This window comes from Gossypium arboreum, chromosome 8, assembly GCF_025698485.1.
Source record: "Gossypium arboreum isolate Shixiya-1 chromosome 8, ASM2569848v2, whole genome shotgun sequence".
Lineage (NCBI taxonomy): Eukaryota > Viridiplantae > Streptophyta > Magnoliopsida > Malvales > Malvaceae > Gossypium > Gossypium arboreum.
In genome coordinates this window covers 20,536,644-20,608,732 of record NC_069077.1, presented here as the reverse complement: position 1 = coordinate 20,608,732, position 72,089 = coordinate 20,536,644, and the positions used below count along the sequence as shown (strand labels likewise).

Here is a 72,089-nt window from a genome sequence, read left to right as displayed (position 1 = left end):
AATTTGAGAATGACCACAACCAAACATAATTTCTAATTGCCCTATTGAGTCTTTCAAAAAGACCACCTCGCTGCTAAGTAAAAAGGGCCCTAAACCCCAAATCTTGCAAATTAGACATATCAAGAAAATCATTAAAAAGAGGACAACCTTTCTCAAATGTACGTCCTCCTTTCTTATCATAAGAGGAAAACAAAGTATTAAAATCACTAATAGTCATCCAAGGGGTGTTACCTGTCGGGATAACAGATAACGGGTTTTCCTAAAGCTTCATCCTCTTTTTTCTATCTAGGCTTCCATATACAAAAGCAATATGAATAGGCAAAACAAAATTAGTCTTAAGAACATGAATACAAATGACTTGGGGATTACTACAAAGAATTTCAACAGAACTTGAGTCCTTTCAAACAATGCAAATGCCTCTAGAGAATCCAATAGCCTCCACCATTTGAGAAAACTAAAAACCCAAACTAGATATAATTTTATCGGCTTTGAAATCGCTTAGCCTCGTTTCTAGAAACCTTACAATATCGGGATTATGCTCTCTATTGTATTCATGAAACATTCTAGGAAATTTCGGACTAATGCAACCCTAGTCATTCCAAGAAAAAACTGTCAAATTCATAAGAAATATAAATAAGAAACCAGCTTACATCTTAGGGCCACCAAGCTCTATTTTCTGCATTTCTTTCGACTAGTCTGATCCTTTGCTATTTTTCGTGTCAAGGTGGGTGTTATTAACTCAACTAATGAACTCATAGAGTCAGACAATGGAACACGAGTAGTACCAGCAATTGAAAACTACCACTATGGTTTCGAATGATCCGATTAAGGTTTATATCGCTTCAACTTGTTCCACATTTTTCGCTTGAACCCCGCACTTTGGGAATAAGCATTTCCTTTCCAACCCCATAATTTCCTCCATCCCCTAGTACTTAAACTTTCTCAGAACTACGAACTTCCTTAAAAACTACAGTTGAGTACTTCCCAAGATTTAAAAGATTTTCATCTAAAACCACCAAGGCTCCTTCTGATTCTTCAAAGGTGGGATTGAAGTGCGCAATCATCATATTGGAATTAATTGAAGAATTGGAAAACTTTGAAGAGTCACTAAATGATTCCAATTGTTTATTAACACCCAAATCTACCACTGCCAATTTCCTTTCATTATGCTACAATTTTGGCCCCAAAATATTTCCAACAAACTTTTCAAGTGGGTTCTTGGCCAAAGGTAACCCATTAGAAGAAGGCTTAGTCGTAATTTTATTTGGCCCACCACCTTTGGTCTACTATTTGGCTAAAGCTTTGGTCACCTACCCAACAGACCTCAAGCTCATGTCTGTTTCTTCTTATGTTTTTAGCCTAAATTTGTTATCCCTTTTAAACCGAAACTCCCCCAATTTGGACTTACGACCTGCACTATTTGTGAAAGAATTAGAGCCTCCACTAACCTTGTTTTGGTTGATAATTTCCTTTATTTTTCCAAATGCCACTTCAGGCCTGGAGCCTACTTCTAGAATTCCACTACCTACATCAATATTTGAGTCCTCCCAATTACTAGCTATACCACTCTTAAAACCTTTCTTACTTTCCCTTGAAATTTGTGTAGCCATTTTTCCATTATCTTTTAATTTTTCACCTTCACCCACCAAAATCATATCATCCCTCTCATTTTTCCTTATTTCAAGATTCTCCAATCCTTTTAATGCCAAAAATTTTGACTTCAAAATTTTCCTTTTCTGTATCTCTTTCCCTCCGATTTCATAGATCCCTTAATAACCGTTGAGATTTCTGCTCCACCACCATCCAATTTTTGAACCTTGGTCCCTCACCACCAGTCATCAATTCCATTAAATCTGAATTGCCACTTATTTTCCCTGTATCATTTCCTTTATCAGTGCTTAACGAATGACACATCTCCTTCAGATGGCCATATTTTCCATACAAAAAGCAAATGGTTGGTAGAGCCTTGTATTCAACCCATTGTATTTCTCCATTAACAAGCACTTGAGAAGCCAAGGGTTTGTGAAGATCAACGAAGACGGTCTGTAATACCCCAAAAATTTCTACAGTAAAAAAGTAAGATATTATCCTTGATATGGTAAAATAAGGAAATAAAGTGACAAAAAGGGAAATTTTGAGTTATGTCAACATTGAGAAGTATATTATGATATATTTATTCAAGAAAGGACTAAATCATAAAAGTGAGAAAAATTTTGTTGTCGAAAAGTAAATACTCAAAATTTAAGGGGTTAAAGTGTAAATATGAAAATTTTGAAGGACCGATAGTGAAAATATTTTAAGGGTGGAATGATATAGAAACTAAGGAAAATGGATGAATTAGGACCAAATTGAATAGGTGAAGAATCATAAAGGACTAAATCGTAATTTTACCAAATTAACTGATGACTCAAGGATGAAATTTTAAAAGATAATGAAAGGCAAAATGGTCAATTAGTAAGAGAGAGAATTCTATAATGTAATGATTATGTTGATGATATTTTAAATTAATTAATTAGATAAATATTATTTTATTAATATTTTAATAAGATATTTTTTTAATATTTTATTTAATTAAGGCTAAAATAAAAAGAAAGGAAGATGAAAAAATTCTTCATCTTCATTCAAGGCTTCCAACGGCTATGAAGAGAGAAAGAAATAAAGTTTTGTTTTTTTTACAATTTGGTCCTTCCACCAAAAATTCACCATTTTCACCTAGAAATTAAAAGAATTTTCATGGTTACCAAGAGAGAAAAATAATAAGGAGACCATGGGGAGCTAGAATATCAATTTAGATTCAAGAAATAGAAGTTGGAGGAGAGAGAAAATCAAGTTAAAGATTGAAATCAATATGACAAGGTAAGAACATCAAGATTTCAATATATTTTTAAGTTTGATATTATTGAAAAAACATGGAAATGATGTTAAAGTAGAGTTTTCTTATGTAAGGTTCTATGTTCTTGATATGTTAGTGAAGAGAAATAAGAGAAAGTGATGGGAAATATTGTAGAGAAAGGAAATAAGGGTGTTATAAACTTGGAAATCAACATTTTGCACTAAAACAGTTCTGGACAGCAACAATAGTCTAAATTTAAAAAATCACCAAAAATTGTAGAAATCAAATTAGAGGTTGAATAAAATATGAAATTAAATTTATTTAAAAATACTGCATTTCTATGCATACCATTTTTATCCCTGGAATTGAAAGAAATTCGAATTTGCAATTCTCGCCGGTGGTTAGGGGATAAAATATTTTCAGGAACAAACAAATCATAATGATTTTTGTCTTTATTTTCAGTCATCTTTTGATGTCTTGTAATAAATTCATAAAAATGATTTTTATCAATATAGTTTTTTCTTGGTATCTTTGATTAATTTGGTGTTTATTTTTATGAACCAACAAAATACTTATAGTTAGAAGAAATAGTGTAAGCAATGGAATTGTAAATTATGAGTTATAATAAATTTTATGAGACAAGGTTAGAATGATTTCGGATTCCTCTGTTCTGACTTTGAAAAATCATCAAAAATTGTGAAACAATAATTAGGTGTTTAAATTTATATGTTTAGATTCTTAATGAGTCTATTTTCAAGATAAATAAATGGAAACATAATCTAAACCCTGTATTAAGAGATAATTAATTTTTATTGAAGAAAGGTCGAAGTTATCAAACAGCAGAATAGGGATAAATTTGAAGATTTTACTATACTTATTGGCTAAAATAAAAATTCTGAAATTTTTATGTAGAAATATATTTGAGTCTAGTTTCTAAAACATCAAGCAGATCTTAATTTAGAATTCTGTAGCTCAAAATATAAATAATTAAGTGACTATGACTCAAGTGGACAGCTTGATATGAACATATAAGTAAATAGTGGAATTATATATATACATTAAGGATGTGGGATGGAGAGATGGAGGAGGAAAATATATGAATAATAAGCTAGTTTGGTTTACATTAAAAATGGCTAATTTGCATGTTTTAAACTCAGGGGATAAATTGAATAAAAGTAAAACTTTAGGGGCAATTTTGTAAAAATGTAAAAAATGACCAAATTAAAGGAAATGAATTGTTTTATTGTCTAAATTAAAATTAATAAATTGAATGAAATTATTAATTTAGATTAAGATTGGGTGAAAATCGAGGAAAATAGAAATTTCCAAAATGCCCTTGAATCGTGGTATTTTTGCAATTTAGCCAGGTAATTCATATGATTGAACTTTTATGATTATTTGTTAACTTAGAAATGATATAATATATATTTCATGTGTTTTTCATTGAATTGTGACTATTGAAAGTATATGAAAAATGATTTGAATGTTCAAATTGAGTAGAACGCTGGATTGAGTACGATTGTTCAGTGACAAGTGAAATGATAAGTGATGAATTGACGGATAAGACCATGGTTGGACCATGGAAAGTGTGTAAATGTAAGACCATAGCTGGGCTATGGCATTTCAGTAAAAAGACCATAACTGGGTTATGGCATTGTGGACGTAAGACCATGGTTGGACCATGGCGGTATATGTGCATGTGTAAGACCATAGCTGGGCTATGGCATCATGAAGATGATAAGACCATATCTGGGATATGGTACTACGTGAGTAAGACCATGGCTGGGCTATGGAAATACAAGTGTAAGACCATAGTTGGATTATGGCATAAGGAAAATGATGTACTTAAATCCATAAGACGTTATCTAATTTGACAAAAATTGGTAAGTGACATATGAAATTAATATTGAAAGACTTATGTTTATTATTGATATTGATCCGAAATCAGTGTACCCATTGATATTTAAATGATCTAATATGCAAAGTTCTGATATGAGATAACATGAGTTTGAAATGAATTATTACCGGTATATACCTGAAATACATGGAAATGATGGTACATGAAATAGTGATATAATGAAATGAATGATATATGTTTATGAAGAAACGACAAAAGAATGATATGTATTATGACATGTAAATATGTGATTATCTTTATTATGTTGATACGAGGAAATTATGTATATTGTGATAAGTTACGAACTCAAGTGTAACCTGTCGGGAAAATAAGCTTATCAATGTTGAAATTATATGTAATGTGTACAATTATGCTAACTAGTGTTTTTTGCTTGATACTTAGACAAATGCCAAGCTATTGGTCAAATGGTGATATGTTTATTTATATGATGCATTGGAATGATAAGTATTTAAGTGAAAATACGTTAGTGCTCATGAAAGAGTGGTAAGGTTTAAATTATTTAATTCCTTATAAAATGACTTATCATGTGATCAATTCGAAAAAGACTTTGGCTAAATGCAGTAGCTTGTTACCATGGTTGAATGATATGTTTATGACTTGTGTGTTATGCATTGGAATAAGTGTGGAAAGTAAAGAAATACAAATGAAAATAAAGAAACTTGGAAGAATTAAAGATATATAAAATTTTACTAAGCTTGGGATAATATGTATAAGTAATGTTATAGATTTATTCACCTTGTTAATTGATGAATATAGCTTCATGAGTATTAGGATTATCAGAAGCTTGAATAGATTGGAAGCTTGTCAGAGATATATCATACTATCCATTGGTTCTATCGGTAATTTTGGATTATTTGATTCTGATTATAATGGCATGTATAGGTTAATTTGGCCAATGATAACATGTAAATGATTGGTTATGACTAGTCATTAGAACGACTGGTGATGAATATGTTTTGGTGTTTATGTATAAAGTCCATATCATGGTATGTGTTTGAAATGGTTGATTGATAAAAATTGTATTGGCATATTGATGATTGAAGTTAGTGAGCATATTTGATATAATATGCATAAATGTGAAATTGGTATCTAGGCAAATATGAGTTTAAAACTGATTGTCATTTGAGGTATCTATGGGTACATTGGTTGTATGTGCTTAATTTTCATGTGTAAGGCTTGATTTTGGTATGAATTAATTGTCATGGAATAATCTATTTTCGTCCACACGGGCAGAGACATAGGCGTGTGCCTCAGCCATGTGTGACACACGACCTAGCACATAGGCGTGTGGCTTGGCTGTGTGTTCCCTGCACCTTTAAAATTTTAAAACAAAAAGTTACACGGCCTACCCACACGGGCGTGTGACCCATGTACATGAGTAAAATTTTTAAATTTCACGAAAATTTTTCTATGTTCTCGATTTAGTCCCGACTCGATTCTAATGTATATTTTAGGCCTCGAGGGTCCATCTTAGGGACATTATGGTTAATATCAGAAAATGAACAGTAATGATACGAATTATCTGTAAATGTTTTGAAAACTCCGGTAATGCTCCGTAACTCTATCCTTGTAACATCCTGAAATAGGGCCTAGTCAGAATAGTGGTTTCGGGACCACAAATCTGATGTTAAAATAATTATTTCATGGTCATTATGAAGTCTAGGATATGAAAATAGGCATGTGTTAAAGTTTCATGAAGAAATTCTATGTGTAAGGTGTCCAATTGGAAATTAGGGACCAAATTGAATAAATTGCAAAACTTAGATTCTAGAAGAAATTTGCATGAAATTGCTTTGAAATATTAATTAGAGGTCCTTAAAGAGTAATTTTCCCAATTTCTAAGTTTTTGGACAAATATGGGCATGCATGGAAAATTTTAAAAGTTTAGTAAGGAAGGGCATTTTGGTCATTTGGTAATAAACTAAATAAAAAGGGAAAAATCAAGCTAAAATCAGCTCATTTTCTTCTCCATGCTACCAAAATTCTAAAGGTATCCATAGCTAGGGTTTTCCAACATTTCAAGCTTGATACTAAGTCAATCTTAGCCCCATTTTTAATGTTCTTCGTATTTTTGAGATCCTCGTAACATGTTCTCTCTATTTCTAACCATATTTCAAGCTAGGGTTCACGTTCAAAAATTTACCCATGCATGATATGTTTGTTTTTTGATGATTTATGGAGGAATATGAGAGTCTAAAGGATAGTAAGCAACTTTTACTAAGTAGTTTTTCATGGAAATGGCTTAAGGGACCATTTTGTAAAAGTTCTAAAAATGGGTAGAAAAATGTGAAATGAATGAAAATGTGGATTGCTATAGGAAAGAAAAATGTTCGGCTAGGCTTGGGTAACTTAAAAATTTAATGCATTTCATTATACGAGCCTTAGGACTAAATTGTAAAAGTGTGAAAGGTTAGGGGCAAAATGGTCATTTTACCCAGGGGTGAGTTTTAAATCCTAAAGTGAAAAATGTGATGTATTAATAGTAAAATTTTATTGATATATACCCCGAGGAATCAATTCTGGAGGTCGACCATGGAAAACGAAAGGTTTCGGAATAACCAAAATACGAAACCAAAGTAATTACCAGGTAAGTTCGTATAACCCGAAGTAAACTCTTAATATACTTAAATGTGTATGTTCTTGAATGTATGAAAATTTAGATAGTCATTGCATAATAATTCATGAAATGTGCTTGTGCAAAAGAAAGATGATAAATGTCCTGGTTGAAAATAGAAAAGGAAAATCCGATGGATAAATTATGGCTTACATGACATGAGATCCTGCATGTGTTGCAAAAAAGGATTTAGTCCGGATGGGTAATCCGATGATATCAAAATAGAAAGGATCTAGCCTGAACGGGTGTTCTTTGAGTGATCGAGCCTCCTGAAGAATATGGGTGCAATAAGGATTTAGCCCGGACGGGTAATCTGATTTAGGACTGAATTTAGCCTAGACTGGTAATTAAGATCCAAGCTTATGAGAGCAATTGTAGTTAAAAAGGGATTTAGCCTGGACTGGTAATCCCTACATTGCTCTATGGGTTACTACTATGGGGAGTTAGCCTAGACTGGTAATCCCGCCATAAAATAAAAGGTTCACGAGAGTGCATACTTGGAATGATCACTTGTACGACTTGACGGATATTGGGCTATCCATCGAGATTTTTGAGAAAGTTCAACGGGATTAACATAAGAAATAAAGAATGGAAATATTGAATTGATGAGCTCATCTAAGACTGATGACATGATGTATTGTTATGAGACTAACTTGATGATTGAGTGCATGTGATAGGGAAACTATTTCATGCTTGTTGGGATTATTGCCTAAATATGGTTGTATGCTAATTAACCGGTAAGTTTACTTTTCATGTTATCCGGACTTACTAAGCATATAAATGCTTACCCCCTTCTCTTTTCTCTGTCTTACAGAGCTTATGGACTCGTGAAGATTGGAAGACGGTTGGAGAATCAACAGACTATCGACTTGTCCCGCTTTGGTATATAGATACTTTTATTTTGTTTAATGGCATGTATAGGGTTTTTGGTCATTTTGTTATATGTGTCATTGACTAGCCAATGTAAAGGCTTAAATGGTATACTTATTCTTTTGTATATGGCCATGATATATGGCTCATATTGATGTAGGTTGTATACCTACTAATGATGCATGTTTATGTTTAAATGTTTCATAAGATATGATGATGAGGTTTATTATGGATGGATGATTGAAATGGGACCTAATAATTTGAGAGGGTGGACATAGAATATAATGGTATATGGTTATAATATGGCCTAAACATAAAATGTGCTATGTTAATCTGTAACACCCCAAACCCGTGACCGTCACCAGATTTGAAACACGTGGCGTTACCGGGCTTACTTCCCTTTTTTTTTCTCTCTTGACAATAATTGATTTCAGTTCCGGGCAGGCTAGCTAACTGCGTCACTGTCACCTTAAAAATCATATCTCGAGTTCTAGAACTCGAAAATCAGTTCTGTAAATTTTCCCTGAAACTAGACTCATATATCCATCCCTGGATTTATTTCTAGAATTTTTGGTCAGGCCAATTGGTACAGTTTATTAGTTAAAGTCACCCATGCTACAGGGGTCGACTACACTGACCTTCGCGCGTTACAACTTGAATATCTCTCTGTACAGGGCTTTAATACTGGTGATGTTTGTTTCTAAAGAAAAGAGACTCAAAATGGAATCTGCACATATAAGGCATGACTTCTAATTATTTCTGGATAATTTATAGTAAATTTTCAAAGTCGCTACAGGGGACCCAGAAACCGTTCTGGCCCTGTCTCACAAGAACTCTAATATCTCTCAGTATACTGCTCATATGGTCGTTTCGTTTCGTCCATATAAAAATAGATTCATCAAGGTTCAATTTCATAATTTATTCACTATTTAATTATACTTCTACTATTTTTAGTGATTTTTCAATCTCATCTCACTGCTGCTGTCAGCAACAGTTACTGCGATGAACTATGCCAATTTCGTGAATCTTTCCTTGGCCTTACTAATCATCCATCATACATGACACAATTTATGGCCACCTTATCAAAATTAAAGTTTCTAAGACTCGTGGCTATAGGTTCTAGCATCCCACTCGGCGACCACATAGGCCATTTTCACATGGCTTAAAGTTTACAACCCACAATTCAACAAAATATAATAGCCTATACATGCCAATTGTTCTCCTAGTTCAACTACGAAGACAATACCAAAAGGTTTCCAGCCGGTGTGATGACTTCAACAACGGTTCCGAGCACGCGACAATACGAGTCCAAGAGACCTAAAATGGGTGACAAGAAAACACCGAGTGAGTTTATAACTCAGTAAGTCATAAGCATTCATCAACCAACCATTAATAAAATTATCACAACATGAAACGGTAAACGAGGCTAGGTACTCCATCCATATCGAAACTATGCCATAATTCCTCGGACCTTTCGGTTCAATCTCATACCAAGCCATACATCCACATTTCATATTCTATACAATAAGATATTTGAGGCATTTTCACACACCAACTCATTTTCACCACAATCATACAAATGCAATCATCACATAGATTTAAAGCTTACCAAGCTCAACCCCGAGCATGAACATATTGCCTATTCGTCATGAGCTCAAGGTACTTACCTGATCCGCTGTCCGGGATTAACTCGATAATGTCGCACACTCAGTGCCAATTGTAATGCAAGAGCATATAGTGAATCTGCACACTTAGTGCTATATATTTTCAGCTCGCACACTTAGTGCTATATAATTTTCAGCTCGCACACTTAGTGCTATATATTTTCAGCTCGCACACTTAGTGCTGTATAATCAAACTCGCACACTTAGTGCTGTACAATTTTAAACCCGCACACTTAGTGCCAATCTTGTCACCGTGTCCATTTATACCCGCACACTTAGTGCCGAGACCAATACTTTATGCAATTTACCACCTTTATACATTCAACGATGGCATCATTCCATACACATACATTTCCATTTACACATCAATTCATTAAACACAATTGCATATATATTATGATCATTTAAATCAATACCAAATATATGCTTAATGACTTACCTCGGGCGTTGTCGCACGTCTTCAACGGCTATTCAATTACTTTTTCTTTTCCCTTGTCCAACTTCGATCCTTTGAGCTCTTGAGCTAAATCAAACAAATTTACTTCCCAATCAAACACACACATACGGCAACCATATATTGTTTTTAACACATTCGGTCACTTGGGCGACCCATTTAACTTTTAAGCATTCATTTCAAATTTTAGTTAAACAATGCGAATGCTATTAGCTATTAATGCCACACACACATATGCATAAAATTTAATCATACATGACCCATAGCTCATTTGGTCATTCATCTCTCAAACTTACCAAGCTTCATACCACACTTCCTTGGCGAATACATATATAAGCACAATTTAGCATTTTCATTTACTTAATATTTCATACCTATCATGCTAGCGAATATTGTTTAATCAAGTTCAACATCCTCATATACGGCATTAGCATCCAAACAACCTATATGAACATTTAACTAATTCAAGCTTCACCCATCCACACTCATTCATTTAACATAAAGAAAATATATCAACCTCTTCACTATCAACCATGGCCGAATGCTTCATGGATTTAAGGTAGATTCAAGAAAGAACCTCATAATTATTAAGACGTAAGCAACTACCCTTGTTCATCTAGATTTAGTATGAACAACAACTATCACCATTATTAATCACCATAGCCGAAAACCTCACCCTCATGGCCGAATGTACCAAACATTTCCTAACTAAACTTTCACAAATTTTAACCTCATATCGATCTCAACTTGTTCAATACAACATGAAACAATCCCTTCTCCTAACCTCTTGATACACGGCTTGATGTTCAAACCCCCAAGAAAGTTTGATTTTCATGACATTACCAAAATGCATTATGACAATTAGCTCAACAAACTCAAGAAGTTAAAACCAACATCTCAAAGCTTACCTCCAACTAGAAGAAGGGTTGCCGAATTTGCTTAATGAAAAGCTCTCCAATTCTTTCCTTTGGTTCACGGCAAGAAGAACAAAGCATAACCAAATTCCCCTTTTTTTTTCTTTCTTTGGTTAGTCATGGCAATGGGGCATCCACACACTTTTTTTTTTTTTGTCAACATTTTCTTTAATGCTAGCACATTATTTTCTTGCTTCATACATCACTCACTAACCAAACATGTTGGGAGCATGTTTCCTTTGCCCATCAACACCCACCTTGGCCGGCCACTATAGTCAAATTTGGGAAATTTGGCATGCAAGGACAACATTTCCTAGTATGCATCAATAGGCCACTTCAACATTTGCCTATCTCATTTCTAAGTTTTCTCACACAAGTCCTTTCTAGTGAAATTCACCTTTATAACACTAAATCAAATCATCAAAATGTCACACACAATTTAACACATATCATAGGCATCACAATAAATTTTAAATTATTTTTATGCCTCGGTTTTGTGGTCCCGAAACCACATCCGTCTAGGGTCAATTTTGGAAATGTCACAACTCTCCCTACTTAAGAAATTTTCGTTCGAAAATCTTACCGTAAATAGGCTCGGGTATCGCTCTTTCATAGAGTCCTCAGGTTCCCAAGTGGCTTCTTCAATTTCGTGTTTATGCCACAACACCTTCACTAACGGGATTTTCTTATTGCGCAACTCTTTTACTTCACTCATCATAATGCGAACCGGTTCCTCTTCATAGCTCAAATTAGGCCGAATCTCAATCTCGGGCAGGCGATTACGTGCGATGGATCGGACCTATATCGTCAAGCATCGAAACATGGAAAACGTTGTGAATCTTTTCGAGCTCGGGGTAAAATTAATCGACGCCATGGCCCAACTCGTTCAGATACTTCATACGGACCGATGAACCTCGGACTCAATTTGCCCTTACGGCCAAATCTAAGCACTTTCTTCCGGTGAGACTTTGAGAAATACCTTGTCTCCAACCCGATATTCAATATCTTTTCTTTTCAAATTCGCATCGACTTTTGGCGATCCGGCGACTTTCAAACTTTCACGAATTACTCGAACTTTTGCTCGGCATCCTTAACCAAATCAACCCAAGATTTTTCCTTCACTAAGTTCACCAGAATAATGGGTACGGCATTTACGACCGTATAAAGCCTCGTAAGGCGCCATCTTGATACTTGATTGAAAGCTATTGTTGTGGCGAATTCAACCAAAGGTAAATACCGTTCCCATGCACCACTAAACTCAAGGATGCAACATCTCAACATATCCTCGAGTATTTGAATTATCCGTTCAGATTGACCATCGGTTTGGGGGTGAAAAGTGCTAAAATGCACTTGGTACCCAAAGCCTCTTGCAATTTCTTCCAAAATCGCGATGTAAATCTTGGGTCTCTATCCGACACGATAGAAATAGGCACCCCATGCAATCGAATAATTTGGGAGACGATAATTCGCCAATTTATCAGCGAAAAATCCGTGCGAACAGAATAAAATGAGCAGACTTGGTCATCTATCAACAATGACCCAGATCGCATCCTTCTTACTTGTCGACAAAGGCGGTCCGGATACAAAGTCCATGGTGACTCGATCCCATTTCCACTCGGGTATCGTGATCGGTGAAGTAATCCGATGGCACTTGATGTTCCGCTTTCAATTGTTGACATATTAAACATCTCAAACAAAGTCGAGATGTCTCGTTTCATACCATGCCACCAAAACCGACGTTTGGTCATTGTACATTTTAGTACTACCGGGTGGATTGACATTCGACTCATCGTGAGCCTCGTTCAAAATCATCAAACAAGTTCAATTCCTTGGAATACATAATCGACCCTTGAACGTCAAGCAATCATGGTCGTCAATCTGAAATTCGATTCCTCCTTGAAATACATTCGCTCGCTTAGCGACCAATTCAAGCGTCGACCTTCCGAGATTCAAGTACTTGATGAATCAATAACGGTTTGGTCTCTAATTCGACTACTAGCACCTCATCGGGTGAAACGGATAGATGAGCATCCATCGCTCTCAAAGCAAACAGTGCCTTGCGACTTAAGGCATCGGCCACCATGTTGGCCTTTCCCGGGTGATAATCAATGATGAGTTCATAGTCTTTCAACAACTCAAGCCAACGTCTTTGTCGCAGGTTTAAATCTCTCTGAGTCATCAAATATTTTAGACTCTTGTAGTCCGAATAAATGTGACACCTTTCTCTAAACAAGTAATGCCGCCATATCTTCAAGGCGAACACTATGGCTGCTAGTTTAAGGTCATGGGTCGGATAGTTTCTCTCATGCGGCTTTAGTTGTCTCGACGCGTAAGCCACAACTCGACCTTCTTGCATCAACACACAACCTAACCCAAGCAAGGATGCGTCATCAGTATATGACAAACTCTTTCTGGGACTCCTACTGTACTAGTCTGGGGCCTCGGTTAAACAGGTTTTAGTCGATCGAAACTTTCTTGACAGCGTTCGACCACTCGAACTTAACATCTTTTGAAGTAGTTTTGTCATCGTGCAGCTATCATCGAAAAACCTTTCACAAATAGTCGATAGTATCGGCAAGCCCCAAAAGCTTCTAACCTCGGTAACATTCCTTGAGGTTTCCAATCGACTATGGTCGAAATTTTGTTCGGGTCCACCCGACACCGATGCGGACACTACGTGCCCCAAAAGCTAACCTTTTTCAACCAAAATTCACATTCTTGAACTTTGCGTATAATCGCTTATCTCGTAAGATTTGCAACACTAGCCTCGGTGTTCAAGATGTTCGGTTTCATCTCGAATAGACCAAAATGTCATCGATAAATACAACTACGAACCGATCCAAGTATGGCACGAAAATTTTATTCATTAAATCCATAAACACCGAGGGCATTAGTGAGCCCAAACGGCATCACCAAGAATTCAGTAGTGACCGTACCTCGTCCTAAAAGCGGTCTTGGGTATGTCCGATTCTCGGACCTCAACCGATAATACCCGACCTCAAATCTATCTTTGAAAACACTGAGGCTCCCTTTAATTGATCAAACAATTCGTCAATTCGTGGCAACGGATATTTGTTCTTTATCGTCACTTTATTCAACCGACGATAGTCAATGCACAATCTCATAGTTCCATCCTTCTTCTTCACAAACAATCTTGGTGCGCCCCATGGAGAAAAACTCGGTCGAGCGAAACCTCTATCCGTCAATTCTTGCAATTGAACCTTCAATTCCTTTAATTCCATTAATGCCATACGATACGGGGCTATTGAGATCGGTGTAGTACCCGGTACAACTTCGATGCCGAATTCCACTTCTCGAACCGGTGGCAATCCCGGTAACTCCTCAGAAAAAATATCTGAATACTCACAAACCACTGGTACCGATTCGAGTTTCCTTTCCGTCTCTTTACTTTCAAAGACATACGCAAGGTATGTTTCACACCCCTTTTTCACATACCTCTGAGCGGTCATAGAAGATATTATCGCTAGCACTCCTTTTAAATCAGTAGACTCGACTCGGACTACCTCATTATTTGCACTCCTCAAATCAATGGTTTTCCTTTTGCAGTCCACCACTGCATCATGTACGGTCAGCCAATCCATACCAAGGATAACATCGAATTCATCAAATGGTAGAAGCATCAGATCGGCCGAAAAATAAGATTCTCGAATTATTAAGGGGCATCTCTTGCACACTTTATCAAAGAGTACGTATTGACCCAAAGGGTTTGACACTCGAATTACGAACTCGATGAGACTCAACAGTAGAGTCTTCTTTGGATGCTAAGGTTTCACATACATATGAATGAGTAGAGGGTCAATCAATGCAATCACACTAGTATCAAAGAGAGTAAAAGTACCGATGATAACGTCGGGGAGGATGCCTCTTCTCGCGCGCGGATGGCATATTCTCTAGCGAGAGCACGGGTCTCGGATCGGACAGTAGTATTAGAGGCTTCTCTCGATTACCACCCCTACCTCCAGAGATTCTCGGGGCCTACCTCCACCGTCGTTCCACTAGGTCTTGCACCTTGCGTCTTATTCCTCTCATCTAGCTCGTGCAATCTCTAATGAAGTGGTCCTTGAACCGCATCCATAACGAGCCCTATTAACAGACTTACCCCAACATTCACCTAGGTGTCGTCTTCCACATTGGGGGCATTCAGGTCTCTCTTGACGATTATTGCCCACACTAGCTACCAAGTAGCTCTGGAGTCCGTCAATGGTCGGGCTCTAATGGAAATTCCATGATCGTCCTCGACTTCTCGATGTCCTCCACGAACCTCTTTACGTACCGAGAACGGAGCTTTACTCGTCGATCTTTTACGGTAATCTTTTGCTTCAATTCAGCCTTCTTCTTCTCCTTCCCAAGTTCTTCCGCCTTGCAGGCTCGTTCGACTAGTGTCACGAACTCCTTTATCTCCAAAATTCCCACTAGTAACTTTAACTCTTCATTCAATCCTTCTTCAAATCTTTTGCACATCGCAACCTCATCAGCCACACACTCCCGAGCATACCGACTAAGTCTTACAAACTCATGCTCGTATTCAGATACGGTCATACGGCCTTGCTTGAGTTCCAAGAATTCCTTACGCTTCTGATCTATGAACCGTTGACTAATGTATTTCTTTCAAAATTCGGATTGAAAGAAATCCCAAGTAACTCGTTCATTTGGGACTATGGAAATTAAAGTCCTCCACCAATAGTAAGCTGAGTCTCTCAACAAGGATATAGCACACTTAAGACATTCATCGGGTGTGCATGACAGTTCATCTAACACTCGAATGGTGTTATCGAGCCAGAATTCGGCTCTTTCAGCATCATCAGTGACTATGGCCTTGAACTCCTCGGCCCCGCGCTTCCTAATCAAGTCTACAGGTGGTTTGCTTAGCCTCACGGGATCGAGAATGGAGGCATTGCGGACTCTTGGGGCGGAGTATTTAAATTCGGGAATGGTTGGACAGCCGGGTTGGTTCGGGCATATTGTGCGACCCACTCATTCATCATGGTGAAGAAGGCTTGTTTCGCCCCTTCATTTTGATTATTCGCGGATGACTGAGGCTCAACAGGCGGTGTCCCTTGCGCGGGAGCAGCCGCTACACTTTCAACGTCATCCGCCAAGGGTCTCTATTCCGGCTCCATTGCTAATCAAAACAAAAATTTCAACCGTCGAAGTCATCACATTATTAAGCACTAACAAATTGGCATGTATAGCTAGACTCACACGCCTATGGTAGTCCTAGAACCGACTAAGCCATAGCTCGATACCAATAAAATGTAACACCCCAAACCCGTGACCGTCACCGGATTTGAAACACGTATGGCGTTCTTGGGCTTACTTCCTTTTTTTTTCTCTTGACAATAATTGATTTCGATTCGGGCAGGCTAGCTAACTGCGTCACTGTCACCTTAAAATCATATCTCGAGTTCCAGAACTCGAAAATCAGTTCCGTAAATTTTCCCTGAAACTAAACTCATATATCCATCCCTGGATTTATTTCTAGAATTTTTGGTCAGGCCAATTGGTACAGTTTATTAGTTAAAGTCACCCATGCTACAGGGGTCGACTACACTGACCTTCGCGCGTTACAACTTGAATATCTCTCTGTACAGGGCTTTAATACTAGTGCCGTTTGTTTCTAAAGAAAATAGACTCAAAATGGAATCTGCACATATAAGGCATGACTTCTAATTCTTTCTGGATAATTTATAGTAAATTTTCAAAGTCGCAACAGGGGACCCAGAAACTGTTCTGGCCCTGTCTCACAAGAACTCTAATATCTCTCAGTATACTGCTCATATGGTCGTTTCATTTTGTCCATATAAAAATAGATTCATCAAGGTTCAATTTCATAATTTATTCACTATTTAATTCTACTTCTACTATTTTTAGTGATTTTTCAATCTCATCTCACTGCTGCTGTCAGCAACAGTTACTGCGATGAGACTATGCCAATTTCGTGAATCTTTCCTTGGCCTTACTAATCATCCATCATACATGACACAATTTATGGCCACCTTATCAAAATTAAAGTTTCTAAGACTCGTGGCTATAGGTTCTAGCATCCCACTCGACGACCACATAGGCCATTTTCACATGGCTTAAAGTTTACAACCCACAATTCAACAAAATATAATAGCCTATACATGCCAATTGTTCTCCTAGTTCAACTATGAAGACAATACCAAAAGGTTTCCAGCCGGTGTGATGACTTCAACAACGGTTCTGAGCACGCGACAATACGAGTCCAAGAGACCTAAAATGGGTGACAAGAAAACACCGAGTGAGTTTATAACTCAGTAAGTCATAAGCATTCATCAACCAACCATTAATAAAATTATCACAACATGAAATGGTAAACGAGGCTAGGTACTCCATCCATATCGAAACTATGCCATAATTCCTCGGACCTTTCAGTTCAATCTCATACCAAGCCATACATCCACATTTCATATTCTATACAATAAGATATTTGAGGCATTTTCACACACCAACTCATTTTCACCACAATCATACAAATGCAATCATCACATAGATTTAAAGCTTACCAAGCTCAACCCCGAGCATGAACATATTGCCTATTCGTCATGAGCTCAAGGTACTTACCTGATCCGCTGTCCGGGATTAACTCGATAATGTCGCACACTCAGTGCCAATTGTAATGCAAGAGCATATAGTGAATCCGCACACTTAGTGCTATATATTTTCAGCTCGCACACTTAGTGCTATATAATTTTCAGCTCGCACACTTAGTGCTATATATTTTCAGCTCGCACACTTAGTGCTGTATAATCAAACTCGCACACTTAGTGCTGTACAATTTAAACCCGACACTTAGTGCCAATCTTGTCACCGTGTCCATTTATACCCGCACACTTAGTGCCAAGACCAATACTTTATGCAATTTACCACCTTTATACATTCAACGATGGCATCATTCCATACACATACATTTCCATTTACACATCAATTCATTAAACACAATTGCATATATATTATGATCATTTAAATCAATACCAAATATATGCTTAATGACTTACCTCGGGCGTTGTCGCACGTCTTCAACGACTATTCAATTACTTTTTCTTTCCCTTGTCCAACTTCGATCCTTTGAGCTCTTGAGCTAAATCAAACAAATTTACTTCCCAATCAAACACACACATACGGCAACCATATATTGTTTTTAACACATTCGGTCACTTAGGCGACCTATTTAACTTTTAAGCATTCATTTCAAATTTTAGTTAAACAATGCCGAATGCTATTAGCTACTAATGCCACACACACATATGCATAAAATTTAATCATACATGACCCATAGCTCATTTGGTCATTCATCTCTCAAACTTACCAAGCTTCATACCACACTTCCTTGGCGAATACATATATAAGCACAATTTAGCATTTTCATTTACTTAATATTTCATACCTATCATGCTAGCGAATATTGTTTAATCAAGTTCAACATCCTCATATACGGCATTAGCATCCAAACAACCTATATGAACATTTAACTAATTCAAGCTTCACCCATCCACACTCATTCATTTAACATAAAGAAAATATATCAACCTCTTCACTATCAACCATGGCCGAATGCTTCATGGGTTTAAGGTAGATTCAAGAAAGAACCTCATAATTATTAAGACGTAAGCAACTACCCTTGTTCATCTAGATTTAGTATGAACAACAACTATCACCATTATTAATCACCATAGCCGAAAACCTCACCCTCATGGCCGAATGTACCAAACATTTCCTAACTAAACTTTCACAAATTTTAACCTCATATCGATCTCAACTTGTTCAATACAACATGAAACAATCCCTTCTCCTAACCTCTTGATACACGGCTTGATGTTCAAACCCCATGAAAGTTTGATTTTCATGACATTACCAAAATGCATTATGACAATTAGCTCAACAAACTCAAGAAGTTAAAGCCAACATCTCAAAGCTTACCTCCAACTAGAAGAAGGGTTGCCGAATTTGCTTAATGAAAAGCTCTCAAATTCTTTCCTTTGGTTCACGGCAAGAAGAATAAAGCATAACCAAATTCCCCTTTTTTTTCTTTCTTTGGTTAGTCACGGAAATGGGGCATCCACACACTTTTTTTTTTTGTCAACATTTTCTTTAATGCTAGCACATTATTTTATTGCTTCATACATCACTCACTAACCAAACATGTTGGGAGCATGTTTCCTTTGCCCATCAACACCCACCTTGGCCGGCCACTATAGTCAAATTTGGGAAATTTGACATGCAAGGACAACATTTCCTAGTATGCATCAATAGGCCACTTCAACATTTTCCTATCTCATTTCTAAGTTTTCTCACACAAGTCCTTTCTAGTGAAATTCACCTTTATAACACTAAATCAAATCATCACAAATGTCACACACAATTTAACACATATCATAGGCATCACAATAAATTTTAAATTATTTTTATGCCTCGATTTTGTGGTCCCGAAACCACATCCCGTCTAGGGTTAATTTTGGGCTGTCACATAATCCCTAATACGAAAAGGATAATTTAGCATGTACGAAACCGATGAGATGAGGTTAACATGCAATTGGGTTATGCCAAGGTTGTTTAAGAGTATGATTAGGCCATATTAAATACCATTGAAGTCTTTAAGTGTGTATAGATGGTAGAGGGTGACCAAAGCCTAGCCCTAAAAAGGTCCACACGGGTAGACACATGGGCATGTGTCTGGGCTGTGTGTGACACACAGATAGCCCCATGGGCTTGTTGCCTGGCCGTGTGTCCCCTGCACCTAAAATTTTGGGTCAGTTTGCATGGTAGTAAACACACGGGCAGAGATACGACCGTGTGTCTCAACCATGTGGAGGACACGGCCTAGTACATGGGCGTGTGCCTTGGCCGTGTGCCTCAAAATGAATGATGAAGTCATAAAAAGAATGCCCAAGTTTTTGGACAAGGGCAATGACACGGGCGTGTCTAGGGCGTATGAGGGACACGGGCATGTGTTTGGCCGTATGAAAATCCCTGTAGGTTCAAAATGAAAAATAAATCCAAGTAATTCAAAACGGGTGGGGTACATGGGCGTGTTCCCAAGCACACGGGCGTGTGCTTTGCCTCTACACTGGCGTGTGAGGCATAACCCTAGTAATCTTAATAAAATTTTCTATAGTTCTCGGTTTAGTCCCGGATCGCTTTTAATGTATGTTTTGGGCGTCGTATGCCCATAATAGGGACACTGTGATGTTGCTTGATTGGTTTTAAATTAGAATGAAATTTATTAACCCGTATTTTCTGAAAGTGTCCGAGTATACGGTTGGTAACGCCTCGTACCTTATCCTTGTCTAGGGTACGGGTAAGAGGTGTTACAGTCCCGGTAACAAATACGAGTTAGGGGTGTTACACGGTCATTCTCGCAAACTGACATCTGGTTTTGCTATCTATATTGAAGTCAAGTTTGACCACTTTGCCCACCAACCCTCTCACTTCTTTTAAAATTCTTCTTTTATACATAAATCCCGGGAGGCCTGGCAGCCTGATCCATGCCAACACCATACTTGGGTAAGGTTTCTTGGGATTAAAAGATTTTGTCCATGGATGAACAGTGAGGTATTGATCATTTAGGATCAATGGTCCTTGCAAAAGGGCTGTGTTGTAATCCTCGACACACTAAAGTTCAGCCAGAAAGTAACCGTTCTCAATATCTATCAGATGGAACTGTTTTGATGGGTACCATAAACTATTGATCTAATTATATAAGGAAAGATAACCAATATTTCGGCCCAACAGCGTCAAAACCACTGTTGTTGCCATATCCTCGATCAAGATCCGTTGTATACAATCTGAAAACTCTATAGTCGAAATACCATTGATAATATTTTTTAACAATGTTTTCTAGGAATTCAAAATCTTCAGTGCATTCGACTTCAGAAGATCGAGACCCTTTTTCTTGATTTGAAACCCCTTTCCCCAATAACATTTGTTTCCAGGAAACCTTTGGTTGTGAGTCCAAGCCGACTACCATCTCAACATCCGCTTCACCATCCCTATCTTTAAATCCTACTTTTTTCATTTCCTGGTCATCAGTCGACCAAGATTCAGTGACCTGAGCAATTTCAAATGAAGAAACCATGAAAGAAAAAACTTTAGTTCAAAAATGAATCTTTTGTCTTTTTTTGTTATTATTCCAGAAATGGTCACTTTAGGTATGATTTAAATTATATTTTCGTCACCAAAATTTAATTTGTTACAAAATGATACTCAGTGTTATCAATTTGTAATATTTTCATCATTAAATCATTACTTGTCGACGTGAGACATTAAATCATCATTCCAAACAAAAAATTTAAGTTAAATATTTTCTTGAGTAATTTAATTATTTTTCTTTTTAACTTTCTTTTTTTCTTTTCGCAAAATCTGAAACACTTTTAACCCCAAACCAATTGTCTATTCAAAATCTCAAGCCATTTCACCGTTGTTAGATTGATTAATACAGAAATAGAGAAAAGCTTATTATTATTATTTAAAAATGAACAAACCATAAAAGCTGTGGTGAATCTGCCATTACCAACAGTAGCAAATAAGGCTACCCTTAAATTTCACTCCTAAAAATAACAATAGATTATTTTAAGAGATTAATTGTATAATTAGATCTAATTTTTTTTAAATGATAATTTAACCTCATATTAAATTATCAGTACACCATTAACGATATTAATGTAACAGCCCGATTTTGGGCCTAGTCGGAATAGTGGTTTCGAGACCACTAATCCGAGGTCGTAGAAAGTATTTTATTATTATTTTAAGATTATAACATGTTTATATTAGTACATGAAAAATTTTGGCGAAGTAATTTTAGGGTTTGTGAGCTTAATTGCGAAAAAAGACTAAATCGCATAAAGCGCAAAAGTCCTATTTTGATAGCTAAGGGTGTCAAATAGCTAGAGAACCTAAATTGGAGGTCTTTAAAGGGCAATTAGACCCTAATAGCACGGTCGGCCATAAGAGACAAAGGTGGTCAAAAGTAAAAAAATTGATGAAATTAGGTGTTGAAATTGAATAAAATAAAACAAATAGTAAAAGTTGTCATTTTTTTTTCATCTCTCTCTTTTTTCTCCACCGATTTTTCTCCAAGAAAGTGTCCATGGAAGCTTGAAAAATTTTCAGCAACTAAAAGCCTTTGCAAGTAAGTGATTTGAGGGTTTTTCTTGAATATTTTTGTACTTTTGAGGTCCTTGTAGCATGAGCTTTCTAACAAGGGGATTATTTTGCAAAATGCTTGAAAGTCTAGGGTTTTTCCATGATATTAGACATGTTTTTTTCTGAAATTTTATGGAAGAAAATGAACCATGGTTGTGAAATAAACAACTTTTGTGAAGAGATTTCTCATGAAAACCCTAAAAAGGACCATTTTGCATAAGTTGTAAAATAGGTGATAAAGGTGTGAAATATTGAGAATTTTGGACTGCTTCTAGTGTAAAAAGTAATCGAATAGGCTTAAGATATGAAGAAATTCAATAAAAATCAATTTTTTGACCTAGGGGTAAAATGGTTATTTTGTAAAAGTCTAGGGGCAAAATGGTCATTTTGCCCAATTTTAAGTTGTTGAGTATCTAGATTAATAAAATGACTAAAATTTGTAAATTTTTATCATTCTAGATCAAGAATTACAAAATTCGGGCCTAGACTGGGGAAAAGCGAAGCAAGTGGACTAAGCTGAACTAGCCATCTACATTTTGTAATCTGAGGTAAGTTGTATGTAAATAATACAATTACATTGTTATTATATGTGCTTGAATTGAGATAGCATGAATTGCTTATTTGTGGAAATAATCATGTATGATGAATATTGAGATAGTAGGACTCCCGTTTGAACCTTAGGAAATAAATCGGATATTCAGGCCATGACATTCGGGATGTTTGTGTGCTAGTTTAAGACATGTCTGGGACATGCATTGGCCACATTATGAGAGCTAGTGTAAGACCATGTCTGGGACATGGCATCGGCATTAAGATGAGTGTTAGTCTAAGACATGTCTGGGACATGCATCGGCCTCTTGATGTAAGCCAGTGTAAGACCATGTCAGGGACATGGAATCGACTTAATGTGAGAGCCAGTGTAAAATCATGTCTGGGACATGGCATCGGCATTATAACCTATGTTTAAGGCGTAGTGAATATCCGATAGCTTTCTAAATGGTTCAACGGTGAGAGTTACAGTTTAAGTTAAACGAGAAGAGTATAACCATGTTGTGAGTGATACAAGTACCTAAACAAAATGCATTAGATGTAAGCTTAGTATATGCTATGTGAGTTGTGTTGGATAGTGACTAGTAAGTTGTGCTTATGCCTATTTTAGTGTTATGAGCATGATGATGAATGGTAAAGTTGTCGTTATATTTATTTTCATGCAACTTACTAAGCTTCATGCTTACCCTATTTCTTTCTATTTTCTTATTGTGCCGTCTAAATAGCTCGAGGACCAATGGACGTCGGAGCCAACGATCACACTATCATCCGAAGCACTCAGTATAGTTAGATTACTTTTTTTGAGTATGACATGTATAGGGCTTAGGCTTTAATGTTTTGTGTCATTGGGAATTGGCCAAATGTGTTCGCTTGGGCTAAAACCCTTTATTTTGTATAAAGCCTTGAATGAGGGCTAATATTCATTTTGTTACATATACATAAAAGTTTTTATTTTCATGGATGAGTATATTGTATATGTGAAATGTTGCCTATTATGGCTGTTTTAGTTATGTGGATCATTCTGGTATTGGTGTTGATTGATTTTGTGTAGGTTATGTAAGTAAGGGTGACAAAGAGGCTTGGTAGATAGCCATATTTTTGCCCACATGGGTAAACACACGGGCATGTGTCTAGGCCGTATGTGACACACGGTATGCCCCACGGGCATGCGATCCAGCCGTGTGTCCCCTGCATGTAAAATTTGCAAGTCAGTGTGCGTTGTAGTAAACACACGGGCAGAGACACGGCCGTGTGTCTCAGTCGTGTGAAGGACATGGCCTAGAACATGGGCGTGTGCCTTGGCCGTGTGACCTTTAAAAGTTGCTGACGTCAAAAACAGAATGTCCTGGTTTTTGCACACGGGCTAAGACACGGGCGTACGCCCAGCTGTGTGAAAACCCCTATAGGTTCGAAATTGAAATTAATTCTACATGGGTAAAGGACACGGGCGTGTCCCTGTGTGCTTAGGCCTTGTGAGCCACATGGGCCAACAGCACAATCATGTCGAATTAGTCACGCGGGCGTGTTGCCCCTTCCACACGGGCGGGTGCCCCTGTGTTTAGTGTTATTTTTCAGAATTAGTTGAAGAACCCGAATTGGCCCCAAATGGTTTTAAATGAATGTTTGGAGTCTCATAGGCCATATTGAAGAAGTTTAGACAAAGTTTTAAATTTGACCAGGTCTTGATGATTCAGAAACATAGGTATGCATGTGTTCAAGGTAGGTAAAGCCTCGTATTCCGTCCTGGCCTAGGGTACGGGTGTGGGGTGTTACAATCAAATGAGTAAATGATAAAAAATAATGCTAATAACCGCAATGTAACAAATTAAAGTTGGAGAGTTAAAGCATAATCTAAACCAATGACTGTTTTTGTAGTTTAACCTTATTCTTTTTTAGGCTAGCGTAGCACACATAATTTCAACTGAGTAAAAGTAAAATCAGAATTGTGGCTAAATTATTAAATGATCCCTTAAACTTTGTAATTTTTTAGATAAAACCCCTTGTATTCTTATTGTTATTGAGCGAGCTTTTAAACTTTAATTTGTATTCAAATATGCTTTTAAACTTGGCTGAATTTATAGAAAATGTCGATTTTTTAAAATCTAAATCGAATTAGGCCATTTTTTTAATATTTGTGGAATTAGATAGATTTTTGAAAACGGGTTGAGCTGAACTAGACACGCTTTCCTGCGCTTTCCTGCTTTGTCAGTAAAGCGCTTCCAACGAGAAGTATTATCCCCAGTTGGTGAATTCCAACAATTATTTCCCAACAGCTAATTCCCAAATTCCCACCCCTAACACTAAAAAAAACCTATTTAAAACCCCTCAGTTCTATTTTTTTTCAATTCACTCTTTATTCTCACTCAATTCTATCTAATTCTCTCAATTTTTATTAAAATTATATTAAGGTTTTTTATTTAATTTTGTATTGTGAAATTTAATCTTTTTTTAATTCTTAATGACCAATTTTCTTATTCATTTGAGTAACAAGCACATTTTGACCTTCCAAGTGAAAATGGTAAGAAAGTATTTATATTATTTTTAATCTAATTTAATTTCATTATTAAGTTGTTATATTGAAATTTAAAATTTTGTATTTTTTTTATAATTAGGTGGAATATCAGATTTTGGAGACATATTTCGCAATCTATCCGCTCCTCCATCGACTGTAATTGAACCATACTTGAGAGATGCGGGATTCTTTCACTTGGCCTGTATGCTTGGGGATGTAAATTAGACCCCACATTTGTCAACACGGTGGAAATATGGAGATCCAAGACACACACATTTCATCTTCCATGTGGCGAGTGTACAATCACACTAGAGGAAGTGCAATTATAGCTCGGGTTACCGGTGGATGGGTCGGTAGTGACAGGCTCAGTTATCGCTATCGATTGGAAAGTCTTATGCGGCCAACTGTTAGGGAAGGTTTCGGACAGAATCTATAGTGCCCGGATAAACATAAATTGGTTGAAAATAAATTTCAATAAGCTTGATGTGGAGTCGAGCCCACTTGAAAGGGAATAATACGCTCGGGCATATGTCCTAAGGATAATCAGGGGTTTTCTAATACCTGAAAAATTGCAAAATCTTGTACATTTAAGGTGGCTGCTACAACTTGTGGACTTAAAATGAGCAAGCTAACTAATTTAGGGATCAGTGGTGTTGGTGACGTTGTACTGAGAGATGTTTCGAGTGATGCAACAACAAAAAATTAAAATCGGTGGTTGCATGCTCCTACTGTGATCATGGGCATAGTATCAACTGCCATTTTTACATCTTCAAGTTGACTACCCTTATACATTCCCATTCTTAACAAGGTAAAAGTCACTAGATAATATATTTACCATAATAAAATTATGTAAAATTTAAATTATTATATTAACATATTATTTCAATAGGTGGAACTATGGGCCGAGTTATATGGGACTACCGGAAGAGCTTCAAAATATACGACTCCTATTAGATCAATGATCGAAAACGGATGTTAGTATTTCTAAAATTTTAAATATATAATATTGATGTAAGGATTTAAAAATTGTTAGTAAGATCATAATTGAAATTATTATTTTGTAATAGAGTTTGAATGGAAACCATACTCTGATCCGAGAATTCAAGCATGCATCATGTTCAAATTCTTGGTGAATCCCAACATCTGGCATGTAAAGGTGCTATTGATAGTTTACACTATAGTAGAGATGCACGAGTTCAATTGAGTTACACAGCAATTTTGGTTTAGGTAAACGATTCCGCCACCACCCCAAGACATCGGAGACCTGCACAATATCAATTTACGGGAGAGAACCGATGAAGATTAAGCTAAATTCCACAAGCAATATATCAATATTTAGGAGCATAGGTACGACTTTTTGCCTAATCATGAATGCATTATCGCTCTTGAATTAGTTGTTGATCCATCGTACATGCCATGGTTTAGACACCATGGCAAGCCATATCTATTACCAGAGGCAGGTGAATTAGTAGAATTTGAAGAAGATACTATAGGCATTGCCCTAAATTTGGAATCAAATAATGTTGGTGTTGTGTTAATGGATGACAATATGATGATACAAGAAGGAAGTTATGTAAAACCAACAGGAAAAATTACTTAGATACCAATGAGTGAGGCTTATTTGAGTTGTGTTATAAATGCCCTTGCTAAGCCTATTGACGGTCGGGGTAAAATTTTAGCTTCTAAATCTTGATTAATTGAATCTCATACCCCAGATATCATTTTGAGACATTCCGTTTGCAAGCCTCTTCAAAAAGGACTTATTGCTATTCATTCGGTGATCCCTATAGGATGTGGTCAGCGAGAATTAATTATTGGGGATAGATAGACTGGTAAAACAGCAGTAGCCATAGTTACGATTCTCAATCAGAAAGGGCAAAATGCAATATGTGTTTATGTAGCTATTGGTTAAAAATCATCTTCTGTAGCTCAAGTAGTGACCACTTTTTCTAATAAAGGGGAGCGATGGAGTAGACCATTATGGTAACCGAAACGGCGGATTCTCTAGCTACATTACAATACCTCACTTAGGGGTGAACATTCAATTGAGTCGAGTCAAATCAAGTAAAAGAATTTCGAGTTAGTCGATTTGACGAATCCTATTTTAGCAACTGAACTCAATTTGAAATTTTTTTTAATCAAGTCAAGTCGAGTTCAGTTAATGAATCCTATTATTTATACTCAATGTTGCATTTACATGGACTGATTATTTAACTAGTACACAAAGTACAAGATTATTTAACTACATAAGAAAGGTTGATGGGTAAACATTTATCAAAACGACGTAGTTTTGCCTTTTCTTATTCAAATTTTCGAATAACTCAAATTGTGTAATTCATATTTGAGTTAAACCGAAAATTTTGGTTTTTTATTCGAGTTTATCTGAATAACTCGATTAACTTTTATTATTTAATTCAAAAAATGATTTTTTTATTAAATTTTTGAATCAAATCAGATTTTGCTCACCCCTAACCTCGTTCCTAATACAGGAGCTGCTTTGGTTTAATATAATATGTATCGTGAACGACACACCTTAATTATTTATGATAATCTTTCCAATCAAACACAGGCTTATCACCAAATGTCTCTTCTACTACAAAGATCGCTGGGTCGCAAGTTGTTGGCAACTTCTTTCGAGAATGCCACAACAACCACCTAGGAATCCAAGGTCTTGAGTAGGTGCCGGGACGGGTCCATCATCGGTACCAACACAACAAGAGGCACCGTCATCTGCACCACCTCCCGATCAGTATGGCTCGACTTATTTTGGTTCAGGTACGTTATTTGCACCACCTCTATTCCATGTTTCTACACCTTTTCAGGTAGAGGGTTTATTGCATCACCTCTATTCCTAACATATTACAGTCTAATTACTTCAACATATCAATCGACGACGTTTGTGCCACTAATGACATTTTCACCATATTTTACACCACCGGTGTTTGGGACACCATACACTTATACGCTATTAATGTCACAAACACATTGGGCATCATTGTTCTACCAAGTTGGATTATCTTCGCAAGCACTTGATCCTAGAATGAAGGAGAGACAATGGCAACGTAGGAGCACGCTACACTAAAAAACGGACGAATGAGATGGAGATGAATGCGAAGAAGAAATCTAACTCGCAACTGATGAAGATGAAAAAGAGGATAAAGAGTTGGGACTACAACTTGAACGAAGAAGAAATTTGTCTCGCAACTGATGCCCACCCGATTGTGGCACACATTCGACTCAACAATGCCGGTGATTTTTTATTTTTATTTTTGCACTTCTCATGTAAATCTTAATTGTAAAACTAAGTTTTATGTGATCATTTTATACAAATATTAGAAATGAAATGTTTTTAAAGTAATATTGTTTTTGCGTCGAAATGGATTGTCATTGTTAAGCTAAGTTTTATTCGATTAATTTGTACGAATATTATAAATATGTATGGATAGTATATCGATATTTAAAAATTACCAAAAAATGATAATCACAAAAAATCAATAAACTGTCTATAAAAAATAATAAAACAGCTAATGAGGTCTTGTCCTCAAAGTATCCTCCAAGTATGGACATGATGACCTTCTATGCCCTAGGTTCCTACAGTAATTGCATAACCTCGATTGGTTTGTCCTCTCTCGAATATCCATATTGTTGTGTATTCAAATAGAATTTGATCAACCTTTTGGGTGGTGACGCAATGAAAAATTCGTTACCAACTTAAATGGAGTGCTCGATACCGGAGGCTACATTTCTGGGACTAGTGGGAATTCATAGTTCCACATGTTATCCATATGTTCTAGTTTGTACACTTTGCCCACAAAGCTCATGCGATCCAAACGTACCAATTAACATGCTACAATTGCATAGGCGCATGGATAACGGAGTGTGTCAAATCTCCCATAGTCGCTGGTCTGTCGTCTCAGGTTTACATGGTACCCTCCCCCAGAAATACCTTGGTCTGGTCTTTTGAACTCCTTAACCCAAAATGATAAATTTGGATGCGAGTAAAACATAGAATGCATGCTATTGGCTTGTTCTGCATTGTCCCTAATTTCTTTCACAACAGACTCGTAGCAAATGTGACTGCCCTTTATTTGTCCAACTGGGCACTTTCAGTCCACTTTACTCAAACGCGCCTTGTTGGGAGTATTTTCACTCTCCCATTGTCAACCCTGAAAGGTTTTCCTAATATTTTTTGCAAGCGATGCTTCTGCAAATAAAATATCTCGGGATTCCCATATAATATTTTCAGGGCACGTGAGTAGCTTTTTCATATCTACTACTTCCCATTGTCAACCCCCTTCACAATGTTTACCTCAAACACGAACACAATTAACAATTCAATCGATTAATCAATTAATTGTACAATTCAATTGAATATGATTTTAATTAAATAATGTGTACATAAAAGTAAAGTTTTAATATTGATACATAGACTGATTTATTTTGTCCTCTTTTTATTTTTATTTATTATTATGATGTTTACTTCAAATAGTTAATATTGATGATTATTTGATAAAAAAAATTTACATGAATTTTTTTTTGTTGAATAGACTGATATTTATTAAGCTCTTGGCTCAAAGTGGGAAAACTGAAGGATTAAAGCTGTAAGCAAACTGAAAAGACATGAAAAGACTAGACAACATTAAACCAAACGGCTAAAAAAGAAACAAAAAAACAAAAGCACTAAAGAAACTGCCCATTGGAAAAAAAAAAAAAACAAAACCCACCCTCGGCCAAAACTGAAGAAAAGAAAACTCAAAATACCAGTCAAACCAGCTTCTCCCTTCTTGGTAAAAGACGAACGTCCAGATGAAAGAACAGAGAAATCCAAAGCTTTGACTCTAACCATGGAGATTCGAAAGAACCTTATCCAAAATCAAAGTAGTCTACAATGAGTTTTGGAGCCTTTGAGACTGATCTGCCCGATCCTTTTCCACTATCATCAAAACCGAGCCAAGAACCCTATCAACCCAAGTAACAGAATATTGTCTTCTCCTCCCTTCCATCGCCAAAGTGTGGGCCGCTTCATTGATTCGACGAGGAAAAAATAGGTAATGAACTTCTTCAAAGTGTTTTTTCCAGCATTCAAATATGGTTAATAAAAGTGATTTGTCTGCTTCCATTTCCTTAAGCTTTTTGATCACCGTCAGAGAGTCTCCTTCCACTAACAAGCATCAGAAACCCATTCACTGAGCAAAGAGTAAAGCCCTTTCACATGCCCTAGCTTCAGCCACGAACGCGTCAGCAACATCCGTAACCAGATAAGTTTCTGCTCCTACTATTTCTCCTTCAAAACCTCTAGTTAGGGCTTTTGTTGAAGAAGTTTTAGACTCACTTTGAAAAGTTGCATCAAAATTTAATTTGATAAAACCCAGATTTGGAGGCCTCCAAACTTCATTCGGCAGGGAAGTACAGGGCACTTCCATTTTCTCTTGGCATAGATTAAGTTATTGACTAAAGCCTCGAATGAAACCTAACAATTCCTGCAAAGAAAATTTAATACCTTTATAAATCAACTTATTTCTTTTGTACCACAGGGCCCATAAGGAAATTGCAATAAACTGTTTGTTTAGATCATCTGCTAAGCAGAAAGTATTAACAAAGTCATTTTTGCAGCTCAAGGCGTTGTCAACTGGAGCGATTTTGATTTGAAGAGATGCCCAGACCCGTTGTACTATATCACAAGACCACAATAAATGGTCAGTATTCTCTGGTGCAGCCTTGCAAAGTGGACAATCAACACTAACCCGCAAGGTTCTTTGATTCAGATTACAGTAATTAGGCAAGAAATTGTTGAGCAATCTCCAGGCATGTATTTTAACTTTTGCTGGTATGCGTATAGCCCATAAAGACCTGTAAAAATCCTTGTAACCCACAGTGTTAGGATTGATGTAGTTTGTGTTTAGAAGATATTCTGTAATTAAGATCCGATATCCACTTTTTACTGAGTATCCCCTCGAGCCCTCGTGCTTCTAGACCAACGTATCCTCTGAACTAGCTCCTGATAACGGAATGGACAGAATGCGAGCTGCATGCACATCATCAACAATGTTATGAACCAGTTCCTTGTTCCAGGTACTAGTTTCAGCTTCAATTAACTGGTCCACTGTTGTCCAATTTGGGCTTTTATTGTGCCCTGATATTCTGTTGTTTTCAATTCCAGGAAGCCAAAGGTCATTCCAAATGTTTATGCTATCCCCGTTTCCAACTCACCATAAGATCCCATCTTCAATCAGATCCCTAGCAGTGTAAATGATCCTCCAGGTAAATGATAGGTAAGATCCTATCTTTGCTGATAGAATGTCTGAATGAAGATAATAACGGGCCTTAAGTACTTTAGCAAACAAACAATTGGGCTAGGATAAAGACGCCAAATTTGCTTTGCTAATAATGCTTTATTAAGCAAAAACAAATTTTTAAACCCCAGCCCACCATCACTTTTTGGACAACACAAAACATCCCAATTACTCCAATAAATGTCTTTAGATAATTTATTATTGGACCACCAGAATTTATTCATGATACCTTCAAGTTTACGACATAAATTTTTTGGCAAAGCAAAACATTGCATAACGATAATCGGAATAGCCTGCAAAATTGACTTAACAAATACTTCTTTCCCTTCATTGATAAATAGCGTAAACTCCAACTTGCGATACATTTTCTAAATCGATCAATAAAATTGGAAAAATCCCAAGTCTTCTTACGTCCAACCATCATTGGCAACCCTAAGTATTTCTCTGGATTTGATGCTGCCCTGACACCCAAAATGTTAATTATTCTGTCTTTGACATCTGTACCTACATTAGCCCCTAAATAGATCAGAGATTCATCTAAATTCACCCTCTGACACGAAATCATCTCATACTCCTTGATAATATTTCTAGCCACTTTGGCTCCCTCAATGAAAGTATCTCCAAAAAGAATACAATCGTCCGCAAAAAACGAGTGGCTTATAAAAAATCTTTCCCTTCCAACAAAAGCACCCTTCATCAGCCCTTTTTGTTTAGCTTCTTTAATAAGGGTTGAAAAACCCTCTGCACAAATAAGAAAGAGATAAGGTCTAAAAAAGTCACTCTGTCTTAAACCTCTTGAAGATGAGAACCACTCACTGTTCGAACCATTGAGACTTACAGAATAGGAGACCGAACAAACACATCTCAGTATAAGAACAATCCAATTCATATGAAAACATAAGTGAGTCATCATTCCTGCCAAGAAATCTCAAATTGTTCTGACAAAAAAAAATACTTTTGCATGATGTGTTGGAGTAATGTTTATAAAAATTCAACATTAGCTACCAAATTATCTATTAAATTTATGTCCATTGTAATGTTTTTTTTTTTGTTACACGATCACCAAATATTTAACAGAAAAAGAAAAATCAAACTATCACTCTAGTGAAATTAATAAATTTTTTATTGGCGCTAAGAATTGAAGTTGAATTGGTAAATTCAAAAACTTGACCTACTCTAAACCCATTAAAATGATCTAAACCTTAAACCCTAACGTAATCTTAAAATTTTAAAAAAACACCCTAAATAGGTTTAGGAGAGAGAATAGGTCCCATAAATTTTCAAAAATCGACCTAATCCCACAAATTAAAAAAAAAAACTAATCCGATAAATATTTAAAAAAACCCAGCATTTTCTGTTAATTCAGCCTTTACACTTAATAAACATTCAAATAAGTCTTTAAACTTTAATTTATTTTTCAATGAAATTCTTAATATAAATTTATATTTCATTTGAAATAATGCTAATTTAAATACAAATCAAATTATAGAAACTTATTTGAGTAAAATATATATTATTTTATGTTATAATCATGTATAACTATATAAATTTTTGTATGAATTTTAATATACTTATGTACTTTTTATGTTATTTTTATATGCATTCTACAGCATGTTTTATTTTTCTTAATTTTTTATTGTACAGTAACATTGCCTTTAAATTTTGAAATTTTATATTTTAATAAACTATTAACATTCGAACTAAATTTATTTAAGATCAAGACATGATAGTGTGGATTCTAACACAATTCAGCATGGTTTGTGATTAAGTATAAACTTTTATCAACCATATATATTTATTCCACAGGTTAAGAGAGATGACAAGGGTTTACTTTGACTAGTGGTTAAAGGTTCGATCATTTTCCTAAGTATGAAGTAGTTTTACAACTCATGCCTAGCGGAGCCTAAGAAATGTGGAGATTTCTAATACTATTTATTTTATATAAAAAATAACACATGTTGCTAACAACCTCTTGACCTAGTGGCAAGAGCATTTCTGTTGTGCTTGTTTGCTTTTTTTTTCTCCATTGATTTGTTCAACTATTGCCTACCTTTTTCTCCCTTTTTACGGCAACCTTGTCATGGGAGTCACAATCATAGAGAAGTCCTTTATAAATCACTTGTAATAATCGGCCAACCCTAAAAACCTTCTAACCTCAGTTACATTCTTTGGTGGTTTCCATTCAACAATAGCAGAAACCTTGCTGGGATCAACCCTAATGCCATCAATCGAGACAATATGACCTAAAAAGCTGACTTCTCGAAGCCAAAATTCACTTTTACTAAATTTTACATACAACTGTTTGTCCCTCAGAGTTTGCAAAACGGTTCTCAAGTGTTCAACATGTCCTATCTTGTCTCTAGAATAGATCAGGATATCATCGATGAATACAACAACAAACTTATCTAGATATGGCCGAAATACCCTATTCATTAAATCCATAAACACGGCGGGAGCATTTGTTAACTTAAAAGGCATGACGAGAAACTCATAGTGGCCATACCGCATCCTAAAAGTTGTTTTAGGCATATCTGCTTTTTTAACTCGTAGTTGATAGTAGCCAGATCTCAAGTCTATCTTAGAAAATCATGTTGCTCCCTTCAGTTGGTCAAACAAGTCATCAATTCGCGGCAACGGGTATTTGTTCTTGATCGTCCTCTTATTTAACTACTGGTAATCTATGCATAACCTCATAGATCCATATTTCTTTTTCACAAACAACACCGGAGCACCCCACGATGAAAAGCTTGGTCTTACGAAACCCTTGTCGGTCAATTCTTGCAACTGTGACTTTAGTTCTTTCATCTCAGTCGGGGCCATCCGATATGGAGCAATCGAAATAGGCGTGGTCCCTGGCATTAGCTCTATACCAAATTCAACCTCTCTATTAGGGGGTAGCCCAGGCAACTCTTCCGGGAATACATCTACATATTCACTTACAACTGACACTGATTCAATCTTCAACTCCTATTCCTTAGTATTCATTACAAAAACCAAATAAGTTTCACATCCTTTCCTCAAATATTTCTGGGCAGACATTGAGGATATTACAATAGGCAAGTTCCCTGGCTCACCTGATTCAACCCAAAGGGTTTCACCGTTTTCGCATTTCAGTCTAATAACCTTTTATCTACAGTTTACTACAGCATCATGGAATGTCAACAAATTCATACCTAATATGACATCAAACTCATCAAATGGTAATAGCATCAAATCAGCCAGAAAACAATAATCTTTAACTACCAAAGGACATTTCTTGCATACTTTATCAACTATTACATATTTGCCCAACGGGTTAGACACTTTAATCATAAACTCTGTAGACTCAACAGGCATATTCGTGCTAGACACCAATTTCATGCACACATACGAATGAGTAGAACCAGGGTCAATCAAAGCAAAAACAGTATTATCATAAACAGAAAATGTATTGGTGATCACATCAGGAGAAGATGCATATTAACGTGCACGTATGGCATAGGTTCTAGCCGGACCTCTAGCTTTAGACCTTACGGTTGTGTCTCTTATCACATTCTTGCTACCAGCCCTAACTCCAACATTTTTCTAAGGCCTTCCTTTAGAATTGGTGCCACTTGGCCTTATACTTTGAAACTTTTCTTTATCATTCATCCCAGGGCAATCCTTGATAAAGTGGTCTTGAGAACCATACCGGAAACAAGATCCATCGGTCATTCTACACTTGCCAAAGTGATTTCTACCATAATGTTGGCACTCTGGTTTGGAAGATCTAACATTGCCCACACTAGCAACTGATGTAGCCCGAGACTTAAAATCCAAATCTTGCTTCTCACGATCTCAGTACGAATGTCCAGCAGATGCGTGGAAACGAGAGTAGACATCTCTGGATTTCTTATACTGAGATAGAAATGACTTGCTCGCACGCCTCTTCCTTGCATCTCTAGTTTTAGCTTCGGTTTTCTTCTTTTCCTTGATTAATTCCTCGGCTTTACAGGCACGATCAACGAGTACTACAAATTCTTTCAACTCAAGGACACTCACTGACAGTCTAATGTTCTTATTAAGTCCGTCTTCGAACTTTCGACACATCTTAGCCTCGAAGGATACACACTCTTGTACATACTTACTAAGTCAGGCGAACTCTCTTTCATATTCAGTAACTGTCATGTGATCTTATTTCAAATCAAGAAATTCCTTACGCTTTTGATCCATAAATCTCACTGATGTATTTCTTCCGAAATTCCTCTTGGAAGAATTCCCATGTGTCTCTTTCATGAGGCACTACTGAGACTAGCGTCTTCCACCAGTAGTATGCCGAGTCTCTCAACAAAGATATGGCACACTTTAAGCACCGAGTCTCTCAACAAAGATATGGCACACTTTAAGCATTCTTCGGGAGTACAGGATAATTCATCGAATACCCTGATGGTATTCTCAAGCCAAAAGTCTACCCTTTCAAGGTCATCATCTTTATTAGTACGAAACTCCTCGGCTCTATTCTTCTAGATCTTGTCCACTAGAGGTCTATTCTGCCTCTCAAAGTCCATACCTTAGGGTGTTAAAGGGACAGGTAGAGGAATAGGTGAGGGTGGAGGGGGTTGAGAACTAGGGTTCGCTCGGACGAACTTCGTGTACCATTCATTCATCATGTGGAGAAAGGCCTCCCGAGCCCTTTCTCCTCCTCTTTGACTAACTATGGGAGGTCAATTATCGGATGGCACCGCCCCTTCAGCAGGATCAGGCGCGTTACTTTTTACATCATCCGTCGTAGTTCGATCGGGATCCATTACTATATGAGAACACAATTTAAAAAAAAAAATAAGAGCCGTCATACTATCACAATTTATCTATGGCATGTATAGCTAGACTTGTACACACACTATGTTAGTCTGAGAACCGACTGAACCGTAGCTCTGATACTACTAAATGTAACACCCACACCTGTGCCCTATGCCGGGACAGAATATGAGGCATTACCTAACTTGAACTCATGCATACACGTTTTCATATTACCAAAACATGGTCAATTTAAAAACTTTTTCAATTTTTATTATAGACTCCTTAATAAGAGCCTACGAGGCTCAAAACATCTATTGGAACCCATTCGAAATCAATCCGGGTTCTTCAAAGAATTCTAAAAGTAACACTTAACATGCCCCTGTGAGAGGGGCAACACGCCCGTGTGACCATTTAAGCATGGTCGTGCTGATGGGCCGTGTGGCTTACACGGCCTAAGCACATTGGAACACGTCCGTGTCCGTTACCCATGTGGATTTATTTTCTAATTAGAACCTGCAGGGGTTTTTACACGGCTTAACACACGCCCGTGTCCAGGAACCATGTCCTTCACACGGCCATGACACGCCCGTTTCTTAGTCCGTGTGTAAAAACTTGGACATTCTTTTTCTGACGTCAACAATCCTTAAGGGCCACGCGGCCAAGGCACACACCCTTGTGCTAGGCCATGCCCTTCATACGGCTGAGACACACGACCGTGTCTCTATCCGTGTGTTTACTATCATTCATACTGACTTACAAAATTTACGTGTAGGGGACACACGGTAGGACAACACGCCCATGGGGCTAGCCATGTGTCACACACGGCCTAGACACATACCCGTATGCCTACCCGTGTGGATAAAATAAGGCTATTTACCAAGCCTTTTTGCCACTCTTACATACCCCTATCTACACAAGATCAACCAAGATCAATACGAACATAACATGCATAACCAAAACAGCTACAACAATTAGAAATTTACAACATTGCGTTGAATAATAATTGGTGTTAGCCAACATTCATGGTCTATACGAAATGAGTTATGAGCCAACACATTATGGCAAACTAACAAAATAATAAACAAAAGACTCGAGTCCCTATACATGCCAGAAAACAAAACAATTAAACTAGCTATACCAAGATTTTAAGTGATAGTGTGACCGAAGCTTTAAGACGTCACTGGATCCCCGATGCTAGCTTGGCGGCACTATAAGGAAAGAAAAGAAAAGAGGGTAAGCGTGGGAGCTTAGTAAGTACATATATGCAAATAAAGTGTAATTAAAAGAAAATCATGCCACATATATGCAAATAAAGTGTAATTAAAAGAAAATCATATTCATCAAACGGTAACTTGTCATGCTTAAAAGATATAAATATTTTAACATCTCTATCTTACTCTTCCTTTCATTCATGTATACTTAATGCATCTCGTCCCTTACTCAGGTATTATCCATAAGTTCAGTATACATAACTCATCAAGTTTTCACTAATTAAATCTTTAATGTTACCCCTTGAACTCTCGGAATACATATGGATACGAGGAGAATTTGCATTTAATTACCATATAAGAAATCAGGGCTACCTCGTGCTATGAAACGCTCACATTTGAGCTACTCACGGGCCTTTTTATCATGTCAGGAGTCGGACCCCATAACTATCATGTAACGTTCACTCATTGAGCCACTCACGGGTCTGTACACAAAGCCAGTACCCGGACCCACGTTACTTATAATATTTATCTCATGAAACAGACTCAACTCATGAGTTCAGACCACATAATTTTATAACATACCCCTTTGTATCCTATGCTATGTCGAAGGTCCAACGGGATTTCTTAACTAGCCGAATAGCATCGTACTTGATCACAACTACTTTACTCACATAACATGTCATTTATACATTCATGGCAACAAATAGAATTTAGATACATAACAACAATGAGCTAATTACACATGTATATTATCAAAATATTCCAAAGTAAGCTTCAATAACACATTATTCACATATGTACTTACCTCAATACAAAATGATGAAAACGAGCTTAATCCTTGTAAACTTTGTTCTTACCCCGATCAAGACTCGAATCATGCTTCTATTGATCTAAATTAATAAAATTCATTTATTTCATCAGCACATCAATTTAGACACTCAAAATTTCATAATTGGGCAAAATGACTATTTTGCCCCTAGACTTTCACAAAATGACCATTTTACCCCTATGCTCGAAAGTCGATTTTTATCGAATTTCTCCTTATTATACGCCTAGTGAACCATTTTTACTCTTATAACAATCCAAAATTTATGCTATTTTACACATTTATCATCTATTTTACAACTTATGCAAAATAGTCCCTATTAGGGTTTTCATAAGAAATCCCTTTACAAAAGTTGTTTCTTACTCATCTAAGACTCATATTCTTCCACAAAAATTCAAAAAACAACTTAAATGCTCTCATGAAAAAACCCTAAACTTTCAAAAATTTTACAAAATAGTCCCCTCATTAGAAAGCTCATGACACAAGGGTCTCAAAAATGTAAAAATCATTAAGAAAACTCATTAAAATCACTTACTTGTAGAGAGACTAAGTGGCTGAAAATTTTGAAGCTCAAAAACCCTTTAATGGTTGCAATTTTTCGGTGATGAAGAAGAAGAGGAAAAGATGATATCTTTTTCTCTTTATTTTATTCTTATTCTAGTCAAAATTGGTCACCAACCCACCTAATTTTGACCATTTCTCTTTCTTTTGTCTCCTATGGCCGGCTAGCCTAAACATTGGGGGTCTAATTGCTCTTTAAAGGTCTCCAATTTAGGTTCTTTAGCTAATTGACACCCTTATCTAACAAAATAGGACTTTTTATTTTATGCGATTTAGTCCTTTTTTGTAATTAAGCAAGCAATCGCTAAAATTAATTCACCAAAATTTTCATGCACTTATCTAATCTTGATACAATACATAAAATAATATTTAAAATAATTTCCTTGACCTCGGGCTAGTGGTTTCAAAACCAATCTTCTAACTAGCCCCAAAATCGGCCTGTTACATTGTCACAATTCTTTCCAATTTGGTGGATGCTCAATTGTTTTTCTGATTTTGGCCGTTACTTTGGATCATTCGAGGTTGATTTTCTTATCATGTTAAGTGCTTGCAACCACTCTAGATATGTCGTGCTTGAGTTGTGACATAGTTAGTTATCAACGTGCCATAATGTTCTATTGATGCTAAGGCTAAAGCCTCTGTCATGTTGATGGAGCTTGTCTTTCATCGCCGATAATGGTTGTTTATTATGCTAAGAATGAAGACATACATTATCATGTCAGCACAAAATATACATAGATTATCACATGGGTTGTTACACTAACATAGTAAAAATTAATGTTTTAATTAGTATTTAAGTTAAAAATCGACTCTTTTTAAAAGCAAGTGATCAAATCTAGCTAAAAGAATAAAGATCTAATTTTAAAAAATAATAACTATTGAGAGTTAGATTTATTATTATATTTTTACATGGTTTTAGTTAAAACCAGATTTGGTAACACAAAATGAAAAAAATCAAAATAATGAAGCTTTTATAATTTAGAAACTGTTTTTTACAATATAATATATTTAACATTTACTGCTGGTTTTACAAAACCGCCAAACAATTTCGTGTTTTAAAATTATATTTTTAACATACTTTTAAAACGCTTTATTTGAAACAAACTTTCTGTAATGTAGATTCTGTTCCAATGTCCTTAAAATTTTAATATAGCAGCTACCGACCGCGTGCTAAATACAAGGGTCTCGCCAAACCCACAAATTGGTCCCACCACCAATGCGTTCCGCCGAATGAAAATAAATATGTATTAGAAATATCCTGACAAATAATCAGTGCCAACGCCCTATCGGTTGGATTATAATCCAAATATCTTAATAACAAATGATTGGGTTTTGCTCCAACAACTTATGCATCCATAGTGCTAAAGGGAAAATGGACGAGGAAAACCAATGGTGAAAATGGGTGATTTTTTTTTAATTAGAGTATTTATTGTTGATGGTAGTAATTAATTTTTTTATTGCGAGTATTCTTTGAAGAGATTGATAGTAGTGATTAATGAAGAAGTAAACGGTTGATTATGAAATGTATTTTATTTCTAGAAGTGATAATTTAATCACCGAACGCATAATTAAGGAATAAGGTGAACAATCATCACGCACTACATCTCATGGTATTGACTCTTCTTAAAAAACCAAAAGGATGGACGAGATAGTGTCAATTCTCACTTATAGGAGTAGTCTTCATGTCAAGAAGAGAAAGAAGCTTTTATTATTGAAAAAAAGAATTCATGTCAGCAACACAAAAACTAAAGAACTCCTGGTACTAACCAAAACATCATCCCACACTTTGGTTAAAGAAAAGACATGATTAAACCTCATAGGTGGTGGAAGACTCAGCGTACCATGGTTAATTGGTTTCCACTAGGTAAAACCATCCAAGGAAGATTTTTCTTCAAGCTATTCATATTAAAGACGCTTTAGCATTTCGCTTTCCTTCTTTCTTTTCAACTTACCATTCTCTCTTACAATTTTAACTTGTACAACCTTCAAGATCTGAGTTGTTTGATTTTGCTTATTTCTTATTGGATACGTTTTATTTTACACAAAATGATTTTAAAAAAGTTTCTTAAAAGGATATTTATTGTGATGTCTAAAATAATAAAATTGGTTAAATATATATGTCGAAGCTATAGAGAGACCTCAAATTGTCGATTTTCTTTGTAAAGGTGGCCAAAATTTTCAATCAACTCGAATGAAAGTCTTATCTATTCAAACTTTCAATCGATTGATCTTTTCCATATTTTTTAACTCATGATTACTTAAAGAGTGGACTATAATCTGAAAAACTAAAAAAAATACCAGATTGAAACACTCAATGGGAAGGTTGGGTAATCTTTTTGCATAAAATCGAACCAATTCCAAATCTCTCTATATTTTAAATTATAATTACTAGACCAACACAATTATAATTCTTCCTAGAAGAAAATTTGTAATAATTTAATTCTTATTTAAAGTTGTAATTTAATCAAACTAAAGGAGTCATAGTCCAATTAAAACACCTCAAGAGGTGACCAATGACTTATATAGAGGAAGTAACTCCATGTTGCCTCCTCCCTAAAATAAGCTAGGGTGGCCACCCAATGCCCAACTCAAAAATTTCAAACTTTATCTCACTTAATTTGATTAAAAAAAAAGCAAACTTAATTATTTAATTAGGTAGTTAATTAATTAAAATTCAACATTAATTTTAATTAATAAATTAAAATTAATTATTTAATCAACCAATAAAAATAATTAATTTAATTAAATAATTTACATAATCCAATTATCAAAATAAAATAAATTTAATGACTACTGAATTTAATTTTCATTTTTAATTAAATAATTTACACAATCCAATTATAATTCCATTCTACAACAAACTTAGAGAAAAAATTAAAGTTTCCTCCAATTGCAAGCAACTATAGACCTTGAAATAACTAAAATGTTGCTAAGAATTAAATTGCTCAAGTGAAGTGGTGCTTAAAGTAATTTACGCAGTTTGGTTTCCCTACGTCTGCAGTGCCTAACTCAGTGAGAAATATCTACTTTCTTCAACAATTACAACAAGTAAAACCACAACACAAATGTTGTAATTTAATCTATCACACCCCACAATAATTCCCCTGACCTTTGTACTTTGAAGACTTGATACTCTCACCACTAAATTCACCTATTGTGAATTCAACAAGCAAAACCACAACATAAATGTTTTGCTATCAATATGCACTCATACAATAAGGTTCCTCACTTAGAACAAATTAAATGATCAATTCTCTCTGTATATAAACATATACAAGTCTATCAATTATATAAAGTTTATCAAGACTTGCTTACATAAGAAAATCTATCACAACCCCTATAAAACAACCACTATACAAGCTAAATACAGTATAATAATAATGAACAATATAAACAAAGTTTATTGGTAGCTAAGTATTTAGCAATTCAATCCAATCCAACTTTCTTGATTCAAGAGATTAGGTAAGCGTAATCTTATTCAATCTAATCACCAATATAGGATTCCTTAAGTGATATGATCTTCCATAATGAGCTAGATATAGTCCATATAATCAACATAGCCCAAATAATCAATTCAATAAATTGTCAACACTTTAAATATGAAAACTGTCTCCGTTCAAATTTAGTGGGTAAGAGAGTGGGCATTCCCTTTGGCACCAAATTTCTAGTTTCATATTTTTCAATAGATCTCACCTTAATAAGTTGGTATTGGAAAAAATCCAATTCGAAAAAGGTTTTCTTGCATAGAGGAAAACTAAAAATTTGAAAATCTAGTCGGTTTATGATATTTATAGTAACAAACATTTTCCAAAATCGTATATGAGTTTTCGACTAGATGAATCTTTGTTTTTCCTTTCTTTCAACCAAATGAACTCTGGTATTCTCATAGCATGAATTGTTTTGAGTTTAGGCTCGAACGAATTCAAATCAAATACATAACCATAAATTATTTACTTTACTTTCAGTGAGAAAGCAAAAATCTCTCTTAAATAGAAACTAGAAGAATTGCTATTCCTAAAAATAAAATTTATACTTAGAAATAAGTTCTCACTATTTTTGTCCAGAATAACAATATCTCAAAGTTGTGTAAAACTTATTTTATATTTAGCCCTACAGATGCCATACATTTGTCGGGAGAAGAAGTAAAACCCTCGTTGAATTAGTAAAAGTTTATTTTATAGAAAAACAACTTCTTAGTTGAACTAGGAGAGAAAGAGAGAGAAAGTGTGTGTGTGACAACCTTAGTTAAATATACTAGGGTTTGCTATCTCATATATCCAACATAAGGGTCTTTTGGGCCTTTCCCATATCAGGTCCAATTATAAGTACTTTCTGGACTTTTAAGCCAACACTTTATAATTCAATCCAACCCAATACATGTTTTTCTATTTTCTAAAATAAACATCATGAATTAATTTTAATTAATTAATTAATTTACCAAATAGATAACTTTCTCAACCCGATTCTGATTCTATTAAATTCATAGCAACTTTACCATAAAAGAATCTATGAGAAAATATATTTAAGTTTTCTACATTCAACGAATTTACTATGACCAATTAATTTAATTCCATTTTTGAACTTTAATTAATTAATTAATAATTCGAAAAACCATAAATTAATTCTCAAGTCATTTCCATAGTGAAAAAATCACATTCATTTTCGAAAGTTTCTCATTTCTCTAACTTTACCATTTCTATCCATTTCTTTTTATTTGATTCAACATGCAGTTCATTTGTGGTTTCAACGAATTAACGGAGGATCGATTGGACATATGTTATTGGGGCTCAAATGATTTATAATTAAGTTCCAAATTTTCGCCTATTAATTATAAACTCATTTAGTCACAAAGTCATTCCACTACAGTATTGTGACTGAGCTCTCCCTAATGACATACCATAATGGAAGCTACTCGATCAATGCTTGTCTAATGACCTTGTCATAAGTGTATTACCTTCATAGGATATCCTTAATCTCTTTGAGATAAATCCGTTCTCCCAATATGATCTTATTTATCTCATGATAACCATTAAATCTTGGGTTAAATATAAAATTAGTACCCAAACTCGTCCAATTCCCCCAGATTGGTACCTATGGTTTTTTTTTGGTCCCAGATTGATACTCGAACTTTTTTTTTCATCAACTAAATTGGTATCCGAGTCTAACGCCATTAATTTTTTGCTGACGTGATAGTGTTAGCCAATCACACGCCACCACATGGATTCCTCTTGTACCTCAATTTTTTCTTCTTCTTTTTTATTTTCCATCATTTTCTTTCTTTTTTCTTATTTTTCTTTTTCTTTTTCTAGCCTTACTTCTATACTTCTTCATCTTTCTTCTTTCTTTCTTCTATAAAAAACCCCCAAGATTTTTTCTCACTTTCTCACCATCCAATCACCACCAAAATCACATCTCTTAAACCCTTTTTATTTTTCTCCTCATTTTTTAGCTACCATCAATCAACCCCCACCACTTCCCCTACCTTTTTCAAACTAACCCACAAAGATTGGCTCTTATAAACCTTTTGCAATCTTATCGCAACCTTCATTTTTGGATTATTAAGATCTAAAACTCTCGATTCTTTTTGAAGATTTCAATGAAAAATCTGGGTTTAAAGATTAAATAACATCCATTGCTGCAATTATCCGAAAATAATACAATTATTTGGTCCTATTGTATAAAAAAAGTTGTAGGGATGACTAAAGTATTAATAGAGCTAGTGTAGGGAAAGAAAAGAAACCCTCTTCATCAACTGAAAACTCAAGAGAAACCATGAATGAGATAAAAAAGAACAGGCTCTTCTGGGAAACTTGTTTGGCTTTCTAGAAAATCTGGGTTTTCTTCATTCCCTCTTTTTTTCTTCTTTTCTTGTTCTTATTTTTTTTCTCGCTAGCCAAATAGGCTTTCACTAGTATTTTTTTCTTTTTGTTATGCATCACCATATTTTTAGTTCTTTGCCCCCTCTATTTAAAAAAAAAAGAAATTAGTGCTAATTGTATATAGATAAACATGATTTTTAAGGAAAAATAAAACAAATGAATCAATAGATCTTTATTTCTTTTATAAATTTATTTTTTTAGTTAATAATGTTTGTTGCAAATTTGCAATGGAGATACCATTAATAATAAGCAGCTGCCAGCCAATGAATATTTTTGGCATTTTTTTATATGGATTCAAATTAAGAATAATTGTAGCAAAAATATAGTAAGTTTTAGCTTTATATTTTTATATATGATATCCAAAATCGTATTATTTTCTGATAATGGTGTGTGATTAATACGAATATAAGTACACAAAAAAAAGGGAGGAAGAAGAAAGAAGAAGAACAACAACTTGGGTTAAGGGAGGAAGAAGAAAAAATAAAAAAAGTAAAAAGAAACGACAGGAAAAACAAAAAAAAAATTAATTACACAGACAAAAAAATTGATAGAGAAAAGTCAAAATTTTTTAATTTTTTAGATTATGACATCATCATTATGTCAATTTATGACACTTGTCACAATCTTATTCCACCACATATCCTGAACTTAACGACGTTAGGCTCGGGTATTGATTTAGTTTATGAATTAGGTACCAATCTGGGACAAAAAAAAATAAGTACCAATTTGGGAGAAGTGGGCAAGTTCGGGTACCAATTTTATATTTAACCCTTAAATCTTTTTTCATGAAAAGTCAATTACTATCAAATAGTAATCAAGTTATTCATCACAAAGACGAACGACCCGTGACCACGTTCACTTTTCATCTATCATGTAATGCCAATGAAAGGATATCATTTACCTATGTCTTGGGCTATGAAATCCACTATTGTGAATGATGCTACATACTACAAAAGTCGTATACCCAACGCACCAGCTTTTGTTTCTTTATCTATTTGAACTTAGGCTTTTACTTACATCAAAGTATACAAGTCATGCATACATAGTCCATTATCCACTTAGGATTAAGGTATGCCACACTATGAACATCTCAAGTGAAAATATCTATAAATGTATTCATGATCTATTCTTCTTGGGTCTTGTCTAATGTACTGCCAGTCCAGTTAGTATAACAACTTGTTTTTCAGTGATGCCAGAAACAGTGGTTTCAGAACCCTGTTATTTGGTGATCGAATCCGTAAATATTATTAATTAATATTTACGAGTTAATTTTAGTATTATATTGAATTTTGGTTTGACGATTTTGTTAATGGGATAGTTAGTTAAGGTACAAGTGTTTCGACCTGAAAGTTAGTGGTGTCGAAAACGGTGGTTTTGAAACCCCATTTACGATGAGCGGATCTGTAAATATTATTTATTTAATATTTACGAGGTTAGTATAAAGTTTAATTAAATTTTGGTCCATTAATTTTGCCTTTTAGATAGTTAATTAGAGTACAAAGACTAAATTGTAAAAGTTAATCGCTAGAGATTTTTTAATTGCTAAAGGACTAAAATAGTAATTATAACAAGGTTTGAAGCACAAATATTCCCGCTTTAGTTGATAGTGAATGGTTGGTGGTGTTTTATTAATGATGATTATTAAAATTTTATGATTAAATTATTATTAATATATTAAAACATAATATCAAAAGCTTTCATTTTTATTTTTCTCTTCTCCCCACCAATGGCAGTAAAGAAACTTGAGGAATCCATTGCTAAGGCTTCAACTATTCGGATTCTAGCATGGTAAGGTATGCCCGTTTTTTGTAAATTTTATATTTTTGTGATCGTTGTAGCTCAATTTAGTTAACCTGTGTGTCAATTTATGAAACTAGTAAAATTTATAAATGATGCCATTGATGAATTCTTGAAGTTTTAATGTTAAATTGTTAGTTTGTAAGTTTAGAAGTGAAAAAGGACAAATTTGTAAAGTAAAAATTGATAGTTTTGAACTTAGGGACTAAAGCGTAAATAGTTTAGGTTTGGCATGAAATTTCTATAATTATAGATAATATAGGGTTATAGAAGGATGAAATTGAAATTAGATTGAAAAAGAAGCTTAAATGTGAAAGATATAACTATTTCGATTTTAGGGACTAAATTGAATAAAATGCAAAAATTTAGAGAATTTTTGAAACAAAAAATTAAATTGAATTATGGTTATAATAGTCTGTTAAAATATGTTTATAATTGATAAATTGTAATGAATTATTATGGACCGAGACTTGAATCAACTAGAAGATAATTGAAGAAAAGCAAAATTGTGGATTAGTTCTCAATGTTTCATTTGTTGTTGTTTTTGTCAGGAAAGTTCATACAAGACTTACTTTATTAATCCATGTTGTGTTTTTATTATATTATTTTACTTTTAAGTTGGAATTATTAGGTAAATTATGTCTTTTAGCATCAAAAGGACTAAATCGTAAACATGAAATAAATGACTAATATGAATAGATACAAGATAATGATTAAATGTGAAATTGATATTTGATTGAATAGTATGGATACAGTGATGTTATAGGTTTAAAAATGCATATGGATTGTTATTCAAAATGTGAAAAGTGAGTATATAGTTTTAGGGTTTGTAATGATATAGAATTGATAATGATACTGGTTGAACTTAATAAACGACTAAGATACAAATGACATATCATTAGGGTCAAAAATGAAATTGGGTGTTGGTCATGAATTTCTTTATCGATGGCTAAGATCCAGCATGTGTTATGGATTCTCGACAATTTGAGTGGGCAGCATCGAATAAAGTCTATATAATCAACTCTGATTTACAACTTATGTGAGCAGCCCAAATACCACATCTTGTGTGAGAAATCTAAATTATTCTTTATCAATGGCTGAGATCCAGCACATGTTGCGGATTATCGATAGTTTGATTGAGTACTATCGAATAAAGCTTGTATAAGTAAATCAGCTCTACAGTTTGTGGAAGCAAATTAGTCTCATGTATTCGAATTTAAATTTCTATTCTCTAGATAAAAAACAAAAATTAAATGGTAATGAAATGATTGAATGTGAATTCTATTGATGTGTTTTAGTATCAAACAAGGTTGAATAGTATGACGTAAAGTAATTTGGTTATACATGTCTATGAATTTAAATACTATGATCTTATTGTTATGTGAGGTACTAACCTACAAGTTGTGTTGTGGAATGGTTTATGAATATATATAATTAAGATGCCAAGGATATATTGTGTTGTGCCTTTGTGTTTCAATAACTTAAATTGTATAACGATAAGGTAAGTTAAGTTAATTTATTGTGAAATTACTAAGCATTCTATATGCTTACTCTATTTCATTTTTTGTTTCTGTAGTGGTCATTTTGTGGAACACATCGATCTGATCACCTCGAAGCTCACATTATCCAACTTTTGATTCGATAGACTTTTAAATGTTCTGGACTCAGTTATGTGGCATATATATAGGCTTGATATGTATATGTGTACTTATTTTAAATGTTCATGATCTTAAACCTTAAATGATGCTTGGTTTTGATGGTCTCATGTTAAGTATCTATGTACGTATATTGGCTATATGTTAAACCATAGTTGATGTGAATAGATAGTATTATTGATGATGGAATGCTTGAGTATAATGGTGATAGTAGATGGTATCAAATGTTTGAGTATTTGGTATTACATAGGTTGATATGTTTAATAAAGTACTGAATGGATGTTTATTGGCTCGAATAATGTTGTGAATGGCTATTAGTATAATTGAATGATGGATGGAAATATGTATGTATTGAGTTATGCATGGTCTAGTTGGTTAAATTGTTTAGATAAAGGCATATGTTGAAGACTAAATAAGACATCTTGATCAGTGGATTGAAAATGGATGAATTATTGCATATTGTTATGGTTTGAGGTTGGTTTTATGCAGGTTGGAAGTGTGCTTAAGGCACCATTTGAATGTGTTGTTGGTTTAAGCATGGAAAAGTACCAAAAATGCAAGATTTTTAACCTTCTAGCTACAAGGATTGATAAAAGAGACTAAGGTATCAATACTTTACCAAATTTCCACGATTCAAAATTGACAGAATGCCAATTTAGTATCGATACCAGTATATTGTATCGATACTTATTCTTAAGGATCGATACTTTATAAAGGTATCGATACAAGTTGACTTTTGTTCAAAGTTTGAAAATGGTAGAATGCTAAAATGGTATCGATACCAAATTGGGTATTGATATTTCTTAACAGGGGTATCGGTACCTTATCCCAAGTATGGATACATATTGCTAAATTTTGGAAAAGTTTTTAGTTTGGTCCTTCTTCATGCTGGAGTCAACTTAAGAGCTTTCGTAAGCTCGATTGAGTCTTGGAATTGATTGTAAATAATGTTGTGCATGTAATTTTATTATAAATTGATGTGTAATTGAATTAATTGCTATGAATCATGTGTGAGTAGTTTTGGTATCTATAGTAGCATCCTATAGATCAGGTCCGATAGTCGGGCTAGGTGAAAGGTGTTACAGTTAGTCACATCTATGTCTCTATCTTTTGGGAGTCATCCACTCCGATGCCCAAGATAAAGCATCTCCCCAATTGGACTTGATAGGCGACATATTAGTCTTTCAATCGGTTTGCTCATTTCCTATTAGACTAAGAACATGTTTAGGTTTGTCTACTAATATAAGTTGTCTTTCCGTATTACGATATGACCACGTAATACCAAATAGTATAAGTTAAACATTAGACAACCGGTGAGCTAATATTTGCTGCCATTTTGCTTTACATGCAAAAACCACGTGAGCACAATATACAAAAGGTATTAATGTAATTTATGAATAATTTTATTAATCAATCTATTTGAAAAAACTATAAGTGTACAAACGAATATACTACACTTAGGGCACCAGATCTAACAATTGGAGAGGGTGGCAATGGTGGTATATTAACGATTTAGGGGATCTTCAAAGACAAAATGCTAAAAAGAATTGTTGGAGGCTACTATTTTTCTTTTTGGGTTTTCCCATTTTTGCTCAGTTTTTGTGATTAGATTAAAGGTTTCTGTTTTTCATATTTAAGGATTGGTTTGGATTGATTTTTAAGGGTTCAAGTAAGAGTTGGTTTGGGCTTTGTTTTTCTTCTGATTTAGGCTATATTTTTAAGCTAAAAATACAAAAAATTGGTTTTTCTTGATTTCTAGTTATTTGTGGTTTTCGGAGGTTCAAATTAGTTTGCTCCTAAAGCTGTAACGCCCCTAACCCGAATCCGTCACCGAAATAGAGTTATGGAGCATTACTGGAGTTACCGATTCATTTATCAAATATTTCATTAATCCGATATCTTTTCTTTTCCACGTTCAAGTCTCGTATTCAAGTCATCTGGATCTTTATAAAGAAATTTGATCGTCGTTTTCATTTATTTCATGTTATAATACATTCAACTAATGCTCTAATCAAAATTATCATTTTACCCTAAACTTTTAATTAATGACGATTTCATCCTTAGGTTAAAATAAAATAAAATTATTGCAATTTAATCCTTATTTCCAGCCGTTATTCTCACACAAATTGATAACAACCTATGAATTCTATAAAATGTCAGAATTTTCCATAATTTCAACACTTTTCAATTTAATCCTTAAAACATGTTTTTCCACGATCTTGAGCTAAATTAATAATTTCATTCAATTTTGTAATTTAACTAATAAAATAATCCATTTCATGCAAATTGGTCATTTCTAACATTTTTTACAAAATTGCCCATAAAATTTTACTTTTATTCAATTTAGTCCATGAGCCTAAAACATACAAATTAGCCATGCTATTTGAATATCCATACATATTTTCCTCCTCCTCCTCTCCATTCCACATCCTTAATTTATATAACATGTAACAAGTAACATTATCAATAATTTCACTATTTACTTATGTATATTCAAAAGCGTCCATTTGCGTCATAGTCACTAAATTATTTATATCTTAAGCTACTGAACTCGAAATTAAGATCCGCTAATTTTTCACGAAACTAGACTTACTTATCTTATTACCATAAAATTTTCATAATTTTTCGTTTAGCCAATAAGTACAGTTTATTCTTTAAAGTTTCCCTGCTCACTTGTTCACGGCCCAACCCTTCTTCACTAAGAATTAATTATCTCATCATACGAGATTTGGATGATGTTCCCGCTTATTTCTATTGAAAATAGACTCTTTAAGGATTTTAAACATATAAATTTAATCCCTTAATTATTTTTCTCCAATTTTTGATGATATTGTCTCACAAAACTTATTATATCTCATGATTTACAATTCCATTTCTTACACCGTTTCTTCTATAAGAAACTAGACTCAATAAGCTTTAATTTCATATTTTATTCATCCTCTAATTAGATTTCTACAATTTTTGGAGATTTTTCAAAGTTAGACTATTGCTGCTGTCCAAAATTGTTTTAGTGCAAAATGTTGATTTTCATTTTGCCCCAAATTTCCTGATTCATACAATTCAGGTCCTTACTTAATTAACCCTCAATTAAACTAATTTTCTCAATTAATTCTTTTCCTAGACATTATAAATTATTTCATAACTATTGAAATTCAGAATTTCCACATAAAACTCTAACTTCAAACTCTTTTACAATTTAGGTCCCAAACATTCACTTTCTATTCAATTCTTTCAATAAAATCAGCATATGAACAATTTAAAGCTCTAATTCTATATCAAATCATCATATACTTCCAGCACATATTCATTGAAACTTTCAATTTCTTTCATAGAATCAAGAACTAATGAATTCAGCAAATGGACCTAGTTGTAAAAGTCACAAAAACACAAAAATTTCAAGAAATAATCAAGAATTGAACTCACTTGCAGTAAAAATATGAAAAAACCAGCTTAAGGGAACTCTTCCATGGTGTTTTTGCTGATGAGAATGCAGAAAAATAAAGAGAAATCTAGATAATTCCACTTTAGTCCTAGCTTTATTAAGTAAATTTTGCAATTTTCCAATTTTGCCCTTATTTTCTTGGTGATTTCATGCTCTTGCCGTCCAGCCCAAATAGACCTTGGGTCTATTTTCCTTTTAAACCCTCTTTCTTTTATCATTTAAGCTATTTAATCATTTCCCACAATTTGCATTTGATACAATTTAGTCTTTTTGTTCAATTAGCTATCAGACTTTAAAATTTCTTGTGAAACTTTAATAATAACTTATTAACACTCCATAAATATTTATAAAAATATTTATGGCTCGATTTAAAATTCTCGAGGTCTCGATACCTCGTTTTCAATTCTAATTATTTTAATATATATATATTTTGTACATTTCACTATTTCAAAATTTTTCCTAACTTCACATTTAACTTATACTCACTAAATTAATAATATGTCCTACTCATTTGTCAGATTTAGTGATCTCGAATCACTGTTCCGACACCACTGAAAATTAGGCTGTTACAAAAGCGGTTTAAATACTTTGCCCAAATCGGTAATCTGATCGATTTGATTTAGAAAACCATGCCTATGCCTTTAACTTTCTTCGAAGGCATATAAGAACCCCTTTCCTTCTGTGTATTGCCATCGTCTTCATTCTCATTCACACTAGGTTTTTTTTTTCTTTCTCAGTAGATTATTTCCTTCCTATAATAGCAACCATCATCCATTATTTGTAGATTTTATTTCTCATGTCCTTAATACTATCCTAACAATTCTTAAACAATATATTTAAATAACCATATGGATAACAAAGATTCAATAATCTCTCATAATTGAAAGACACATTAATGGAGTCCTTACCTAGTCATTTAAAGTTGAATCCCCTTGGAAATGGATCCTCCACCTTGATTGCTGCATTGATACCCATAACATCAAACCAATGAAATTCTTCATTGCCCTCACTTGCTTTAAAATTAATAATTGCAATTTTGAAAATCAATCACCAATTCGAAGTAAGCTTTCTTTTGTACTTCGATAAATTAGAATGTTGTGAATCTGAATCCAAAACCTAGTCACGAAATTCTCGATTTCCTTATTCTCTAGGTATTTATGATACTTGTGAATTTGAAAAATCATTACTTTATTACACATGTAAATGTGAACATATTTGGGTACTTATATTAAGGTCCATTGATGTTTTAGGGCTGCAAAATAATGAGTGAAAGATAAATTGTTTATTTCATGTGATTGGTTAGTGTCCTTTACCTTATATGACTGTCTCTAAGCTCATTGGTGATCCCACCCTCTGACTTACGACATGTACTGTTGTCAAGTTGAGAATTGCTTTATTGCTTGTGTATGGTGCGCCAATAGACTATTTTGCAAGGTTTGACGTTTACTAATTTGTTTGGTTTAGATCATATTATTTTCTTCCACAATCTTATTTCTTTAGGGTAGTGTAACATACTTTAAAGTCAATTATTTATGCTTGACCTCCTTTCAAGATAAAAATCTAAATGTTGAATCTCACTTTATTATGCTTAGTTAAACTAGTTTATTTAGTAAAAAAACAAGATGGATTGTTATACTTTAAAGGCATAATAATAAATTTAGCCTTCAATGTTCACATCTTTTGTCTATTTGACTATTATTTTTTTAGTTAAATTTGAACATTAACATTTCAAAAATAGTTAATTTGCTTTTCTTAACAAAAATTTTGACTAAAGCATTAATTTTTCAATGATGTTAGCGTGGTAATTTGTGTGTAGTCCACCTATACTTCATGCTAACTTGGTGTTATTTTTCTTATATGTCACGTTAACAAAAAGTTTAAAAATTATAAAAAATCAAAAATCAAATAATATAGAAAGTTTATAAAAGTTCTAAAATAAACAAAACATAAAGTACAAGCAGATTACCATGTTGGATATCATGTTAAAATTGAATGTTTTTTTCAGTATTTCCGTTAAAAAAAATAACAAATCTACTATTTTTAAAAGCTTGATGGTCAAATTCGGCTCTTTTTAAAAGGTTGAGAGTCAAATTTAACTAAAAAAATAAACAAATTAATAAAATATGTAAGCGTTAAAAACAAAATATGCCTTTATGCTACCTTAAATACAATCATTAATACTTGGGGTTAAAGTTTCAATTCGAATGGAAGAATTTTCAAATTTAATTAAAAATAAAACAAAATTCATTTAACTCATCATTTACTTAAATAAGGTATTAACTATTGAGACCAAGTATTAGAAGATAAATTGTATTTTGCTCCCTTTATTAAAAAATGGGCAATTTGGTCCCTATAAGTTAGATCAAAGAATAAACTAATCATTCTGTTAAAATTTCCATCAATTTCTACTGTTACAAATTGTTATAGCTAATGAAATAAATAGATAGTTACACGTGGTGTGCCATGTGTACCTTATACTGACGTACATGAGTCAAATTGTAATAGTATAAATGGATGGACTTTTTAACAAAAGGACCCGTTTACTCTTTGATCTAATGTACATAAACTAATTTGTCTTTTTTAATATAAGGGACAAAATACAGTTCAACTCCTAATATAAAGGCCTCTTAATACAAAGGCCTCTACGATACTTTCACCATTTAAATGCAATCTATTCAATAATTCAAGCTACTCGTAGTCTAGCTTAAATAAAAAAAAGATTGGTATATTATCAAGGTGTTTAAATTAAGTTTCAATTGATTACTTACAAAGCCAAATATAAATTATTTACACTATGTTTGGATTGCATTAAAATTAGGAAAAGGAAAGAAAAGTAACATTTTCCCCCTTGTTTAGGGAACGTAAAGGGAGTTGAATTTCCCTTACTTTATCTTGAGTTAATTAATTTTTAATTACCAAACCCTAATTTGGGGAAAAAGCTAAGAATGAAAAGTGAAATTATTTTTAAGATGGAAAATTACATTTTATTCTATTAATATTTTACATGATTTAATTTACAAAGGACATAATTAAAAATAATTATAATTAATCATTTTTTACTTTCTCCAATTATAGGGTTAGTCAAAATTTAATAATTTACGAGTATCTACAAGGTATGGGTTAATGTAACTTTTTGGCTTGTTTATTTTTATGGGTTTGGTATTTGAATTTAATAATTATAGAAAATGTAAAAGTTTAATAATGTGATTTTTTCAGAATGTGTTATGTTTTTAAATTTTAACAAAATTCAAATTTATAGATAAAGATGTAATTAGTTATCAAAGTGAAAAAAAATAGACCAAAGTAGATCTAGTGGGCAACTTCGGGGGGGGAAATATTATATAAACCCTATTAACTTTTCTAGGCGAAGACGCAGTTGTAGAAAATGAGAAAAAGGGGGGTTGGTCCGCTTGAACAAAAGGGCAAACAGAGTCTACACTGACCATTCCACACATAAATCAAACTGCTAGTATTAAGAAAAAGTCGCCCTCCGTTAATTTTTCTTCCTCCGGTCCTTTGAACCGTAATGCCAATGCGTTCCAGCTGTTTAATTTGAACGGTCCGACCCTCCGAACCGAAACAAAGTACAAAAAAAAGACACTACTATTTTTAAATAAATTTAAGGGGCTGTAACTTTTGACCTTCAACTTAATAGGTAGGTTTATATTAGTTTCTGAATTTTATTTTATCTATTTTAACCTTTAAATTTAAAATTTATTATTCATTTAAGACTATTTTGATAATGATCATGACAAAAAAAAGAGATAACGTAACTTTTGACCCTTAAACTTAGTAAGTAGGTCTACATTGGCCCTTGAACTTGACAACTAGGTTCACTTCAGAATTGATACCTTTTTCTTTTGTTCACTTTGGTACTTAAACTTGACAACTATGTCCATTTTGATTCCTGAACTTGAAAATTTTAAAAGTTTGATGATATGGCACTATGAGTTTGAAAAATAAAAAAGTTTTAGACAATAATGTGGTACAATATCAGAGTGTCATATTTAGTGTTTTAATAATCGAACCTATGGTTGAACAGGTCAGACCACCAGTTTTCAATTCAACTAGTTCGATCGGTTTGATTGTCAAACCAACAATAATTAAATAAATAATTAAAAGTTGACAAAAATCTAAAAAGAAAAATAAAAAACCAATTTTACTTGGTCCAACGATTGAATCGATCGAACTGGTTGAATCGAGAACTAGTGGTCTAACATGTTCAACTATTGGTTCGATTATTAAAACACTGAATATATGACACTCTAAGATTGTACCACACTATTATCTAAAATTTTTATTTCTCAAGTGATAATATGACACAGTCTCAAAATGCCACATCATCAAACTTTTAGAATTTTTAAGTTTATGAATCATAATAAACTTAGTTGTCAAGATCAAAAGCTAAAATTATATTATTTTTTTTTTTTTTCACGTCTGAATAACAATTTTTAAGTTTAGGAATCAAAGTAAAACAAGTTCAGGGGCAATATGAACTTACTTACCAAACAAAAGTTATATTATCCCTAAATTTAATTTTAAAGCAAGTAGTATTACTATTTTTCAAAATAAAATTAAGGAAAGAAATGATTGGGTGTAAATGATCTGTCAGTTAAGGCTTCTTCCTCATTTCATCTTCTCTTTCTAATATGTCTAACCTTTAAACGACTGTCGGTGGAGTGTTGAAAGAGCTGGTATCGTAGTTTCTCTGTCGCTTTCGTCACATAAAATTTTCTCTTTGCTTACAGCTATCATTTAGTTAGGGAATAATAAAATAAATCTTTAATTATTTTGATTTCTATTATATTATTTGGAGGCAGAGTGATAAAAGGGTGTTAACTGCTGCTTTGAATTCCTGCTCTCTTTCCTCCTACATTGATTCTTCATTTCCAAGGTTTGTATTGTAGATCAGATTTCCCTTTCTCTCGTTAATTTCCGGCTAGATCTGATGTTGATTTGCTCTCATTTTTGCAAAGAGATCGAATCCATTGTTTTCGTTTTCGTTTTCGAGTTCGATTTGGCGTTTGACCGTTAAACTCCTTCAGTCCATTTTTTTAAAAGGTCATTTTGTTTTGATCGACGATATTTTCGTGGCTTATTCACGGATTTGTTTAAACTTTTTGAAATATTATTCATCAGATCTTTTGTTCTAAAATTTAGAACTGGAGTGTTTAGTTCTTCCTATTTTGTCCGTCTTATTTTGCATCGAAATTTCTGATTGTGTTTTCTTTGACGAATGCGTTGACTTAAAGCTCGTAGTTTTCTGTTCGTTTAAGATGTTTGGATTTGGACCTGTCAATTGCTTTCGTCGGTGCTTTGCTATTTGTCGGTTCAGTTAGAATTATTAAGGAATCGACTTTATTGACTCAATCAAGTGGCAGTTTTGAGTGCATTAGAAGAATGATTATATAGTCGAATATCTAACAAAAAGATTTTTTTACTGTTTTTTTTTTAAATTTCTTTTGTAGGGAAGTGCTTTGAGTCATTTACAGTCCTAGGTAGAGAATGATAAACTGTTTCCCGTTATTTGTTTTTTCAGATTTGAGCAAAAAACGTACTCTTGAAGTGGAGGATTCATTGTGATTTTCTGTTGTGAAATAAAGGCATGCACACATCTTGTTGAATTTGGACAGCTATTTGTATCCATTGTTCCCAACTGACCAAAGGTGCAGGTGACAATGGAATCAGGAGATATTGGGGTATGTATTGGAAGAAATTTTCACAGCTCTGTCTGATCTTCAGTTTGCTTTATTGATTAGAAAATTGATGATAACAGAAAATTAAGCCACATATTGATGATAACAGAAAATTAAGCCACATAGTAGAAGAGGAGTTCGAGTGTACTTTGTTTGCAAATGATTTACTCACTTTCTTATGAAATTACAACCTAGTTATCACTGCTCGCAATGATTTCTCTACACTTGGATATGTGTTCTTACTTATAGTTGGCCATATCTGCTAGATGTTTATACTTTGATTACTGGAGGTTTCATTTTTTTGCCGAATATTTGATTTGTTACTCTTTGATTGATCAGGGCAAGCCCATGAAGAATCTTGGTGGCCAGGTGTGCCAAATCTGTGGTGATAATGTTGGAAAAAATGCGGATGGTGATCCATTCATTGCTTGCGATGTATGTGCATTTCCTGTCTGCCGCCCTTGCTATGAATATGAAAGGAAGGATGGGAATCAGTCATGCCCTCAATGTAAAACCAGATACAAGAGACACAAAGGTAGTTTTGAGAATTTCTTTTTCACTAGATATTGACTTGGTTTTCTTAACTTCCGCACATACACACTCAATATTACATTTGTGTGATTCTTTGTTGTTTGCACGAGTTGCATATAACACCAAGTATTAAACAGATTTTCTCATTACGTTATTCTCTTACCTTTCAATATAAAATTTCAATTATATTAATCACTAATTTTTTTCATTGTCTCTATGATTCCAGGTAGTCCTGCTATCCTTGGAGATAGAGAAGAGGATGGTGATGCTGATGATGGTGCTAGTGATTTCAATTACTCTTCAGAAAACAAAAACCAAAATCAGAAGCAGAAAATTTCAGAAAGAATGTTGAGCTGGCATGCAACATATGGTAGAGGGGAGGACGTTGGTGCTCCAAATTATGATAAAGAGGTTTCTCATAACCATATTCCTCTGCTCACCAATGGGCAGGAGGTAAGTCTATAAGATTTCTTGGAGCTATTGTTTGCAATTGTTTCATGAGTGGAATAATATATTGGAACTTTGCTTTTCCTACTGAAATATTGTAGGTTTCTGGCGAGTTATCTGCTGCATCACCTGAGCGGCTTTCTATGGCATCTCCTGGAATTGGTGGAAAATGTATGAATCCTCTTTGTTTTATGGCTGGCATTAATTAATTGCACAAAATGAAATCTATCATTCCATTTATAGGTTCTTATGGCTAATTGATATGAACATTGAAATTCCTTGCAGCAAATATTAGGGTTGTGGATCCTGTGAGGGAGTTTGGTTCACCAGGATTGGGCAATGTAGCTTGGAAGGAGAGAGTTGATGGCTGGAAGATGAAGCAGGAGAAGAATGTTGTTCCTATGAGTACAGGCCAGGCTGCTTCTGAAAGGGGTGCTGGAGATATTGATGCCAGCACTGATGTGCTTGTGGACGACTCTTTACTGTGAGTTCCCATCTGATTCATATATAGAACTTTTATGAGGTTATTTGTTCTTGTTCGCATTAGTCCATGGTAAGCTAAAATATTTTAAGAATCATGAACATACTGTGTTTCTAAATCCTGCAATGTAGAATAATTTTCTGAATTTGGAGAACCTGGTTTTGCAACCATTGATAAAGTCCTTATCTACCGGAGCTAAGTCCTGCTAGGAATCTGTTTTGGCTAAGTTTAATTATCAATACTTTTTCTTCCTAATTTGCAGGAATGATGAAGCTCGGCAGCCTCTATCAAGAAAGGTCTCCATTCCCTCATCAAAAATAAACCCTTATCGGATGGTCATCATTCTTCGGCTCATTATTCTCTGCATTTTCTTGCACTATCGAATAACAAACCCTGTTCCAAATGCCTATGCTCTGTGGTTGATATCTGTTATATGTGAGATTTGGTTTGCAATATCATGGATACTGGATCAGTTCCCTAAGTGGCTTCCTGTTAACCGAGAAACCTATCTTGACAGGCTTGCCTTGAGGTAAAGACATTTCTTGCCAATCTCATGAATCCTCGCTAACATATTTTAAGCAGTTGTGTCATTTAAGTCCCTGTGTTTTAGCCTTGCTTTGTTATTTAAATTCCTTGGCTGTATAACAGATATGATCGTGAAGGAGAACCATCAGAATTAGCTGCTGTTGATATTTTTGTGAGTACCGTCGACCCATTAAAGGAGCCTCCACTTGTAACAGCCAACACTGTGCTATCCATTCTTGCAGTTGACTACCCAGTCGACAAGGTTTCCTGTTATGTTTCTGATGATGGTGCTGCTATGTTAACATTTGAAGCACTGTCTGAGACATCAGAGTTTGCTAGGAAGTGGGTACCTTTCTGCAAGAAGTATAATATTGAGCCTCGGGCTCCAGAATGGTATTTTGCACAGAAGATTGATTACCTGAAAGATAAAGTTCAAACATCATTTGTTAAGGAGCGCAGAGCTATGAAGGTAAGGGTTAGCTTGGTCGATACTTGGTTGTGGTATTGCTCCGTATTCAAATTTTCATCATGCTCACTTCGTTGCTTCTATTGCAGAGAGAGTATGAAGAATTTAAAGTCCGAGTTAACGGGCTTGTTGCAAAGGCACAGAAAGTTCCTGAAGAAGGATGGATTATGCAGGATGGTACACCATGGCCTGGTAATAACACCAGAGACCATCCAGGAATGATCCAGGTAGGGACTTTTTTATTTGCTTTTTGCAGTCATAGATACACTACTCATTCATCTGCTTTGGTCAAGATAGCCTTTGTTCCTGGTTTTCTAGCTTATATGAAATTCTCTACACTCAATGGTCTGGAAAAACTCAACTTGTGGTTTTATCTTTTTCCATTCAATCATAGCTAAGGAAGTTAATATTAGCAGACACATGAGATGAGAGCAAATTTGCTCGAGTTATTCCATTCCATTTTTATGCATATTGCATGATCATCCTGTTCATTTTTTTCATTATTTTGAATGAGGTTTAGTGGATTAGCAGAGTTATAAGTAGTTTGCACCCATTATTAATGTCCCTAAGGTTTTGTAAAACTTGTAGGTTTTCTTAGGCCAGAGTGGGGGCCTTGATGCTGAGGGCAATGAGCTGCCAAGGTTAGTTTATGTTTCTCGTGAAAAGCGTCCAGGCTTCCAACACCACAAAAAAGCTGGTGCTATGAATGCACTTGTAAGTTGCTTTTTAAAATCTCTCATTATTTTGTAGTACTCATTTTCTATCTTATCTAACCTAGCTATCAATGAATCTTTAACCTAGCTATCAATGAATCTTTAACCTAGCTATCAATGAATCTTTCTTTCAGGTTCGAGTGTCAGCAGTCCTTACTAATGGACCTTTCTTGTTGAATCTTGATTGTGATCACTACATAAATAATAGCAAGGCTTTAAGGGAAGCTATGTGTTTTCTGATGGATCCAAACCTTGGAAAGCAAGTTTGTTACGTTCAGTTTCCTCAAAGGTTTGATGGTATTGATCGGAATGATCGATATGCCAACAGAAATACTGTTTTCTTTGATGTGAGCACCATATCTTTTTACCAAGAAAAATAATTGCATCTTGTAAATGATGTTATTACTGATGTAGAGTGACTGGTGTGTATCAATTTTCATCAAACATACTGGCTATTGAAATTCTTTTGAGATATCGTCTATTTTTTGTGCAATTTCAGATAAACTTGAGGGGTCTGGATGGCATTCAAGGGCCGGTTTATGTCGGTACGGGATGTGTTTTCAATAGAACAGCATTGTATGGATATGAACCCCCCCTTAAGCCCAAGCATAGAAAAACAGGGATACTATCTTCATTGTGCGGAGGTTCTCGTAAGAAGAGTTCAAAATCAAGTAAAAAGGGATCAGACAAGAAGAAATCTGGCAAGCATGTTGATTCTACTGTACCAGTATTCAATCTAGAGGATATAGAAGAGGGTGTTGAAGGTAAAGTATTTGCTTTATTTATTTTGAGATTATTGGTGATTATTACTTAGTTCCTTTTTGTCTAATGAGGAAATGTTCCTTATATGTCCTCCATATGGGCAAATTTTTTTGAAATCAGGGGCTGGGTTTGATGATGAAAAGTCATTACTGATGTCACAAATGAGCCTGGAGAAACGGTTTGGTCAGTCTGCTGTTTTTGTTGCCTCTACACTTATGGAAAATGGTGGTGTCCCTCAGTCTGCTACCCCCGAAACACTTCTTAAGGAAGCAATTCATGTTATCAGCTGTGGATACGAGGACAAAACAGACTGGGGAAGTGAGGTATTTTGCTTTCTGTTCTTCCCATGTTTTTCACTGAACCCTGAAGGGTTTTATTGCTCTGTCCTTAGAATCAGTGACTCCAGTACATGAAAATTGATTCGTGAATTTCATGGCTATCGAGTTTTTGGTAGTAATGTACTGAATTATGTAAAACTGTTTCTTCTTGGGCTTTAGAAGAAAGGGATTATGGTATAGTATACTAACCTATAAATTGCATAAGGAAACCTGTTTGAATTTTAAGAAACCCATACCTGTTCCTGGGAAGTTGTACAAATGGACTTAAGTTTTCTTCTCTTTTTTTGCCTGCAGATTGGGTGGATCTATGGTTCTGTTACAGAAGATATTCTTACTGGATTCAAAATGCATGCCCGTGGTTGGCGGTCAATTTACTGCATGCCAAAACGCCCAGCCTTTAAAGGTTCTGCTCCTATCAATCTTTCAGATCGTCTGAACCAAGTGCTTCGATGGGCTCTTGGTTCTGTGGAAATTCTTTTCAGTAGGCATTGCCCTATCTGGTATGGTTATAGTGGTAGGCTCAAGTGGCTTGAACGATTCGCATATGTTAACACAACCATCTACCCAGTCACTGCTATTCCTCTTCTCATGTACTGTACACTGCCAGCAGTCTGTCTGCTCACTAACAAGTTCATTATTCCACAGGTTAGACTTCTCTATATTATCCTTGTTTTAGTTGTATATTTGCACATATGCCAGACACTGTCTAATGTAAACGTGTTACTGATCCTCTTTTAGTGGCCAAAAATAAATAAACTTGTTGTCTATATGGTATTGCCATTATTTACTGATTGGATAGCTATAACCTGTTTTGAGTCTCAAAACTGTTCATGTCTATATGCTTTTGTGAAATGTGTCATCTTGAAACAGACCTTATTGGAACTCTCTCATTTTACCCTACAGAAAATGAAATTAGTAGTACTTCTTTAACCCCTATTGTTTTGTTCTAGTAGAGCTAGAGATCAGTGCATTATATGCTCTAACTATTTTGTTTGATTTGCTGTGACTGCAGATTAGTAACCTTGCGAGTATATGGTTTATATCCCTCTTTCTTTCCATCTTTGCAACTGGTATTTTAGAAATGAGGTGGAGTGGTGTGGGAATTGACGAGTGGTGGAGAAATGAACAGTTTTGGGTTATCGGTGGTGTGTCGGCACATCTTTTTGCTGTTTTCCAAGGGCTTCTCAAAGTTCTTGCTGGCATTGACACTAACTTCACGGTCACTTCAAAAGCATCAGATGAAGATGGGGATTTTGCTGAACTTTACATGTTCAAATGGACAACCCTTCTCATCCCACCAACCACTCTCCTCATCATAAACTTGGTGGGGGTTGTTGCAGGAATATCGTATGCCATCAATAGTGGCTACCAATCATGGGGTCCCCTCTTTGGTAAGCTATTCTTTGCCTTCTGGGTGATCATCCATCTCTACCCCTTCTTGAAAGGTTTGATGGGACGCCAAAACCGTACACCTACCATTGTTGTTGTATGGTCAATTCTGCTTGCCTCCATTTTCTCTTTGTTGTGGGTGCGGATCGATCCCTTCACAACCAGAGTTACCGGGCCGGATGTAGAACAGTGTGGAATAAACTGTTGAGAGAGAACCTATAAAGACTGAAGATTTGTTTTGGTGTCACTAAGCTTCCAATGCCAAAGGTTTGTTTAGTTGTAATTTGTGTATTTCAGTTCACATCATGTGCAGAATATACGGTTGTTGATATATATATGTCATCTTGTTTCTACTTTGATGTAATATTTTGGAGTTGGGACATAACTTATCGATAGTGCTTTCTCTCAGGAAAACACTACTTTGAAGTAGATATATGTTTTGGAGTTTAAGAGCAAACATGAGATATTCTTTTCCAAAATTTTGAGTGTATTCTTGCTTTGATTCTAGCATTACTGACCTAACCTTGGTTAAAAACAAACACACACACACACGTACGTATGTATATATATATATATATATATATGTATATATATATTATATTATAATTTAATTATGTTATATGCGAGAATAAACAATTTTGGTCGCACTGTTTCTGTCAATTAATCCTCTCAATTGTTTTATTATTAAAAATATTTTCCAAACATGCTATACAAGACAACCATCGGAGTTCATTCAAGGTACATTTGAGCTGATTTTTTGACAGTTGTGCCGATCAATTTTTTTTAATTGAGTATTTAGCTTTGAGATTTCAATTTCAATGGTCAGTTTTTGTTTACGTGGAGTTATTTGTGGGTAGCTTTGTTGGAATTATATACTCTTTGAGGTGACTTTGTTTTGTGGCAAAAACTTCGAAAATAGTAGAGTTCTTGAGTCAACTTTCAAATCAAATAATTTTTACTCTTTGCTTTAAAAGGATTTTCTTCATAAATCTCATTTATTTTCTTTTATTGTTTGTAGTTATTGTGATCGATTAAAGATATATTGTGTCATTGTTTTGCTATAATTGTCAACTTGTATTTATTGAGAGAAAAAGAACAGCAGTTGTGTTTTCATGGTCTTTCCGTGGTTCGGCCCATCAAAAACCTTCGCCTTCCTCCATGTGTTATGGCATATAATTGAGGGTTAAAAAGTAGTTAATTACTGTTTAATTCTGTTAAATCTATTGAGTTAATTATGTTGCAAAAACGACACGTTTTGGGGGGTCCTTTAATGAATACGTTGCGTTTTGGGCAAAAGGTTTTGTTAGTGAAACGGGATGTTTTGATGTTTTGCCTTGTAGCTGAACGATAGCTGTGATGACCGTTATTTCCTTTTTTAGCACCCTCGTGTGTTGGAATTGTAGCAGCCTGTTTTTAAAAAAATCAGAACAGTAGTTTCGGGACTACAAATCCGATTCCGAAAGAAAAATTTATTTTAATATTATTTTATGGTCTATAGCATGATGGAAATGTCATATGAAAATTTCGTAAAGAAATTTTATTGGTTACATGTCTAATTTGATAAAGGATCAAATTGCACGAGGTGTAAAAGTTAAGTTCTAATAGGTAAAGGGATTAAATAGCTATAGAACTTTAAAGTGGAGGTCCTTATATGGAAATAGACCATTTAGAAATGCTTAGTGGTTAAGGATGATGATTCATCCATGGAAAATAAAATAAAGAAAAAGATGAAATTGGAAAGTGAAAAAAAAAAGATGATAATGATAAAAAAAATGAAAATATCATTAATTTATCATTATCTTTCCCAAATAAAACATGAAAACCCTAGCTAAGAGAAAGTGAGCTCAAGCAAGCTATTTTGGCTTAATTGGGTAAGTAATCTTGTTCCGTTTTTAGTAATTTTTATATTTTCGAGATCATAATAGCTTAATTTAGCTATCTCGGAGACTAATTTGCAAAGTTATCAAAGTACTAGGGTTTTGCATGGATGAGTATGCTGAAAATTTGAAATTTATGGTAGGAAATGAAAGGTTATTGATAGATAAACAACTTTTATAAAGTGAATTTTGATGAATTTATGATTTTAGGACTAAATTGTAAAGTTGTAAAATTCATGGAAAATTATGAATTTTTCATGAAATAAATGGGCTGTAAATGTTACATGTAAAATTTGGCTAGGCTTGGAATAAGGATTAAATTGCCTGAATTTCATTTTTCGAGCCTAGGGACGAAATTATCATTAATTAAAAGTTTAGGGGCAAAATGGTAAATTTTCCTAAGATGTGAATTGGACTGAATTGAGTATGAATTGTATTAATTTGATGTTAAATTTACTTGTATAGATCCGGATAGACCAAATTCGGAGTTAGAGCAAGGAAAAGAGAAAGTGTCGAATTAGTAGACTTTATGTACACGGACATTTATAGAGGTAAGTTCGTATAACTAAATTGTGTATATTTATATGCTTGAATTAAATGTTGTGTATGTGAATTGTATAAATTCCAAATATATGAAATTGGTTACAAATCCGACAAAGCCTAATAAATATTAAATCCCGTTTGAATAATGGAATTCGATGTATATAGGATTTCCTAATTGGTTGCGGTCTTGCATGTGTTGCGGACACACCACAGCTCCTACGAGCATCCCGTTATAAGCCCTCTCGAGCTTCTCGTTGTATGGTTCCTGCGAGCATCCTGATCGGTAGTGATCTTGCATGTGTGGCGGACTACCGCAGCTCTTTGTGAGTGTCTCGTTATATGATCGATTGTGATCCTGCATATATTGCAGACACAAACGCAGCTCTTTGTGAGCGTCTTGATAAAGTTCGCTCGAACTTCCCGATATATGGCTATCTGGAGCTCTTGATTAAAGGATCTTCGTGAGCTTCTTGATTAAAAGTTATTTGTGAACTTCCTCACTATGGCTCTTATGAGCTTCCTGTTATATAGCCCAGATAAGTTTCCTGATAGGCTCTTTGTGACCTTTTCGATTAGTGGCTCTTTCTAAGCTTCCTGTTACATGGATCGAGAGAGTGCTTCCTGATTTTGTGCCCTAGTGGGTACCCCTGGATATGAGTTGACGGATTTCTGATTAATATATTTCGAGTGTACTACCTATGTACCCATCGATGTTTTCAATGATTTAACGGGCAAAATCCTGACATGAGAAAATATTAACATGAAATGAATTAATACATGTATCTGTTTGAAATACATGAAAAATGATGATACATGATATATGGAAATGATATCACTTGATATATTGAAGCATGGCATGCTTGGTACACAAGTATGGAACATGCTTAATGACTTTGTTTATCCTTAATTTGGTATATGTCTGAAATACATGAAACTGACGTTACAAGACATGTTGAAATACGAGAGGATAATATATGAACATGGAATTTGTTTGATGAATATGTTCATTCATGATTATAGATTTGTACACCTTGGGTGTTACCCGAGTGACATTGACATTTCAAATGATTTAATGGGCAAATTCCAACATGAAATAATTTGTACTCGGGATGAATTATTATGAAAATTTACTGGAAATACAAGGACATGATATGTATATGTTATATGAATACATGATGTGGAAAGTGCATGTAAATGAAAATCTAATTATTATTGAGCCCATACATGATTCTTGATATTTATATGAAATATATGACTAACAAGGGTGATGAGGATATGTGTTAGGGCTTATGACCAAATTGGTTGATTGTGTCTTGCATGTTTATCTTGAACATGAATGAATGGTAAGTTAATTACCATGTTATACAAACTTACTAAGCATTTCATGCTTACTCTATTTTATTTTTCCCTGTTCTATAACAATTCGGAAGCTCGTTGGATTGGAAGCTTGGCGGAGATTACTCACACTATCCATCGGCCCATTTTGGTATATATTGTAAATCAATTATGGTTATAATGGCATGTATATGTTAATGATGATGATTCATTTAACTAACTAAAATCATGAAAAAGGCAAGCGCACCTATCGTATAGTAGTATAGCTATGGTGAGTCGGGAATATCGTATCCACGAGGACTAAAAGTACTAGTAATTACTATCTTTTTATTATCTAGCTTATAAATTGAAAGGATTGTTTTTAATCTAAAAATTAATTAAACTAATTATTAAGAATGCGCCAGAGAATTAAGTAAGAAAATATTTGAATGAACCAATGAAAGAGACAATACCCAGGAAAGGATCCACCAAGACTTCACTTATTATTCTGAATCTGAATTAAATGATTTATTCACTTGCCTTGATCTGTAGCAATCCCTAAGTTATATTAATATCTCTTTCTAGAGTAAAAATATTAATATCTCTTTCTAGAGTAAAAATAACTGATTCTAGGTTGATTAATTGAAATCTCTTTCTAATTAAAACCCCTATTGTCGCATTAACTCGATCTATGAATTCCCCTATTAGATTTGACTCTAATCAGATAGATTTATGTCGTCCTATTTCTAGGATTTCATGTAACTCCACTCAATTATCCCAGATCTACTCTTAAACAGGGACTTTTGCTCCACCGAATTAAGCACATCAATCATGAATTAATATCTTGAAAACATTAAAACATGGAATAAGTACACATAATTGAGATAAAAAAATCAAGTATTTATCATGTAATTCAGAAATTAAATAACAAGATCCATTATAGGTTTCATCTTCCCTATGTATCTAGGGATTTAGTTCATAATTTGTAAGGAAGACATTTCAAAATTAGGAAAACAACAAAATATAAAGAAACCCAAAAAATTCTAGAGAATTTGAATGGAGATCTTTCAATCTTGAAGGAGATCCTGCTTCCGAGTTGATTCCGATGGCATTCTTTGAGTAATTTCTTCGTTCTTCTCTGTGTGTTCTTTTAGGTCTTCTTATAGTGTGTATTTATAAACTTTAGAATGCTCAGAAACCCTAAAAATTGGCTTTTTTGTGTGTTAGGGAAATAGGGTTCGAAATCGACACGGGCTGACACATGGGCGTGTGTCCAGCTCGTGTGGGAATGCTTAGGCCGTGTGGACCCTGAAAATAGCTCGTTTTGACCTATTTTGGCCCGTTTTCTGCTCCTTTTGCTCCTCTATGTTCTCCTAAGTATAGAAACATGAAATTAAAAGATTAGGAGCATCAAATTCACTACATTAAATAATAAATCATCCAAAAACGCATCAAGAATGGGATTAAGACATGTTACTTTTATGGCTTATCAAATATTCCCACACTTAAGTTTTTTCTTGTCCTCAAGCAAAATCCTCAACTTACAATTAAAAATAAACTTTCTCAACTCATAATTCTCATCAATAATGTTTTGTCATAATTCATAAATAATCATACATTGATAATTCAACTAAAAGAGCACTAAAGATTCAAACAATCCAAGTCGAACATTTTTAAAGCATGAAAACATAGGTATTTCCCCTTATCTAAATAATTACCTTTAATTCAAAACCGAAAAGAATTGACATCCTCACTAAAGATTCACTCAAATCACTCAAAGCATTTAAGGTTTAAAATAAGCACTCAATAGTCAAACATGAAAAGTCATTACCATAGGCTTGCATGAAAATCAAATATCCACCACTATAAAATGAGATGATACACAAATCAAAAGGTCTTTAAAGGGTTGTAATGAGGCTTGGATTAAAGGTGTGGATAAAGGCTGAAAAAGAAGGTTAGAATTGAGATCCAATTGATAAATTGCCAAACTAGAAAAATAAAAAAATGTTGAATTACATCAATCGAAATTATTTAAGAATAACATGAGCTTCTTATTAGAATATGAATATAACTGTTCAAGCTCAATTGGCATGGATCTAAGTAATAATAAAAATAAACGTATAAATGAATCTGAGAACAAGGAATAATAAGAAATAATTTACCAACTGAATAAAAGAACATAGTTACCAAATCAAATCTAAACAAAAAGGGAGTCAATAAAATAAGAAAAATTCTCAATGAATCAAAAAGAATGAGTTATGGGTTATGTAACAGCTCGTTTTTGAGTCAAATCAGAACAGTGGTTTTGAGACCACAAATTTGAGGTTAAATATTATTTTAATATTATTTTATGTGTTTACAGCATGAAAGTATGAATGTGTGAAATTTTTGTAAAATAATTTTATCGTTTAATTGCTCGATTTGAAAAAAAAAGACTTAATCGCGTAAAAGGCAAAAGTTGCATGCTATTAGTTAAAGGTGTCAATTGGCCTTGGATTTTAAATATGATGACCTTAAGTGGTAATTAGTCCATTAATTGTGTAAGTGGACATTTATGGACATTAATATGAGGATATTTTATCATTAAGGGTAAATTGGTAAATTGCCTAATAAGGTTAATTATAATAAAAAAAACATAAAAAAATGTGGCATTCATCTTTATTATTACCAAAATTTAAAGAGGAAGAAGCCAAGAGAGAGCATGTAGGGTTCGACACACATTAAGCTTGATTAAGGTACGGTTTGAGCTCGATTTTTGATGATTTTTGTTTTTGTGATCGTTGCTTCGTGTTTTAGCTAGCCTGTACGTTAGATTTCAAAATTTTTAAAGATTTTGAGAGTTTCCATTGTTGAATCTATGAGTTATCTGATGTTTAATGTTGAAATATGAAAGCTTGATGATAGTTTTACATGTTTTGTAAAGTGATTTTTGACAAAAATGTCAAAAAGGGATTAAATTGTGAAATGTGTAAATTGAGGGGTTGAAATGTGAAATAAATGAAAGTTATGGTCTGTTAGGGACCTATAGGTAATTCGGCTAAGCTAGAGTATAATAAAATTATGTGAATTTTGTGTATTTGTGAAATAAAGACTAAATTGTAAAAATGTGAAAGTTTAGGGGCTAATATGAAAATATGACCAAATATGTATGTTTTGGACTAAATTGAAAGAATATATGATTGAATAAGTAAATTTTGAATTAATATAGATTAAGAAAGAAAGAATTCAAATTTAGATCAGGGGAAAAACAAGGTTATCGAGTAGTCGATCCGATCCGTTAATTCTGAATACGAGGTAAGTTCGTATAATTGAACTTAAATGTGTACCTATCTATTTGATGGATGAAATTGAGATAGTAATTATTCTATTGAATAAATGTTGAGATATTAAATGAAAAGTACGAATTGAGTAAGGCAAGTTACCGATAAGACCATAACCGGGCTATGGCAATCAAATAATAAGACCATAACCGGGTTATGGCATGTGAATGAAAGACCATGGTAGGGCCTTGGCAATGTTTGTTTAAGACCATAGTTGGACTATGGCATCGAAAAATTGATGAATTTGTATCGTAAACACTTATAAACCGAAGCGGTTTGATAAGAGTATTGATGAAAAATAAAAATGTATCGGTACAGGTATGTATAGAAAACTATTTAGTTATCAAGATAGATGAAGTTGAGAACTCATGAATGAGGATATGAATAAATTTTATGTTAGCTCATGAATTGATGCTTTAAATGTTAATGATATTATCTATTTTGAATTGCTATATGAATGTTGTGATTATTTCATGTTCACATACAAACTTACTAAGCTTTATATCTTACTCTGTTTAATTTTTGATGTTTTATAGTTATACAAAGCTAGCTCAGATCCAAGGATCATTAGAGACTTCATCGCACTATCGATAATTTATTTTGGTACTTTTGAAGTTATGTATATATGGTATATGTCATATATAGGCTTGTGTCATTTTGGCTTCTTTGATAAATATGTATTTTAGTCATTTAAGTTGGCTTATGATGGTGAACTTGATGATGTTTCAAAATATGCAAAAGGTATTATTTGAGTTGGTAATAGACCTATAATGAATGAATGTGGTTAATGTGATTATGTATGTTTGGATTAGTTTTGCTAAATGAATTATACATGTAAATTATGCTCAGGAAAGAAAATTAAATTGTTTAGTATTTGAATAGGTAAATGATATGAAATTAAGTATTGAATTTAGTTGAAATGGATATGGTATGATTATGTATTGGTTGATGACTTTTGGCTACATAATTGTGTCTTAAAATGATAACATATAAGCTTGTGTAGGTATATGCAAAAAGGGTGGCAAATTGGCTTTGCAAATGACCTATTTTTGTCCACACGGGTAGAGACACGGGCGTGTGTCTCAGCCGTGTGCGAGGCACGGTTATGCTACACGGCCGTGTGTCCCCTAGTGTTGAAATTGAATTTAAGTCAGTATGCTTCACACGGTCTCACACACGAACGTGTAGTTGGCCGTGTGACCCAAGTCAGTATACTCTCCAGTTTTCATACGGCCTGGCATACGGGCGTGTCCTCAGCCGTGTGATGCAAGTCAGTATGAATGCCCTGTTTCCACACGGTCTAAGACACAGGCGTGTCTACTAGCCGTGTGAGGCACATGGCCTGTTCACATTGACGTGTGACCTTTGTATGATTAAAAAATTTCTAAGTTTTCAAAATTTTCGTATGTTATCGGTTTAGTCCCGAACCATTTTTAAAGCATGTTTAAGGCCTCGTAGGTATTTATAAGGGACAAGGTGATTGTATTGAATGATGTATGAGAATGAATGTTATATGTTGTATTTTGATCGGTAATACCTCATAACCCTATTCTGGCAACGGATACAGGTTAGGGGTGTTACATTTTATTAGTATCAGAGTTACGGTTTAGTCGATTCTAGGACTAATGTAGCGTGTGTGAGAGTCTACTATACATGCCATATATACTCATAAAGGTCACTTTGAATTCCTAGTTATGCCATTTGGCTAACAAATACTCCATCCATCTTTCAGGCTTTGATGAATACTATTTTT

At 34.4% G+C, this 72,089-nt stretch overlaps 1 protein-coding gene and 1 long non-coding RNA gene across 4 annotated transcripts; both read left to right on the top strand.

Moving 5' to 3' along the window:
* The first annotated feature begins 30,090 nt into the window (after window positions 1-30,090).
* LOC108467796 (uncharacterized) lies at window positions 30,091-31,860 on the top strand. Its single transcript, XR_001868912.2, has 3 exons — window positions 30,091-30,560; window positions 30,642-31,584; window positions 31,673-31,860. It is a non-coding gene; the product is annotated as an uncharacterized LOC108467796 (long non-coding RNA).
* Window positions 31,861-56,397: 24,537 nt separating this feature from the next.
* On the top strand, window positions 56,398-63,761 carry LOC108469578 (cellulose synthase A catalytic subunit 3 [UDP-forming]). Of its 3 annotated transcripts, XM_017770484.2 has the most exons (16): window positions 56,399-56,628; window positions 56,755-56,828; window positions 57,474-57,633; window positions 57,970-58,165; window positions 58,388-58,614; window positions 58,710-58,779; window positions 58,894-59,092; window positions 59,352-59,618; window positions 59,738-60,083; window positions 60,170-60,307; window positions 60,669-60,794; window positions 60,928-61,140; window positions 61,293-61,557; window positions 61,676-61,878; window positions 62,188-62,538; window positions 62,906-63,761. In XM_017770484.2, exons 3-16 carry the CDS (start codon window positions 57,613-57,615, stop codon window positions 63,488-63,490), a joined length of 3,207 nt encoding a protein of 1,068 aa, XP_017625973.1. In that variant the 5' UTR covers window positions 56,399-56,628; window positions 56,755-56,828; window positions 57,474-57,612; the 3' UTR covers window positions 63,491-63,761. The 3 variants fall into 3 exon arrangements, with proteins under 3 accessions (XP_017625974.1, XP_017625973.1, XP_017625972.1); XM_017770485.2 differs by lacking the exon at window positions 56,755-56,828 and having other exon boundaries at window positions 56,398-56,628; XM_017770483.2 differs by having other exon boundaries at window positions 56,400-56,828.
* The last annotated feature ends 8,328 nt before the right edge of the window (window positions 63,762-72,089 follow it).

Excerpts from the sequence above, each read along its gene's own strand:
- LOC108469578 (XM_017770485.2), top strand. The coding sequence starts at position 57,613 with ATGGAATCAGGAGATATTGGG. Across the intron at positions 58,780-58,893 it reads TCCTGGAATTGGTGGAAAAT|CAAATATTAGGGTTGTGGAT; the intron begins GTATGAATCCTC and ends AATTCCTTGCAG. Across the intron at positions 59,093-59,351 it reads CTTGTGGACGACTCTTTACT|GAATGATGAAGCTCGGCAGC; the intron begins GTGAGTTCCCAT and ends CCTAATTTGCAG.